Source organism: Protomyctophum parallelum, assembly GCF_964188405.1.
Source record: "Protomyctophum parallelum genome assembly, chromosome: 11".
In the NCBI taxonomy this organism is placed as follows: domain Eukaryota; kingdom Metazoa; phylum Chordata; class Actinopteri; order Myctophiformes; family Myctophidae; genus Protomyctophum; species Protomyctophum parallelum.
This window is the reverse complement of record NC_139707.1, coordinates 17255890-17318817: the sequence shown is the minus strand read 5'-3', so window position 1 is coordinate 17318817 and position 62928 is coordinate 17255890. Positions and strand designations below refer to the sequence as shown.

At 43.7% G+C, this 62928-nt stretch overlaps 3 protein-coding genes across 3 annotated transcripts; all 3 read left to right on the top strand.

The window, feature by feature from the left end:
* Positions 1-9032: 9032 nt before the first annotated feature.
* Positions 9033-37917, top strand: LOC310866605 (FERM and PDZ domain-containing protein 4-like; the record flags this gene model as incomplete). The annotated part of the gene is made up of 17 exons (XM_083776267.1): positions 9033-9073; positions 19108-19221; positions 23786-23946; positions 24421-24523; positions 26379-26424; positions 27594-27698; positions 28482-28589; positions 29439-29570; positions 29914-30033; positions 30260-30396; positions 30669-30795; positions 31020-31109; positions 31246-31428; positions 31936-32071; positions 33252-34229; positions 34772-35941; positions 36556-37917. 17 exons carry the CDS (start codon positions 9033-9035, stop codon positions 37824-37826), a joined length of 5022 nt encoding a protein of 1673 aa, XP_083632393.1. The 3' UTR covers positions 37827-37917.
* Positions 37918-39512: 1595 nt separating this feature from the next.
* LOC310866912 (toll-like receptor 7) lies at positions 39513-49852 on the top strand (the record flags this gene model as incomplete). Its single annotated transcript, XM_083776708.1, has 3 exons — positions 39513-39527; positions 39796-41530; positions 48426-49852. The coding sequence occupies 3 exons, from the start codon at positions 39513-39515 to the stop codon at positions 49850-49852; spliced, it is 3177 nt and encodes a 1058-aa protein (XP_083632834.1).
* Positions 49853-52155: 2303 nt separating this feature from the next.
* tlr8a (toll-like receptor 8a) lies at positions 52156-55311 on the top strand (the record flags this gene model as incomplete). The annotated part of the gene is made up of 1 exon (XM_083776707.1): positions 52156-55311. One exon carries the CDS (start codon positions 52156-52158, stop codon positions 55240-55242), a length of 3087 nt encoding a protein of 1028 aa, XP_083632833.1. The 3' UTR covers positions 55243-55311.
* Between the last annotated feature and the right edge of the window lie 7617 nt (positions 55312-62928).

Below are 62928 nucleotides of genomic sequence, written 5' to 3'. Positions count from 1 at the left end.
CACTTCCTCCTCTCTTCTTAATCACTTGAACCCCACCATCAAAATTATATTCCGTGGGTGACATAGCAGATCAATAAGCTCAGAACGCGTTGTGAGTTTATAGATTGGCTATTTCTTTTCTTTCTTTTTTGTGAAGAGAGACGACAACAATGTGGTCCAAGAATTTTGCCAACTCTGTTCTAGGGGTTTTAAGTGTTTCTGCACACAACTACGATAAACTGTAAATGCTTCTTTTATGTTTGAGAGAGATAGAGATCGATATAACATTTTGCCATCAAGCTCCAAAAGCATTTTACAAGGATCAAGCATGTATCTCCACGTTGGTCAGAAAGAGAAGTTATATTTTATTGCACACAGTGCCTTTAACCACTTAAACTACTAGATACGGTACTTCATTGGCCTGCATCCCCCAGGGGTCTACTCTATACTTGGCCTGAAAATAGCCGGCCTACAAGCTCACAATGCAATGGATTGTGAGCTCGTATAGATCTGCTATTTTCGGTGCACAACGCTGCATGCAAGTATTCAGGCAATGAACCATTCTTGAATACACACAGCACAGCAGTGCACAAAAGAGCACAGCGCATTTCATTCGACTAAATCCGTGGCTTCATTGTGGTGGTCCTGACAAAACATCCTAGAGATGTGATTGTATGTACAGTATACATGGGGTTATTGCACTTTGAACGTCCTCCTGTCCCGTGCTAAGTGGCGTGGCCTATGTGTCATGGAAAAAACAGGCCACTGATGCGATGCAGTGCACTGTGGCCCAAGGGCGAGAGTCAGGCCACATGACCGGGGTGGGTTCGTGTTAAGTATTTATGTCACAGAGGGATCTACTTTTGTCTGTGTTTAACCTCACTGAGTGCCATTCGGTCCATATGGTTCATACTCCATATGCAGACTGAGCCATAATCCAGAAAAGAGCAAAAACAAAAATAACCATTATGGGCTGCAGTGTGTACTAGAGATGAGTTGCGGAATATACCGAAGTAACATACGCAGTAAGGATGTGTTATATAAGTCATACAACTCCATTAGAGCCACAGGCGGTTCCCATACCTGTGCATTTCTCAGGACAGCAAACTCCCAGTAGCTCTAGTCTAGACTAGACAACCATAGACCACCGTCCATGCATAGCATGGGGTGTGTTATGCAATCAGTTCCCTTTCCTTGCAGAGGCAAACACACGTGCCTCCAGTTCATAGCGAATGAAGGACTGCATACACCATTCATGCATGAAATCAACTACACAGCATAATCTAATGAAATATCATGATGCAGTGATGCCCTGGTTTCATGGCAGAATATTCACGACAGTCACTGATCTGGATATTAGATATTACGTGCATAGTTTATTCATTATATATGTGAACGGAACCCTGCACTAAAGATGATAAAAGATATGGATATTACACAAAATATGAGGAAAGGGAAATGGAAATAGAGTGCTATTGTGTTACATTTAGGTTAAGATCTAATAATCCATAAACTAGGATTTAGACATGGCTCTATACAGAGTGACAGGTGGCAGGCGCATAGTGATAGAATTTGGATTATAGTTAAAGCTTAATTTATAAGCTTCCATGGACGATAATCACAAAACAAATGCCATTTTTCAAATGTCTTGCTCAGGGATTGCGATCAACAGTTCCGATGTAGCATTCTGACTTTGTGCAGAGCTGTTTTGAACAATACTTAATACATTACCATCAGCAGGCAAAACTATTATGAAACACGGGCCAATACATGTAAATTCCTACCCAATAGACCAACTGTGTGGCATTTTCTACTCACTGGGGAATCCTTAACTCCAACCCAGCCACCCATTGGAGTCCAGCTGTTCAACATTGATCCCCCATGCTTTCTGATGCACTGGCCCGGAATGTGATGTTATTTCATTACTGAGGCAGAAGAGACAAGCTTGGTCTCCTCCCCGGGGGTACTGGCCCCCTCACTTGGAGCACGGTATGTGATGATAACTGAATGGCTTAGTCAGGCTAGCTCAGTCGCCTATGGAAACTCCAAATCAAGCATGGTGCAGAGAGAAATTCTGAACCCAGGGAAAGAGGACAGGAGTACACATCAGTGAGAGAGACTTGATAGGGCAGGCCACGAGAAAAAACAGCAAGTAAAAGGTCGAAACAAGGGCTATTTCAAAAGCTTGTTAACTGAGATGGACCAAGACGATGACAACGAACTTGGAGTCTTCACTGTTATTCAGTGAGTAGGCTACTGCAGATAAAGTGTGTTTATACCCTGGTTTGAAAATGAATCAGTCAATTACCCCACGGCAGGTGATTGTACTAAATGCTTAGCAGTTACTTGGAATAAGGTAGCATTGTGATGTATCAATCAGTAAGGTGAAGGTCAATACGGCTTTCAGTTGAGTCTCCTTGATGATAGCTAGGGGACTTGAATAGGAATGTAATTTTTTTTTTTTATCTGGATACTGTATTACTAATCATACTTGTCTTTTTATGTCTTTAAAAATACTAGCATTCCAAAAATACTGTATATGGATGTACTCCATTACAAATGGGATGTTGTTGATGATTGATTGATTGGTTGATTGACAAAACTGCGATGATAGTAATTAGCTTTGTGATTGCTCTTTCCGCTAATACTAAATATGTTCTAGTGGTCACTGGTCAGTGGAACAACCAGATCCCATCATATTATCCCCACAACTTTTACAGTAAATTGAAAATATTATGTAGCATCAAACTTGAACCACCAGTATCCTGTGTTAACATGTTGAGCAACATTAAAGTAAAATACCTATCCCTTTGCATCTTCTCAGCAGAGAATGCACCCAGGGTGGTTGCTAGTTGAGCTCTAGTGCTGTGGCAAAATCTACCTGTATTATTCATAGTAATATAACTATATTTTGTAACTATATTACTTTGAACTTCATGAGCAGGTAGTCACTTAAATACATAATATTTCAGAGCCATGAAGTACTGTAGCTACTACTGTAGCCAGGTACTGTAACACAAAGTACTAATGACTGATCACAATTTGTCGCACCATTGAATGAATATGGCAAGATGCAATTTAGTTCTCAAAATGTACCCCAGATGCTTTTTGCCATGAATACATCAGCAGTGCCATAATTAGCATGGATTGTGAGTGACTCATATACAGAAAGATGGAGGAATGTAGTAGTGTACACAAACACAGCGACAGACAGCGGACTCTTGGGAGGGGGTGGTTATATGCTGGTACAGTTTGCTGTGACGATTGCTGACACACATCTGGTTGAGGGCCAGGAGGTAATATGGTGCCAAGATAAGATTGGACGGTATAGTACGGTACAGTAGTCTTTTAAAAAACGGACAAAGTGACCTTTTTGCTCTGCAGCATGCTAAAATGCAGCATGTTACCCATACAGTGTTGCACATTGTGCGTATAAAATTATTTTGTTTCACGATCCCATCCTTTTTAGCGCCACCAGGCTGGAATGGCAGGGGACGGGGATTGTGTTATTGCTCCCATGAGTCTGCCCGTCTGTCCCCTGGACCAATTGGCATGACACTTTGCACACACACTTCTAGTAGGCCAAGGAAGGTGAGACATCCAGTCACACATTTCTTAAATTGGCCTCATGGTGGCACTATAACAGGCTCACTATAGCCTAGGTCCCGCTCATTTCTGCCCTTTTCCGCCATCTTGCATTTTTGTCCAAAACTTATGCAAATCGGTACACATTTTCTCTGTAGTCATATCCATCAGATCCAGATTTATTCCATTCGGATTGGCTAGGATTGGCCCATTATGCACAAAATGCCACCAATCACGAACACACCATCCCATCTGCTCATCAGGGCCTTTAAACAACAAAGCCAAAAACAAGAGCCAAAAGTTCTTAAAATGTTGTTTGTGCGTGTATTTATTTTTCTTTGTATTTGCAGAACTTATGAGTGATTTAAGGAAAGTTATTACACTCGACTTATTTTAGCTTTCCAAGGCAAGCAACGTGATCCAAAGAGTGGCAATATTTAAGGCATTGGTGAGTTTTAAGTTTCAAAGCAAGGGTGAAATGACTGAAATAAGCTGTTTTCAAAAAGAGCAGGGGGAAGGGAGGTTATGGAAGAGCAGTGGGATGTTACTGGTGTAAAAGCCTGAGCCAGAAACTCCATAGAGCTGGCCTGATCCCAATATTCTCTGCCAGTCATGCTGCCCTCTAGGCCACAGGTCCAAACCAAGCGGACAAATGGCAGAATATGCAGTCTCTCATTCCTACAGACAGCTAAAGACTATCAGAAACATCATGTACAGTATGTACAAGAAAAATAAGATAAAATAATGCATAAGTAAGTATATAAAAAGACTAAAATAAGGACAATTCATGCATCTCATGGAAGTATACAGCTAAAAGGTTAAAAGGACACAGCATTGCCCATCTATCTGAGTGATCTACATGTTTTGTATAATGATATTGAGGAGACCTTTATGATGATCTAAGGCAGAGGTCCTTACTGGTACTAGTACCAGTGGTACTAGTACCAGTGGTACTAGTACCATGGTACTTGAGCCCCCCTCTGGTGGTAAACAGAGGGGGGGTCAAGTACCTAAATCAACCCAGAGGAGATATTGAAGGTAAAACCTCAAAGAACCTACCCCATATCTTTTCAGTATCTTTTCAGGAGTACAGTGATTGCCCAAATTCTTGACATGCTTACTGCCTGTACTGCCTCTTTAAATGAAATGGTGCTTTTATATAGTGACTTACATGCAAAGCACCAACCTGCTCACTGGGAGGTATCTGCTTGCTTGCTCAAGGACACTTCAATACTACCCCAGGGAGCCATGCAGGGATCGAACTGGGAACCTTCTGATTCCCATGGGCGGCTGCTGATCCACTGCTATTACTTGAGTTCTTCCCTGAGCGTCTGGAATATCATTGCTTGGTGGTTTAGACTTTAGACTTTAGAGCAGGGGTGCCCACACTTTTTTTTACTTGAGAGCTACCAGCAGAACAAGATCTACCCACCAAAAAATATATTATCCCATTGCTGAAAATTGTTTATAAATCTACCTGTGGGGGCTTTGGAGTGTGTGTGTGTGTGTGTGTGTGTGTTTGTGTGTGTGCTCGTGCGTGCGTGCGTGCACGAGTGCATGTCAAATATGAACACAAAAATTGGTGTCCCCATGTTTTTATGCTTAGGGTTAGGTTTAACATTAGACATCTATCCATTAGGTTAGATCAGTTATAGTGTGTGTGCGTGAGTGTGTGCATGCATTAATTGCATTATGCACCCTCTTTGAATATGCCACTCACTTTGAATAAAGTAAGACTGGAATGCTGTGTTATTCTGAATGGTGCAGACAACACAACACATATGTAATGGAATATTAATATTTGCATAGTTGCACTTGCACTTCATGTGTCCTTCATTTTCCTCGGTTTCTTGTTCTTCCATTTTGGATGACTCATGGCTTCCCATTAACCACTTAAACCATGAAAATAAGTAGATGAATGATGTTTTTTGCCGAATGTTCCCCTATTTTTAAGACAATAAAGATGCAAGTTTGCTGCGGTTAAATTAACAATCTAGATTTTGTGGTGGTGGTGTACTACTGTACTGTACACTTTCAATTTCAGCACGTGGCATTCGTAATTTTCGTCGAAAACAAAGTATTGCATTGTGGGTTTGAGGCCGGCCCCTTTTGATGTAAATCAATGAAGTCACCTTAATTCAAGTGGCATATGCCAAAATGTATTATTTATATTTTAGTCCAGGGCCATGTCATGTGGTCTACCTGCACAGCCTTTGTGATCTACTGGTAGGTCACTGTTGTATTACAACAGTCACAATCTACCTTTTGGGCACCCCTGCTTTAGAGCATTAGGCAATGGTGTGGGCTTGCCATCCTCTGTCCCAAATGGCTCAGCTGCGATGATATGGTGGCCATGGCTTTCAGCTGGCAGTCCACAACTCCCCTTACATCCCCTGGCGTCTTCCAATATCTGATCGTCATGCAACTGCAACTATCTTTGTGGATTGGGGCCATTCATTGGATTCTTGGTTAGGTGAGTGGAGCACAGACAGCTGATGTGGATGGAACTTGGTGGCTCTGGAGGATTTGTGCATGGCACTGATTGCAGTTACAGCAGCTGATGGTATCCGGAGGCTCATGTGCATTGGGCAATAGACGGACCAGTGGAGTGTGGCAGTGGCTGTGGGCGACACAAGGAGGCTCTGGGCACTGTGTTCAGCCTCTAGGCCTGGTGGCTCCTCTTGCATCTCGCCAGAAGTTGCTTCTGTGGGCTGTGTCATCGCTTCCGCTGTCAAGCATCTCATCCTGGTGTATCCTCAGGCCCCTCATGTTCTACGTTCTCGCTGCAGATGCACTGTATTCCCCATGTTGTTAGTGTATTGTCCTTGGGTCCATCTGGTTGAGGCGCTCGTAGAAGCATTGAACAACAATACTACAGGTAAATATCTCATACTACTAAGTATCTCATATTGCGAGTAAGTATTTGGAATCATATATCAAGGAGGTACCTAGATATCACTGGGCTCAAGCTACTGACTAGTTCACAGCTCCCTCCCCCCAGCGCCTAAGGCAAGATACAAATCCCCTAAACCACAAGGCCACAAGGCCTTTCCAACACAGCGCACTGACAGCCCCCTGCAAGTATAGGAGATCTCAGTTACATACGTTATTGCGCGTCTTTCTCTGTCTCTCTCCGTTTCTGATTATGTCTGTCCGTCCGTCCCCTCTGTCCCTCAACAAAGACACATTAATATAGAATTATTATAGTTGTGACATTTTAATTAAAACTGGTTGCTATAATCATTGCTTTAAAATGCCTCGACCTGAGCCTTCACATATCTTATTCCTGCTAATGTTACCACATAGACTATTGTTATTGATGAGACTGATTATTATTCTGTCAGCCTACTCTCATACTACATCCCCAAGGAGAAAAATCAGGAAGCAGAATAACCGCCTTTCATCCCAGCTAATGGGAATCACAACAGTGGCTTAAGATGTCAATAGATGAACAAGCATTGTAGCTGCGTTGACTTTAACTGCAGAAATGTCTTTTGTGCCTCATTCCCCGGTGACTGCTTTCCATTCTAGAGCTTAACAGGTTTTATCTACTTATAAATATGGGACAAAACAACACATTGAATTAGTGGCTTAATCAGAAGTAATATTTCAATGTGTTATAGAGACTAGGAATGCTGTGGCTTGAGCCTTAAATTGTGACGTTGGATGCCAGATTTGTTTATTTGTCATTGGCACATTGCAGAGAAGGGTGACTGAATAAATTGCCTTTATTACTGCGAGAAGACCCTTTTATCAAGCTGTCATTGACTCAGGTGACTCATCTGTAGTCTTTGATTAATGTGAAGGCGTTTCTTCCACTATTGGATAAGAGACATGGTGATTCATCTTTTGAAGGGGGACGATTATAGCTAGTGCAGTAGTGCTAATGTTTTCAAATACTCTAGTCAAGTCATCCATTCAATTCTGAAATGAAATAGGATTAAATAAGACCAACATACATAGACAAATCCAACAATAAAAAAAGGTATTTACTAGGTTTGACAACATGAAAATATATCGAAACATGGTAAATATTACAATCTATGTAAATATCTCAGAGGAAAAGGATGCCTGATGCATGCCAATAATGTGCAGCTTAAGAGCTGAATAGCTATGAGTCACAACAAAGCCTTCCTCACCTCTCTTCTGGACATTGATTAATCACACATGCTCTGCTCCTATTATCCTCCATGGAATTCCATGCGGGGTACAGCAATCTTAACAACCCTGCTCTCAGTGCTCTGCTGTGGTAAGGCAACAGGAGAGCATTTAGTGAGTTTATTCGTAGTTTGGGTTTAGAATACTCAATAAAAGATTAAACGACCTCTTCGAGGGTATAAACCTTCAGTAGGTGAAGGATTTCTCATAACAAATGTTTGCGTGCATTGTCAACTGGACACGCTTGCAGTTGCACGTACAGTATGCATGCACGCGCTCTCTCTCTCCCCATCACTCTGACACACCGCCCTGCTCCCTGAAAGAGGGACAACAGTGCTCTTATAGTCTTATTCTTTTGACTCCTATGACGCATGGCGCTGGCCTTGACAAGGCTGTTTTTACTGCATTCATCAGCACCCACAGTATCTGTTTGCCCTTAAAACCCCAGCGTCCCCACGCACCCAGCAGGGCTGGGCTGAGACAAAAATGCGCGGAATTTGGCCCAGACTGGACCACCACAACCAGCGCGCAGATACTCTAATGGTACCAATACTTGAAATACAAGCCCTTAACACCACCACATTTACGGTACAACATAAATGATACACAACACAACCAACAGACAACTAATTTAACATTTGGCTCAGTCCACCCCTGGCACACAGCAAAGTCCTCTGTGTAAATCTAACTCTGAGATGGTACAAATGTAACCCAAAGGAGACATATAGGGTCACTGGGATACATTTGTACACTTTAAGAGTTATAAAAGGACAAATGAACACTGAAGATGTATGTGCATTCCATCCCCTTATCTCCCATTGATCTCTTACCCTCCTCCTTTTCTTCGTACTCTCTCCATCTCTATCACTCCGTTCCAGCCTCTCGCTCGCTCTCCCTCCCTCCCTCCCTGCCCTCGCACTTGCTCTCTCTCCGCGTCTCTTCCAAAGCTGTTGTAACTGTGCCGCGACTCCCGCTCATGATTCCACAGCGATGGATATTAAATGAATGTGGCTTTCTCGCGGCTGGCTGGCTGACGGAGGCACGAATGGAAGGATGTAACCAGGGGAGACTGATGCTGCGCTAGCTGCCACATCCTCTTCCACGGGCTGTGGATTTACACCACTGAGAGTGAGGACACGGTCGGCAATCACTCAGCCATGCAGAAGCCCCAACAACAGGACTAATCTCTCCACCTGACTTGTGGAAGCTCTGTTTTGTTCATTATTTGTTTCCCTACTGCTAAACAGTGTGGGACAATGGAGCCGGAGTGAAAAGTAGATAGTAGGTTTGTTTGTAGCCCTGCTGCACACATGGATGTGTTCAGCTTCGTAAAGATGCCAAAGCTGTCAGGGTGAGTCCGATGGATGCTGCTAGCACTGTGTGGGCATGCCTGCATGTCTACCGCTGCATGGCAATGGTTTTCTTCTTCTGTGGTCAGATACGGGATTTAGGAGACAGGAACAGATGTTGAGTACAGGAGTAGCATGTTGCAATGGTTGTCAAACGTCGGTGGGAATAACTTGGTGTGCGATTCTATGTGGAGCGAATGAACGAGTGAAATAGTGGGGAGAGGGTGGGTGTACTGTGGATGGCAGATGCTGATGCATACAGTACATACATGTTACTGTACTTTGTTAATTCATTTAACTGTACAAGATTGTACATTAACAACAACACAAATGTGTGTATATACTGTATATTGCCTTTTAAGTTCAGAAAATAACATAATTGCACAAACATGGTTATATGTTTTTAACATTAAGGATTTTGCAGTGTTATGACAATCCTTTATTTTTGTTAATATCTACTGGGGTCTGGGTAAATATTATACTGAATAATTTCCATTAGAAACCATTCTACGTAAATATGGGGGCAAAAGCTGTAGGCTATTCCAATAAATGTACTTACTATGTCAAAGTTCCTCATTGGACCTTAATTGGAGCTACACGTGCAGTTCTCTAACTCAAACTTCCATGACCTAACAGAATAAAGTGCTGAGGATTCCCAAGTTCTGCCTTGTACAAAAAACTCAATATTACAGTGTAACAGTCTTTACAATAAGAAATATAAGATAGACCATCTTATTGTAATATTAATATTTAAAACCTATCATTGGCCCGGGCGGCTGGCATCATAGCCGTCTGGGCATAGCCGTCTGGGCATAGCGTCTGGGCATAGTGTCAGAGGTTTGAGTCCTGATCCCGACGACCCTTGCTGCGTGTCACCACCCCCACCCCCACCCCCCCTCCCTTGAAACGATGCCTTTTTTAATAATAAGTGATTAGAGGTTTAATTCATTCATTGCCCTGGAGGACAGTTCATACCCACGTCTGTGTTGGATTGTTAGATTGTCATGATTTTCTACAGTAATCCTCCTAAGGGATTGAGCTTCACCACAGGATAGGTATTGGTTGTGAGATCAGTTCACCATTTTTTTATCACAACCATTTTTTATCATAATATAGTTGCCCGTCTTACATGAGTCATCCAGGGCTGATTATACACTGTACATCAGTTTCTATTTTATTAATAGACTCAAATAGATAACAAGATTAATTAGCAAAATTAGGGTCATTTCACAGAGTGACGGTTTTTGAGTCATGCACAGAATGCTGCTTTTGCTCCAGTGTAGGCAAATCCACTAGAAGAGATTAACAACCAGACCTGCAGTTAAACAGGGGAAGCAAACGGGGAAGACAGGGCTGCTGCTTCAGTTGAGGGGACCATTGCTGCCTGTAAGTGTCCCGCCATGGACACATTTACAGTTTACATGATGGCTCCCTGTGGACCACCTGCATCCTGTCACTGTTAATAATGATGTACATAATATATTCCCTGTTTGCTGGCAAGCACTGCTGCAAAAGCTTTGTCTCTGCCGCCAGAATTTCAGTCAATAATATTAAATTGTTTTCTGGCGCGGACGATGGAACATTTCACACAGTAAGCCTAAGCCATAGCACAGAGTATGTGTTACACAGAGACCATGAAATCTCTCCTACTCAATTATAAGGTAGCTCCTACATAACATTGCTGGCCCAAATGTGACTTCTTCGCTTTGTTTTGATTTTCTTCACTGGGTGTTAATGTCTATAGTGAACACCTTTCCCTGTTTCCCTGTTTGACCACATAGCGTATAAGCTACAAGTTGTAAATGGAAAGGTCTTGACTGATCTGGGGACTGTGTCATTCTAACTCAAGCAAATAAAGAAGAAGTACACAGTAAAATCCAGTCTGTGTAACGTTTAACCTTTTACTCTGCGATAGTTAATAGTTATTTGCTATTTATGAAATATGAACTATGATAAATACATTCTTCATGAGTTCAAAAGCTCATGAAATTGAGTAATTTGACTATATTTCAGCTCAGTGTTGTGGGTGGTAGAAGCATGTTCTACAAAGAGGCATAACTCAATCAATGCATTACGTGAGCCAAGGTCAGTCCTATTTTAAAAGTGCAACATTTTCCACACAGAAGTCACTGGACTGGATAAAATCTGATTAGCCTAAATGTTCATCAGAGTACAAGGGGACCAAAAGAGTTGTCTTTCATGGCTGTTTAAATCAGAAACTCTCAGAGCAGAAGACACCAGCGAATGCGATGGCTGGGGGGCCAGCAAAGACTGAGAGCCAGCTGGCTAGTGCAAGAGGTCTCAGCCGACCATTTATTTTGTTCTCTACTTTAGAGCTTTTAGAATGGAAGCAATGAATAGCACAATGAGATTGTAACATGGACCACAGGGGGGTCCACAGCACATTACAGTGCAATATAGATTGATGGAGGTTTATGAAAAGATACAGCTACAGAAAATCACTTTTCTGTATATCCTCCTCGTTACAGCTAGTGATACTTTAAAGTATTATATATATATATATATATATATTATATATAGTATATATATTAACAGCATGAGAATGGAACCAACGGTCAGCAACTTGGAGGGCTTGTACTGTACTGTAGTTATTACATTAAAACAAGGAGTACCAGGGGGTATTTCATTAAAGCACCAGGGGTGATTTCAGAGGCATGTGGTTGCAGAGGCCCCCAGCGCCCCAAGAGTGTATAACCTTCAACATAGAGATGCCCGCCAAACATATAACCGTATACGTTTTCTGTATATGTGGGTAGTTTTGTGTGTGTGTGTGTGTGTGTGTGTGTGTGTGTGTGTGTGTGTGTGTGTGTGTGTGTGTGTGTGTGTGTGTGTGTGTGTGTGTGTGTGTGTGTGGAAGTGTTTGCATTCTAACTTAACTAACCTGAAGAATACTCACAATATAATGGTGTAATTCATCATCACATGATGTCAAATGGAGATGAATGCAATGAAATATAACAGCTTGTATCATGTGTGGGTGGTGTACAGTACCAAAATGCCTCCTTTAGGTGGTGCCAGAGAACTCCCAGGTTCCAGTGCAAAAATTGGCCCAACTAACCTTAACCCATTTTTACACTGTTAAATGAACACTACATATTTTATTGTAGACCTTTAGGTTCTAATACTCTGGATTACATACGCTGGATTACTGTTAACAATGCTTAGAGTCAGTGCCAGTGGCACTTAAGTGTGCTCACTTACTCAGTGTAAAATACCAGGAACATAATTTTGGGTTGTCTCCCAAACACATTTTCTTATTCCACCCAAAGGAGAACAGAGCCTGAAAAGCTTTCTTTAGAGAACCACCAGAGAGCTGCCTTGAATAGTGCTAGTGCTGTTGCCCATGGCAACAATATAATCACTTGCAAAATAACGAACAAAATAAATACAGAAATGCAATAGGCACATTCAGCGATTTTGTCCCCCCAAAAAATACATACATCAAACGCTGTGTGCAGTTGGATATGAATAGCTTTTTTCTATGCCAATACTACCGACACAATATGGAAACAAACTAGGAATTGTAGTTTTCAGGTTTGATCATGTTGGTGTGATAATTATAGTATCAACTCCTGCATACAGTGTGTAGGCGGTGGACACCATTTGTTCTCCGCCGAAGCCAACTAAACAGCCTGTCGATTTGTGCTGGCCCAAAATGGACAAAATGCTCACAAGAATTGATCAAATTTTGGTGAAGGTACAGGTATTGATGATGAGACCATTTATAACAATACACAGATATTATGGGCCACAGTATTTATAAGCTATTATATTGACCAGTGCATTCATGTAGTGCAGTGGCAGTGTTTAGTCAAGTCAAACAGGACACACTTTTCTGTACTTCTGCCCCCAACAGGAGGCTTACTGTAGGAGAGAGAGGAGAAATGAGGCCCTTTAATCAGACTGGTTCCTCTCTGTCTGAGCCACCCCTCTGCTCCCAGGGGCTGGTCATCTCATCTGCTGTTTGTCCACAGATAGATTACATACAGTATCCAAACAGAATTACATGAGCACTCTCCACCTGCATGTAAACATCTGTTGAATTCAAGAGAGATCCAAGAGCACAGAGGAAGTAACATAGGAAAGTAGGCCTACTCATGTACTGTAACACAGCACATCCATTGGTGGAAATACGAATACTCTTTTACAATTATTTAATATAGTCAGGGTTTGATTGGTAAAAAAAAAGAAGAAAAGAAAATCTAAATCAAATCAGATAAGCTATATTGATTGAATACTTTATTAACAGTTTGCAAACAACGTACGGTGCCAGTGATTTATAATAGAGAATGCTAAAAGGATAACCCAATAAGCCCAGGGCTTGTTTCCATTGAGGTCCTAGTGTGTAGTAGTAATAAAAATGAAAGATATTTACAGTAAACAGATGGGGGGGTGGGGGTCATTTCCGCTGATAAGCTTAGACTTTTGAAGACTTTTTGGAGTATAAGGACTCACACTTTTAGGACTGTTGGTAGGGCATTCCACATTCTGGTGATAGAGCAGTAGAACGAATTTGACCCCATTTTTGTGCCGAAACTGGGTTCAGTGAGATCAAGTCCTTCTGGTGCTATGCCTGTGTGTGTCTTTTACGCTATTGAAATAGTCTGACAGGTACATGGGTATCCCTGTTTTTATGCTATCTTGAAGACCAGGCCCATTGCAAGTTGCTTTACTACGGTTTTGCGAGGGCTGCAATTTTGTTTTTAATGCATTTGAGGTGCTAAAGTACCACAAGGTGCATGCATAGTCGAAATGGCATTGGATGACTCATGAGTGCTCCTGACCACAAAGGAGATCCTGAATAGAAAACTTGTTCTTTGGTTGACCTTTCTGATTACTTTTGTTACCATTTTTTGGTTGGTTTTGGTTGCATTCTAAGATGGGTAGGTAATTTCATCTTTCCTTGTGATGACATTGTCGCCCACTTTGACAATGAAGTATTTGAACCTTGCAGAGGTTTATTCTGGACCCAAAAAGAAGGGATTCAGTTTTGCCTAGGTGTAGCCTCGTTACCCAGGCTTTTATTTCCTTTCGCTACGGCTCAAAAAATGAAAGCCTAGGGGAACCATAGAGTTATAAAGGATAGAGGGAGGACCAGAGCTACAGCCCCGCCGCCTGCTATTCATTTCAATAGAAGTTGCTCAGTGTCGTTTTGAAGCACCCGGAAGAACGGTCTACTTCCGCATTTTTTTCCGCACCAACATTTGGTGTCCAAAATGCGGAAGTGCTCAATGTTAAACCCGAGCTGCACGAGGTTTCCTCAGTGTTTTCTCTGCTGTTTTCTACCAGGGAGGGGAGGGGCAGAGGGGGGCAGTGGGGGCCTCTGATCAGTGAACCAATATTCTCCAGCGCTCTAGACCAGAAAGCACGCTGGCTGGGCCAGGCTAGCTTAGGTGTAATGATAGTTATCAGTGAGCCAGGTGCAGATTCTACCGAGTTCAGAGCTAAGGGCTTCCTCAAACTGCAATCTGCCCTTGCCCGAGGGAGTGTCGAGTCATCCGCGAACAGTGATGTACCATCGGCTTCGAATGTTATCAACCGATATGTAGGTAGGTTACAATGCAAAGTAGGCTCTACTGGCTCTACTGGAGCCTACTGGCTGTAATTAGGAAACACAGAAGTGAAATTACTGCCGCTGAAGCGAAAACATAGTGAAACAGACTTACATGGCCGGTTAAGACTGATATGAGGTTAGGGGACTTACGTGGCCGGTTAAGACTGATATGAGGTTAGGGGGCCTTACGTGGCCGGTTAAGACTGATATGAGGTTAGGGGACTTACGTGGCCAGTTAAGACTGATATGAGGTTAGGGGACTTACGTGGCCGGTTAAGACTGATATGAGGTTAGGGGACTTACGTGGCCGGTTAAGACTGATATGAGGTTAGGGGACTTACGTGGCCAGTTAACACTGATATGAGGTTAGGGGACTTATGTTGCCGGTTAACACTGATATGAGGTTAGGGGACTTACGTGGGTGGTTAAGACTGATATTAGGTTAGGGGACTTACGTGTGGCCGGTTAAGACTGACGTTAGGTTTCTGTTAGTGATAGTCGCGACCAACACCAGATCAGACGTCTGAGCATTTTCCTAATAGAAGCCAGTAGGCTCCAATAGAGCCTATACTGGTTGATATGGGATGATTTTCATTAGAATCCGCGGCGGCTAGATGTACAGTGTCAAACTCCTTTTGGAGGTCCAACATGATTATGCCACAGTATTTGCCTGGAGTGAAATGTTCTGAAGCCAGATTGTAATTTGTACTTTTTTTCTTCTTTGTCTTTTCCATTGAGGCGCTTTTTGACCTGTTAAAATACTAAACTCTCTATAACTTTCGAGAATCGAGATAGAGCCTAGAATAGAAACACGATGGTAGTTGTCGGCTTCTAATTTGATTCCTTTTTTGCACAGAGGGTGACTCTTTCTAGTTTAAAATCCTGCTGGCTGTGCCCCTGGCTGATGGAGAGGTTTGTAATGTTGGCAATAATTGGGGCAATAGAGGGGCCTATGGCTGCGTCTCATCATGATTTAACATATTCATTTTAGCTTGGATTTGAATGGCTGCCGTGTAATGTAGGCCTACATCCGAGAATAAAAGTTTACTGTGATTGTGTGGCTGTGATGACGATAATGACTGAGACTGGTTGTTGGTTCGAATCATCCTTTAATCGGCAATACCAGCAGGCAGGGCTGTGGTGTGGTTTGTGTGAATTATTTACACAGTTAAGTGACTGTGTTAGAATACGCTAGTTAGCTGCATGGTATTCTCCTGTCCAACATGGGTACAATATCCAACAACCGGAATTCAGACTTTATGGTGGGATTCTGCTATAATGTCTTTTCATACAGCAAGTCAGCGAAGTCAAGAAAGTGAAAGTGAGCTGGCGTGATAAAGCAAGGATCCAATTCCTCATGCAACTTTTATAAATGGCTGAAAAATGATCTTTTCCCAGGCTTCTTAGACAGTTTGCTAATGCTGAGGTATTCAAAGTTAGTCTTTGGTCAATTTAGATCACAAAAAATGGGCACAGCTTTGAGACAAGGATGATTTCAATCTTTGAGCAAAAATATTAGATTAGATGTGTGAAATTATGCCTATTGTACAAATACATAGTGTTGTACACGCGTGCGTGCGTGTGTGCGTGCACATGTGCGTGCGTGCGTGTGCTGCACTGCACTCACTTTTAACACAGTATTATGGTGCTAGTAGGCTGCCTGGGAGAGAGTGCATGTTGTAGTTTTATGGTTGTTAGTTTATATTTGGGAATGTGATGGGATGAAGTGTCTTGTAGCGGCCTGACATTACACCTGTCAATCTCTAAGACACCTGACTTAATATCTTTGAGGGGTGCTAGCCACTCCTAACCTATGTCAATCTTTGAGGGTTTGTGTAACCACCAATTATTTTAGACTCTGTCTTGCTTATGTACATGAAAAGATAAAAACCTCCATTATGGGCATATTCCCTTTTTATACGGCCCTACTCTAAAATAAATCCTATGGAATCATAATACATACATTCCTGTGAATTGAACTAGTTTCCCTACCTCTGACTCTTGGATAACCTGTTCAAGAATTGTGCACCATGGGTTAGCAACTCTATCAGGCCTACATGACAGCACAGACATAATTTATTAATGCCTGCTGAGGAGGATCAGTTTCACTGTCCACCACTGTGTCAACCTCTCCAACTCCTCTGGAAGCTAGCTATTATTCTACAGAGTCACTCTGTCTCAGCGGCATAATGCAACCTCTGGTGGACGGAACAAAGAAATCAAAAATCACAATATCCATGACCATGCCATTTAAAAAGATACGATAGGCTATGGCTGACTGAAAGAGGATGGATTTGGCACAACTCTTTGTCAGTCCAGAATGGTATCCAGAAGGCACATCGTCTGATTCTGTGAGTAGAACGTTCCATTATCTTTTTGGGGTCACTTTCATGAAAGGCTAATGATTCCCATGCATTACATATGAGCATTTTAAAGCACAACACCTTTAACTCTAACAGTATTGTTGCTAAGATGGTTGTGGACTGAAAACCTGCTTTGTTCAAAAGCTACAAATTGGCCACATCGATGAAACACGGCTCCCACAGTGTCAGACAGAGCCAAGCATGTAGACACACACCAGCTATGCTGGAGGAAATATGTTCTAAATATACACCCAGGGCCTGCTCCCTGCTAATGTACTGTTGGTCAGATAAATCCATATCCATGTGGAAACAGTAGTACTTGAATGCAAGATCGCATTGGGACAGAAATCTGATTGCTCTACTGTTCTGAAGCCAGTCTTAAATAAGCAAACACAGACAACTACCATTTGACTTAATGTATTACTATAGATGTCACAAAATACATACACAATAGTGTGTGTGTGTGTGTGTGTGTGTGTGTGTGTGTGTGTGTGTGTGTGCGTGCGAGCGTATGTGTGTTTATTTCTTTATTTAAATGTATATTGATATACTATGATAGGCTATACGTATGTATGTACACAGCATATAATATAAATTCAGTATGAATTATGTATAATGAATGAATGCATCCAGTAGAAAGTTGAAGTGCTTGGGTGATGATGAGTTTAAGTGACCTCAAAGCTTTTGTTGTGTCTTTTGCTTCAGTGAATGACACTTTCTCATATTTCATAAGGTCTTCTTTCCCTCTTTATTACTGTTGTGTGTTGATGAATTGACAGTATACATGTGTTGTTATGTTATTCATGCATATCGTATGAAACACACACACACACACACACACGCACATATACATGCACGGATTGCACGCACGCACGCACACACACACACACACACACACACACACACACACACACACACACACACACACACACACACACACACACACACACACACACACACACACACACACACACACACACACACACACACACACACACACACACACACACTGGTACAGTAACTGGGGAGGCATTAAAAGGGGAAGAAAGAGGAGCTTTGAATAATGAATGTGAAGAGCCCTGTTACACAGACAAGCCTTTGAAGTGACATAACTTACTGCCACTGCTCTCACAGCATCACCACTCTGCCGACACACAGAGACAGAGGAGAGAGAAAGACAGCAAGATGGATCGAGAGAGAGAATTGAATTGAATTGAGAGAGAGAGAGAGAGAGAGAGAGAGAGAGAGAGGTGGGGGGGTAATAGCCCTATTTGTGGGGATATAAAAAACTGCAGACTGTCCTGTATGACAACCTGTAGCATGCTGTATTATAATAAGAATATTAAGAATAATAAGAATAATAAGAATAATAAGAATAATAAGAATAATAAGAATAGTAGTACAAATAGGGAGATGTTTTAAAACTGGAGTCAATCCAAGTAAAATCAAGGAGTTCTGTTAATGCTACCCATTTCTTTGGTTAATATTGGGAATAGCTTATACGGTAATAAGGTATTCTGTTATTTCCTGATGAATTCGTCCTGGAGTTGAGTATATCAAATAACTCACTTTTAAGGGAACTGTTTGGGGCTTCGAGCAGTACAGACGATGTGCTGACATCTAGGAATAAAACCAATTTCATGCCTTTCAAAGCACAAGACTGAAGCCTGACAACGCTGCGTGTGTGCGTGTGTGTGTGTGTGTGTGTGTGTGTGTGTGTGTGTGTTTGTGTGTGCGTGCGCGTGCGTGCGTGCGTGTCTGTGTGTTACATAATTAATTGAGTTAGTATTCACTGAGCGCTGGTTAGAGAACATTGTTTATCACATTTGACGACTGCACTCTGATTCACTTGTTCCTATTGTGATCACACAAAGCCTCTCTTTATGCAAAGATGCGTCTTCAAGATTCTTAGACTTTTAGCTGCAGATGTGTGAAAAACTTTTAAATTTAATTTAATATGTGGCTTAACTGGCTTTGCATTGAAGGATGATTTTGGCTCGGCTACACAGAGGTTTCATCAAAATGACTAAACATAATACCTAATGTTACAGTCCGTGACCACCACATGACAAGCCTTCCCCTGTCTGTGTCTCTCCAGCCACAGGACAAAGTGCTCTGGCTGGCCACCCCCCACCGGGACCTGGAATGCATCGCTGGGACCCAATGGATGGGACATGGGGACCAATAGAGAGGGGCGTGACTGCTACATCAAGTAAGTGTTCGGAGTTATAAAGAAAATAAGAGGGACACCCCCCCCCCCCCCCCCCCCCTCCGCCCAGATGTTTCATGAGCTTTGGTAACCTGTGATTATTCTAGCCACGTCACTGCCTCCACACTCTGTCTCCATCTGTGCATCCAGAATACTGATTCCCGGCTCCTGCCACTGCTGCGCGCACACACTGCCCTGGCTTCTCTCTATCTTTCTCTCTCTCACACACACACACACGCACACAGAGCCTGGTCTCGGGCAAAAGGCAGTGAAAAGAGGCTTGTGCACGTTAAAGCCTGTGCGTGCCACTATCGTTGAGATTCACGTGCGCATAGGGACTTGTTTGGAGGTGAGAGCCGGCTGGGTTTATCGCTAAAGATCGGGGGCTGCGGTGCATTCACCATAATCGATGCTTAAGCACTTTGGTGTGTCTGTGCAGACAGGTAAAAGAAACCCTCTCGCTCTCTGCCATCATGAACACAGCATGTCGGTCTGATTCTAGTGCGTGTAAGCTGGAGGCTCCAGTGTAACAAGTGAGTGTTTGGTTCCTTCATTTCTTATTCTGTTCCTGCATGTTATTCTGTCCGCTCTGCTCTCTCACCACTGATATTCAAGTGTGCACCTTACTCACTAGGTCTAAAAATATTACTGCCTGCATCCATCCACATTCTACCGCATACACCAGGTTCTCACATTAATTTTATAGTCATTTTTGAATTATTTTCCTTCTCTCTTGCAAATTAGACGAAATATCACATTCCTTTTAGGAGGTTGAATCTTTAACTCTCTCTCTCACAACACGCTCATTATGGGAATGAGGAACACGTAGCTACTGTACAGTATGTCTAATGTATAGTGCTTTTGCTGTGTTGTTAAACTGGATGGTTCTCTAATGGGGAAACTATGTTTCTTTGCATGGTGTATGCATGACAGGAGGAACAAACTTGTCACACATGGGTTACAGCAAGAGGAGTGTGATGTCAAGAGGGTTACATAAGAAGTGGTTGATGCGCTGGAGCGGCTGGATGCAGAGAATATCTGGAGGAGGAATATCATAGGAGCTCTATTGGCTCTAGCCTCAGCTTTGGCAAAAATATGAGGAGGACGCACAAATCCTTTATTTGCAGCATGTGTCAACTATTGTCAGGTGCTGTCTGAATATGTTGAGGATCCAGAGTTTTTATTTTAAATCGTTATTGTTGTTTCCATGTTGCCTAATGACACACAGGTCGAGTGTGCACAAAAGGAAGCCATGAATAATGTATCAACGGCCATTTAACATGCAAGACTTCCGTGACTGTGTTCAACAAAGAGTATTCCGTGGACACAATACCACTTGTTAAATAGAATCTGGGACACAATTTTGGATATAAGACGTATGCAGTATGCTATAATGAATGGGTGTTAACTTTATCATTCATATTGTGTTAACTGTAATTTAACTTGATGTTATGGGTCCATTTTAAATATTTACCCTGAGAATTGCACTGTGTAGCCTATACTGTAGGCTCAGTTGTGGTTGCCTCAGTCCTCAGAGTGGTCTATCTGAATTATTTCATGTAGAAGTTGTACCTAGCAACAACAGCTTTCTATTTGAGTCGTATTCTACTCAAAGCTTATGTTATGAGTACTTTACTTGGAACTTGCAAAGTAACTGCCTGCAGCAAATAGCAAAATTGACCTCAACCCCATGAAAGAAAATAATGAAATGGAACTCCTTGAACTGTGACAGAGAAAACAGGCTATGGATGTTGTGGCTCAAGCCTGATTTATACTGCACGATGGACCATGAATTAACTTCACAGTCAGACACTTGGCATCAGCCTCAGTGTTGTTTGTCTTGTTGGGGGTGACTTCTGAAGCCACAGTGCGAATTGTGAGCGGTGTGCAGGGTAGTGTGTGGGGTTACATTAGCAGCTAATGGGGATGATTAGGGACCATTAGATGTAAAGCTGTCATCATGTTGGGAGGCAAGCCATCTTTAGCAGGTGGCCTTGGTTGGGGATTAGACTGCACTTCCTGAATGCACAGGACCATATGGTTTTCCTTTGTGCACAATCTGTTGTGCTTGTCACGTGACAAATCAAACTGACTCCAAAATCTAAAGTGAGAGTGTCTCAGAAGCGAGATTCAGGTGACAAACTCATCGACCTGAATGCACTTGTAACTGTGTTATTGTGTGTTCTGTATTGATGGAATGACTATGATGAGTTAGTTACCTGTCACCCATCATGCATTATACAGATTCAATAGAATAGAACAAGGATGTATTAAGTATTTAATTTTATGCTCAGTGGTTTTACCCCATGTCAAAATTATATAGTAATTAGCAGTAAAATAAATGTTAATTTAACATATTCTTTGTGGGAAACTGTTGGGTAGAACATATATTTTAAAATAAATCTGAGGACTAATACGAGAAAAGTACTTCCTCTGCCTGGCTCTACTTATGTTGGAGAACAGCATGTTCTCTCTGTGTGTTTGTGTGTGTGCGTGAAACGTGCATGTGTGTGATTTACTGTTCGTATGTAGACTTGACTTGGCTAAGGGCCCTATTTTGGGATAATTGTGTTTTTTGAATAGAAAACAGGGACATTTTATACGGCTGTAATGGCTTGTCATGACTGTCTATAACTGAAAACAACATAGGCTTACTAGGTCTGAAATGTTTAAGACACAAGTAAAGAAACAGGGTTGCCTAAGTCCAACCGTTGACAGTTTATTGATAGTTGGTTATAGATAGTTATTAAACAGCAAACTGCAAACTAGAAGATACCACATGTACTGTATACACATAAATGAGGAACAGATATTCAGTTTAAGACTTAATAATAGAGAAAATAAATTATAAATAAATACTGAAACCAGATATAATCATTAAGGAAAGTTTATGCATTTACTATGTGTACTATGTAAACTCTTAATTTCCATTTTCCAGCCTTTCAAATAGAGAGAGACTGGCATCAGATTGCAGTGTGCAGAGTGTTTTTCTCTGATATTTATCAAATTAAGTCCTGCATCCTGAAATATCAATTGTAATGACAAAAATGTCACTTCTTCAAACATTGATCCACCAAAGCCCTACTGTTTGATGCCCCAGAAATGTATGTGTGTGATACTACTGTTGAAAGGCAAAGTATAAATGAGGATTAAAAGGTGTCTGTGAGCTTGTAATGGGCTGCATCATACAGAGAGGCCTGCACTCTCTCTCCATGCCTTGAAAGATTAATTGTTAGTATTTAGTGGCGAATGGAACATGTGTCAAGAATAACTGTGAATTACACGCTGCCTTGCCTGCCCATAGCCCTAATTAACCAACTCTGTTGGCACCATGGGGAGATGCTACTGCTGCTGCTATACAACAAGAGTACACACGCAAGCACTCACACGCAAGCACACACACGCGTGTACACGCACGCACACACACACACAGACACAGACACACAGACACACACACACACACACACACACACACACACACACACACACACACACACACACAGTTATAGACACACACACACACACACACAGTTATAGAGCGAAAGCTGCATGTTGCTTGTTTTCACAAGAAAGCAAAGGATACTGGAATAAAGTCTTACTGCAAGGGTATTGGAATCAGGGGGGGGGGGGGGGGGGGGAAATAAAGGGAATACAGCACTACGGGCATCACTATTATGCACGATCTCTACTGCAGCGATTCAAAAACTTTTAAAACTTTTAAATTTCAAAGACTCTGGCCACTGGCCCCATTTGATGATCAATTTAACACCAAATGTACAGTATGGAATTTGTACTCTCTCAGAGTTACAGACCCGGAAGGGTCTAATAACTCCAATTGGTTCCCAGGCTAACTAACAATTATTTACCCGGCGACCCCCTGGAATCCCCTGAGGATCCGTGGAGCACGTTAAGAACCAGTGTTCCGAAAATTCATAAAAACTTAAAACTGGAGGATTTTACTGTGTAGCTTAGAGCATGGCCTCTGAAATGTATTTGAGAACATAATAAGATGTCCTCCCCCCCACATTATAACATGCCATCGCAAAAGCTAAGACTGCAGCTGATATCTCCTACACAGTATGTGACACAGTGGGTATACGGTCTGCAGGAAAGCAAAGAATTGCTGGAGCTCATTTGACAATCGCCCACAAGTTCTATTCTGAAGCATCTCACTACAGTATCTTTATGTCATGTTGTGATCAGCCTTAAACGTTTTAGGTACTGTATATTATTAACTGGAAAACATCCAGTTTCCAAGTGTGAAATTTACGGCTGTCCCATTTATTCTGAAGACTTATGGCCTCTTGTCAGAGCTTGGTTATTCTTTTGGATTAGATATTGATTGACTTGGGCCTACATTCAAACAGAAAATGATTATGCTGACAAGCCTGACAAGTACAGTAGTACAGTAGTTGTTAATTGATATCTTGCTCAACGGTCATGTGTGTCACTTCTGTCAACAGAAGGAGTTTGACTAAAACGTAATACAATGCCTCAAATAAGGCAAATAATAGCAATAATAAATAAATTAGGAAGTGTCACCTTTCACTTTCTTTCTCTACCACAGCCACGTCTCCCAGAGCAGCTCCCTGGAGGAGGTTCGTCTGGACGTGGACAAGTTTGTGCCTCCAGCCCCCCGAAAGGTGGAGATGAGACGAGACCCCGTCCTGGGCTTTGGCTTTGTGGCAGGCAGTGAGAAACCGGTGGTGGTTCGCTCAGTCACACCAGGTAATAAAAACAGCTCACTATTCCAGGGCATGTCATAATAGGTGATCATTCTGCGAACTTAGGCAAGCATTCACTGGGAATAGCATCTCTACAAGCTCACACTGCGTAGTGCCTTGTGAGCTTGCTAAATGAAAAACAATTGTGAAGCGATTTGGTGTAGCGATAAAAAAAAGGATTGGAACAAGTATATACCTCTGGGGGACCCCAGACAACTAAGTACATACAGTATATGAGTGGTTAACACACCAGTGCGCCGTTCCATCCGCGGCTATTATAACCAGAGGCTCTAGTGGAGACAAGATGCAAAAACTGAGCCAGAAAGAAAATCAGCTACAGTGATGAATCATCGATTTTACTCCACCATCATCAACCCCCACAGCCTTGGGCCAGAGTGCAGGAAACCGAGACAATAAAGAAGAATGGTTTGACCTTCTGCAATTTATACCACTTAACTCTTGTTTGGTGTTTGGGCAGGGGGGCCTTCGGAGGGCAGGCTGTTCCCCGGGGACGAGATCATCATGATTAACGATGAGCCAGTCAGTTCAGCGCCCAGGGAGAGGGTTATCGACCTCGTCAGGTACGACAACACACAGAGATGAGATGTCACTTGCCTGCTGCTAGACATGCTGTAGAGATAATTATTAATGCTAATTATGCACATGCTGTCTGAAGTGTTGGACTTGTGAGATGGAAGTTGGAACATTTTTAGCTGCAATCACGCAGCGACTATGAACCACACCGTCAGACTGTTTGTTCGGTCAGGCCTCATTCACACGTATCAAACACCAATCAAGCTGTTTTTTAGGCCACCACAATGCTTTTCCAATGGGAGTCACATGGTTTGACCAAACATTTTTGTTTGATCGGGGGGAGGGGCAGAACACCACCAGCAATCAGCAATCAAACACAAATGTTTGGTCAAACCATGTGACTCCCATTGGAAAAGCATTGTGGTGGCCCAAAAAAACGAACAAACATTTCCTTGATTGGTGTTTGGTACGTGTGAGTGAGGCCTCAGTCTTTCTGTCGAATGGTCTTTCTGTTCGTCAGTCGGTCGGTCTGTCTGTCCAAAATGTTTGAATGCAAACTGAGAGCTGGTTGCAGCTTATCACGGATTAGGTGCTTTATAATTTATTTCCTATTGTGTGGTAACTCTTTAGTGTACTGTATGCTTCCTATGCCACAAACTACCTCCATGAGAGAGCCAATGCATCAAGCCCATTGGTTGAGCCATGAACTTGTTGGCCCAAGCTTGCAATACTAATGTTGGCAATCTGTCAAAATTTGCTTCAAAAACCCATCCCGGTCCTATGGGGCTTGACCACATGTCATTTAACTTTTTTTTTTCGTGGAATAGACAGAAATCCAATTGCTTTTCCAGAATAAACAAACCCTGTACAGTGTCCGACTTAAAATGTCCTCTCAATACTAATACTGTAATAATAATACAGTAATACTGACAAGAGTAATTAGATATAGTACAGCATTGCACTCACCTGCTAATTCTCAATGATTCACTAGTTTGCCGGTGTACATTTACGCATGTGTCTCATAGATGACGACACATGGCTCAGTCCTCCTCGCATGACCTGTGCAGCGGTCTAAACACTAGATTAGGCTATGCCCACATAGAGGACACTGCATCGCAGCAGTGAGTCACAGCTTCGTGACTCCAGATTTGAGGTGATAACCCACTCACCGTGTTGGTTAGGGACAAATGAGCATCGCGCCTGTTGCAGACAGAGCAAGTTCAGTCAGGAAACTCAGTGCAGTTGCTGCCGGCCGTTAATTGGGCCGCCTCTGCGTCACGTTCTGATTCACATGATTTACTTCATCCAATCACACTCATTCCATTCCAGTTTTATTCCCGGCTAAATTTTAGACTGGAAGTTTGCTCTGCCCAATCTGCTTGCTTACTTGCTGCTGCAAACTGATACTGCTGCCTGCTTAAACTTTTGCTACTCAACCTCCGCCACGCCAGCTACCACCTGTCGTTTTGGATCTGCTGTTTAGGTACGGGGGATTCAGAGTCCCTGGTTGGGTCTGATGTGCTTGATCCCAGTACCTAAAAAGCAGATCGAATTCATCGCTAAACCATAATAAATATATTGCTCATTTTATATTCAATAAATATATTCCATCCATTCTTGAGTTGGCCTGACAGAACTACAATATGACATCACTGAGCCACAGTGATGAGGGACTCACCGCTTACCCCAGCACATCTAAAAATTGAGAGATGTATGCGTCGAGCTTCAGAATCACTGATACAGAATGCTGCTTGTTGTCCATCTCAACAATAACAACCAAACCTCGAGAGAACAATGAAGACATTCAAGACACGTCAAGACAGAACATGTTTTTTGTTCAATGACAATGGAGTTCAGGTTCAATCTATAACGACGTGTTTGCTTGTGTGTGCTTTCTTTCAGGAGCTGCAAGGAGTCTATAGTGTTGACGGTCGTTCAACCGTACCCAGTGAGTTTCAAAGTATTCATTCCAAATACACAGGAGGATTACTGTCTGTGTGTGTGTGTGTGTGTGTGCGTGTGCGTGTGCGTGAGTGCGTGCGTGCGTGTGTGTGTGTATGTGCCTACGTGTTGCGTGCGTACGTGCATGCAGTGAACTGTACCCATATCCATGTGTCTGTGGTATGCTGTAAGATTGGCTGCTAACTCCAAGAGATGAGAGCTCAAACACTGAACTCCTTAAAAACAATATTTTGTCCCCCACATCAGAGCCTACTGTACAAAAAGAGCCCATATTGAACCTGCCATGTCAACATTTACTACAGTAGCATCAGTGATGCTGCTGCTGCATGATTCCATGCAGCAACTCATGGAATAATTCTTAGCAGGGGAGTCTGAAGAACCACAAAAAAATGGCAATTGTTTCAATATCAAAACATTAACTATTATGTTGTTACGTTTCTATTATACAAACAAAACAAAGAATAGTCAGTTCCACAAGACAGAGGAACCAGAAGAATGACTCTTTCTAATCCTGACTGTAATTGCTTTCATTCACCAGACATCTCAATGACACTGCACCAGAGGGAGTGTCCCTCATCTCATGAATGGCCACTTTAATCATGACAGTAGAATACAGGCTGGAGAAATGGGAGGGTCTAATGAAAACGCTTATGTTCAAAGGACGTGAGTGTGTCCTTGCATCCTACTGTATAGCGCCATAGAAGTGCATGACTCATCACCCATGACTGCAGCATCTCTGAAGGGGGCAATTTTGCGTTAACCACTTTCACCCTGGCATCCCCATTTTGGGCATGTTATTAGTGCCAAGTTTAAAATAAATAGTCAAAAATAGTCAAAATATTTCAGAGATTTTCTAAAATGTTTTAAAAATAGCAGATATACAAACTCACAACAAGGTACCGGTACATTGTAATGTGTTGTGAGTTTGTAGATCATTTTTATTTTATACGCCGTCGTACAAAGTATAAAATATGGCTTAAGTGGTAAAGGAAGCCTAATTTATACTTCATTGTAACCGCATCTGTTTCCGGAAGAAAAAATAAATCAACTAAATGCAGCACATCAGTTAGTCTTGGTGAAAGAAAATAACTGAGCGGCCTATAGTTTAGGCTTAACAGTGCTTTTTCCTTTGTGTTTTTCACCCCCTTTCTTAAGTCACCCAAATCTGCCTTCATCAGTGCAGCCAAAAAGGCCAAGTTAAAGTCTAATCCTGTTAAAGTCCGCTTTGCTGAAGAAGTCATCATCAACGGCCAGGTCCCAGTAAGTCCACGGAACACAGATTAATTCTCTACAGTACACATCAAAGGTTGCACACAGGGGACATTCACAACTGCCTAATTTATGCTCTGTTTTATGGCTGTCGTGCGCCGAAAATAGCTAATCTACAAGCTCACAACAACAACGTGTTGCATGCGTGATGCATGGTGAGCTTGGGTCGACTATTTTTGGCATGCAACACAAACGTACGATGTATAAAGTATAAATCTGGCGTGGCACTGACTGGAACCCTTAACGCTGCTTAGTGGCTTCAGTAAAATAGAAAGAAATGCACACACAATAAAAATCAATACTATCTACTGCTGTCTCCTGACCTCCTCCACTAGCCTAAGTCTTCCCATCAACTGCTGTTTCCAAACACACTGATATGATATGGAGTCGATGTGGGTATAACAGACAGACAGACAGACAGATTCCTTATTTACTGGATGATTCACATAAAGCATTATGCTGTATATACTGTATATGCATAAAATATACAGTATTGTGGATACATTCACACAATCACCGATTTGGTTTATTATTGAGATACTGATTAAAATATATTATAACATAATATTTACCTATATTTTGGTGTATAGTAAACACACAGCAACACACGGCCACCTTCACTGTCTTTGAATGTTCAATAATTGTCTCTCAAGAAATCATTTAATTTAGCCCTCTGACACTAGAATAATGTAATCCACTAATCAATAACAATAGAACAGTGTAATCCACTAATCAATAATGTGATTTATGTCTCTACTCACATTCTATCACCAGGAAACAGTGAAGGACAACTCCCTTCTCTTTATGCCAAATGTTCTTAAGGTGTACCTGGAGAATGGGCAGACTAAATCCTTTAAGTTTGACAGCAACACATCCATTAAGGTAGGTGATGCGAGTTCCTGGGGTTCACTGTGAAATGCTCTGACAGTACAACCAATCAGTGTTCATTTTCAACTGTGTTCTTGTTCCATAAGTGCAATGTGCTCAAAAGTAAGCTCCTTTTTATCATACTGGTCTACTAAGTCCTATCTAGAATACTAGCTACCCGCGAGGGCCCCTGTATTATTGTTTTGTTGTTGTATTTTTCATCATCTTTTACCTAAATTTAACACAATCAACAGCCAATGAAGGGCCCCAGGAGCCCTTAATTGTCAGGGCCTCAAACCCAATACTGCGCGGTCCAGGGCCCTGAGAGCCAAGGGCCCCTGGGCCACGACCCAACCGGCCCAATGGCTAATTTGGCCCTGTTTCTACCAGTCGTTCAAGGTTCTTCAGCCCTGTGCGTGTGTGTGTGTGTGTGTGAGAGAGAGAGAGAGAGAGAGTCCGCAGCTTATCTTGCATACTACTCAGAAGATCAGCGACGGCGTCATATTTCTTGTGCACGCTGACGGCAGGCCACAATTTTCAATCTGCAATGTTTCTAATCGCTAAACAACAATGTCCTTTTTAGAAATAATAGTAGAGCAATCGTCCCACCAGGCCATGGTATAAGCTTCCCGCCAGGCTACCAATTACAATGCTCTTGTTCTCCTTCAGGGTTATGGGATGTCCTGACTCCCGGAATTAGCCGGGATTAGCAGAGATATCATATTTGTTTATGCTGTATACATGGTCACAGCATCCTGCACATGTGCTTGCTTGTACGTGTGGAAGTGGTCGTGTGAACACGTGGACTGCAAATGCATATATGTTGCACATGTGGTATTAATAATGAATCTGTCTGTGTTAAAGGATGTCATCCTGACCCTGCAAGAAAAGCTATCCATCAAGGCCATCGAGCATTTCTCTCTGATGCTAGAACACAGGGCTGAGGGTTCCGCCAGCAAACTCATGCTCCTGCATGAGCAGGAGATGTTATCTCAGGTGAGACTTCCGTGAGTTAATAGGATATTAGTTCTCCCTTCACATTACAGTGTAATTGTTATTGACCTGAATTCATAGTTACTGAGGACAAAATGTGATTGAATCAGGAAAGGTCAGAGAGCAATGGATAATACCATGCAGGTCCATTGTCACCTAAATTAAAAATGTTATGCATCTTTGCGTAATAGAAAAATGGATGTTGATCATTCCTGCATCCAATTAAAATTACATGTACTCCATAAAATAGCGCACCCAATGCGTTAAACCCTCACTTGCTGAACAGTGGTGTTCGTACTTCAGGACAACATCCTGTGCCTAATGATTTTTTTAATTTATGTTCTAGGTGACAAAGAGGCCAGGGTCCAACACGATGAAATGCTTTTTTCGCATCAGCTTCGTTCCAAAGGACCCTATAGATCTGCTCAGGAGAGATGCAGTAGCATTTGAGTACCTCTATGTTCAGGTGAATATCAACAGATCCGTGTTTCTAGTCTGTGATGGGTCTAAGTCTATATTTATTCACATGCATTCATAGGTTTTTGTGTTGTGCTCTTGCATAAATATAATCTTGACATTTAATAAATAAATAGGAGCTTTTGAAAGCCACTTGGAGCTGAGCTCTGCAGCCCTACAATCTGTGTTATATTATCATGGGCTTGTCCTGTCCTCACCCTCTCTGTCTCCTCCAGAGCTGTAATGACGTGGTGTTGGAGAGATTCGGGTCAGAGCTGAAATACGACACAGCCCTCCGCCTGGCTGCCTTGCAGATGTATATTCTCACCATCAATACCAAGCAGTCCCAGAAAGTCTCTCTGAAGTATATCGAGTAAGTGGTCAACGGGTTGGTCGAGACATTTAGCTCACTGTCAGTCCTGTTTAGGGCTGCCTTTTCTAGAAATAAATGACAGCTCTATTGCAGTGTCAGAATGTTTAAACCTTTCGAACTAACTAGAGAACAATATGAACCTATTCTGGCATCAGTTAATCAATGCACGTGCAAGTCGTGCATTGATTAACTGTAAGTAACAAACTGACTAGACTAGACTGCATGGTGCTGAGGGACCCTCTCTCTAATCAGTATGGATTCTAATTCTGCAGGAAGGAGTGGGGTCTGGCGCTGTTCCTGCCTCCCGCAGTCCTGTCTAGCATGAAGGAGAAGAACATCAAAAAAGCCCTGACTCACATCCTCAAAAGCAACCAGAATCTGGTGCCACCTGGCAAAAAGGTACACAGCATACTGTACCTCTCTCTCTCTTTCAATCTCTCTCTCTCTCTCATTACCTCTCACACACTGCTTATGTTTAATATATTGCGCCATAGTGCATCCCAACAGACTCATGACTACCCCCTGGTGGACAGTGTTTATAATGCTGATTTGAGTCAAACAGCAGTGTGCAGTGTTATTTGTGGCACAAAAATGTAATATATTTTGTTTACTTCCCGTTCCAGCTAACGGCCTTACAGGCAAAAGTGCACTATCTGAAATACCTTAGTGACTTGAGACTGTACGGAGGACGTGTGTTTAAATCCACACTTCTGGTAAATGAACACCTCTTTGTTTTATTCATCTGATTTATGAGCCGTGAAATTATGGAATATCATATTGCACATAATTCTACGTCCAAACAAAAACAAAATGACTTTTGGTTGTTGTCTCTCTCCCTGTTGCTTATAGCAAGGAGAGAAGCATACGGAAGTGACTTTGCTGGTGGGCCCCAGGTATGGAATCAGCCACGTGATCAACACCAAAACCAACCTTGTGGCCCTCTTGGCTGACTTCAGTCATGTCAACCGCATTGAAATGTACACGGAAGATGAGAGGATGATCAGGGTGGAGCTACATGTTTTGGATGTGAAGGTAAAAGTACTGTCGTTTTTAAATTTTCTGTATGAATTTCAATTCAATTCAAACTATTCTAGACAAACATAGAGTACTGTATATACAACTCATCAACATCACATTACCACCAGTAAGACACCCTGAGGGCGAGAAGCGACTTCGCCCTCCGTGCACGCCATATATGGAGCGTGTCTTGAGTGTACAGGGTTTGATGAGGTCAGATCAACATATGGAATGTCAGATCAGGACGGCTCCATAAATGGAGATCTAAGTGTGCCAGGGGGCTGTGTTTTGAGTGTACAGGGTTTAATGAGGTCAGATGAACATATGGAATGAATTCTGTATTGGCCATATACTGTATGGACCTACAAGCAATTTTTTTAATAATCGTAAAAATGCGGCACAAATCTTTGAATATATATTCTTTCTTTCTTTCTTTCAGGTCAAAATGGGTTAATTATTGTGCGGTTGTGCTCTCCCATTCACGTGTTCTCATTGTTGTCTGCTTATCTCCCTCTTTCACAGCCCATCACTCTGTTAATGGAGGCTGTTGACGCCATGAATCTGGCCTGCCTGACTGCTGGCTACTACAAATTACTAGTGGACTCCCGACGCTCAATCTTCAATGTGGCCAAAAGCAACTCGGACAATAAATTAACAAGTATGTCTACATATATATTTTTTTTTTAAGATATTTTTTTGTGGCTTACGCCTTTATTGATTTTTTAAGGGATAGAAAGTAGGCTGACAGGAAACGGGAGAGAGATGGGGGGATGACATGCGGTAAAGGCCGTGTCGGGTCCGGGAGTCGAACCCGCGGCACACCGCGACTGGATCACCAGTCCGGTGCCCAGACCGTTACGCTACGGCCTGGGCCAAGTATGTCTACATTGATGAACTGTAACATCTCTCTTTTAAAAAGCCATTTGCAGGCTTCTATAGTACATGTCAGCAGTGTGTCACAGCTTCCATCGGCCATATTGTACATAAGGATGGACCATTTCTTTCTGTTAATTAATTTATTTTGAGATATTGCGTTTTCTCATTAAAATGTTATCGAACTTGAATAGTGAGTCAATATTGGTTAAACATTATTGTGTAGTGAAGTAGTCTTGGTCATCATGTAACACATTTTCTGCTCAACATTTAATTAATACGCACTTTAAAGCTACAATCCCCATAAGGTTTGTATCCGACAGAGAGAGGTCATTTGCAACAATGTCCAAACTACAATATGTACTGTACGACCGCCTAGCCATCTGCTCTACTTTAGTGCCATTGTCAATCAGTTGGTGTCCTACAGTACCTCACAACACCAGGGTCAAAGGTTCTCGGATTGTAACTACAACATTAATTAAAACTCAATAATAAAGTAACTTGGACAAAATGCAATGATATATAAAGTTGATTTTCATATCTAAGGCTTTCTCAAAGCCAACATTATTGAATGCTGTGCTAACATGATGACAGAACACCTATATGGTTTTTTAAATTAACCCTAGCATCCCTATTCTGGGCATGTAATATACTGTAGGCGAACACACAGGGTGTATGTAGCCTCGGTCCCAGCCTTACTTATCTGCGAGAAAGCCTGCACTCTACAGCATAGGTCTGGCTCGGGGGGGGGATGAGAAATTAATGAGAATGAAGTTAGATTGAAGTTGAACATAGAGAGACAGACTGACTTCTGGGTCAGTCTGACAGTGAAATAGCAATGTACACCTAAGTGAAATAGCAATGTACACCTCCTGCCTTCCGTGCCTACCTTTACTATCGTTAATCTGGATAGGATGAGACGTGTGAATGTGCAATAACTCGTTTTTTTGGATTCCTCATTGCAGGCCACGAGGCAAGAGGAAAGCAGAACTTCCGGGCCATTGAGTGTACGTACAGCATGCCCTATCAGGGATATGAGGATCGAGGGAACCAGAGGTACAACCGGGACTTCTCCGACCGGGAGTGTGAATACCTCGACCATGGGAGGTGTGAGGGGGAAGCGCCACCTGTCTACATCACTGAGATTCACCAGCCACAGCACATTGTGCACGTGTCCGAGAGAGCAGAGCGATGTAGAACCCCTCATGCCCAGCCTCCTCTTAATGTCCCCAGGCCCAAACCCCAGGACTCCTCCCGGAGCGCCAAGGTCTCCTTCATATTTGGGGATCCCCCTTTGGACAGTGTAAACCCACAGAACCTGGGCTACCAGAGACTGATGGACGAGAGTCCGGAGATCCTGCACGATCACAGCCCAATGTACAGCCACCTCGAGGAGGAGTATAAGATGATGGACACCATGGAGGACGGAGAGGGCTACCAATATGCAGCCAAAATCTTTAGCCCCGCCGAATGCATCGAGGAGCCCTTGCTGCGGGACATCTGCTACGCGGAGACCACGGACGACGCAGAGGATGACGATGACATCAGCTGCGAGGAGGACTCGGTGATGATGAGCGACATCGACAAGCCCACGTTCCTCTCGCTCTCCGGGTCGAGCGACGACATAATCGACCTGACCTCGCTCCCGCCGCCGCCAGAGGGCAACGATGAGGAGGACAACGACGTGCTGTTGCACTCTCTCAACCTGGCCATCGCTGCTCCTCCCCCGGGCTTCAGGGACAGCTCCGACGAGGAGGAGCAGGGGCCCGGAGCCCGGGCGGGCCACAGCGACATCCCCGTGTCTCTCATAGACTCCGTACCCAGCCAGGGAGCAGAGGGCCCTGAGGAGCCTCTGGACGATGCCGTGGTGTCCACTTTGCAGGCCCTCGAGGACCTTGCCGCATCCGAGGACCAGAGCGCCGCGCAGTCAGAAAGTAGCACAGGTTCTTCTTACACTATTGTAACGTTTATCCATTAGCACAACTGCACTATATGTACCAGCCATTCACTTTTGATTTGTTGCTGTTGATTATTTTCTCTTTTTTTTGCAATAAAACCCATTTTGTTTTATGTTTCCACATTGTGTGTGTAGTGCTTCATTCATTTGACATGCATATACTGCAGTATTCATTTCTGTATCACTCATGTTGTGGAGTTTCGTTTTTTTGTGGTATTTTGTGTTTTATTATTTATCCCATTTGATTTGTCATTCATATTTTGTATAAAAGTTCTTGCTGTTTATTATATCATCTGCTCTAATCTATGATTTGCACACAATGTAATTTGATGTCATATTTAACTACGGTAGATCAATTAGGATTGTTACAACAATTTGATTATGAACTAATACTGCAGCGTTACCTCCTGATTTGACCACCACATTTACTAACTTGAATGACATTACCAATTCACACAATTCCTGTGTTCCTCTTATGTACCTCAGATGAAGTTGTTAATGAGGTGTTTGTCTTTCTGTGACACACAGGTGTAGAAATATCGCGAGCCTTTAGTCCAGAGTCCTCCTCAGATTCAGGCAACGAGACCAACTCCTCTGAGATGACAGAGAGTTCAGAGCTGACCGCTGCTCAGAGGCATGCGGACAGCCACTTGAGGATGCACGTAGCCACGGTGGAAGGATACCATAACCTGTGCGAGGAAAAAACTGAGTTTGTTGCACCGAACAAGGGTGAAGCAGAAGCCATACATTACAACCCTCTGGAGCCTTGCGGGGACGAGGCCAAGTCACCTCCTGTCTCCTCCACCCAGATTGTTCACTCTGATGGCGGTGAGATGGAGCCAGAGACCATGGAGACAAAGTCACTCACTGAATACTTCACTAAGCTGCACATGGGCTCAGTAATGAGCCGCCAGACAAGAAAACAGAGGGAGACAGAGAGTAGGATCCAGGGAGATTCCTGCGAGCCGGCTGATAGAGCCCACGCTAACCCCCGAAACTCATTTAAGGAAGAGTCGTCTCAGTACACTGCATTCACTGTGATAGATTCTCATTACATGAATCAGCTTGATTTGGGGAGAACTCCATTTCGAGAGAGGCATCAGAAATGGCAGAGAGTGCCTGGAAACAAAATGGGAGAGAACGTCTCTTCAGAATGTGGGGCTGACTCACACCCCCACATTCAGGAGACAGACAGGTTAACAATGAAGGGAGAGAAACAGGAGTTAAATCCCCATTTGCATTCCTCTGCCCAAGGGCCCCACGGTGCAGACAATGACGAACAGCAGCCAGGCAGGAATCTGTCATCTGAGCAAGACGTCACGCGCATATACGAGTACCACCTAAGCAAGCGCATGTCATCGATGCAAAGTGAGGCCACCCACTCTCTGCAGAGCTCACAGTGCTCATCCATAGACGCAGGCTGCAGCACGGGCAGCAGCAGCTGCGTGACTCCCATGGATTCGCCCCTGTGCGCTGTGGAGAATGTGAACTTATTGTCAGACTCTCAATCTCTCAAGGGGATGGGCTATGTGGCTGCCGAGGAGAAGCCCTATGGCCCCCCTGCAGTCCTGTGGAAAGCAGGCCACCCCATGGATCCCACGCTGCTGAGAAAGATCCATGCAGCCACTAGTGCTGAGCCTGGGTTTGGGGCCGGACGGGAGGGCAGCCATCGGATGCCCAAGATAAAAGAAACTACAGGTACAACTTCTCTTTGATCTGTGGTGGTGTCACACAGTGCAGAACTTGCTACATGTTGTAATGCAGCTGTAATAGTTCTCAAAATCCTTCTCAAAGAGTAAGAGAGCATACCATATAAATAAGGTGGCCTATAATCCTTCTCGCACCTGACCCAGTTTGAATCCAACCAGAGGCACTTTACAGCTTTTACACCTTTCCTGTCTTCTCTGTTCACTGAAAAATATAAAAAGCCCATAAAAACTATATATATATATATATATATATATATATATATATATACCGATATACTGTGTGTGTGTGCGCGTGTGTGTGTGTGTGTGTGTGTGTGTGTGTGTGTGTGTGTGCGTGCATGCGTGTGTGTGTGTGTGTGTGTGTGTGTGTGTGTATATATATATATATATATATATAGTAATGTATTTATTTTGGGGGGTATTTTCTGAACCTTTAATCGATATATACAATTGAGAGACAGGAAACAAAAAAGAATCTAGTCTAGTCTATAGCTTTAACATGTTTTACTCTAATGATTAGCAGAAAGGGACTTTAGAGATGAAAGTGTATATGAACAGAGTGATGCTTAACAATTCTTTGTCTTTCTACTACCCCTAGTGTAGCTTGCGCACAACTGCAGATGGCTGGGGAAGAAGACTCATCCTTAGTCCTCAGTAATGAGATTAACGCCGCCACAAACGCCACGTCACCATCATCATTACTGAGCAGCACAGAGCCTGATGGGCTGACACAGGGTTGCCCCGAGATCCATCCACACGTCCTGACTTTCCCCTCTACCATACCCCCATGTGACCCGAGCACAGGCAGCCTCAGGAAAGCGCGCAGGGTCCAGATGCTGAAGAGGAGCTGGAGCACCATGGCACCAGCAGGCTCCAGGAGCTTCGAAGCACTGTTAGAGAAGACCAAAGCCACACTTAAGGGGAAGAGTGGCGGGCAGAACGTCCAGTCCCAAGATTCCGCTAAACTAGAGAGGAGGTTCTCTGCCAAAACCCTGCCGAAAAGCTGGTCACATGGTTCAGTTGCCTCACACTCGTATGGGAGACGACTCTTCAGAGGGGCCTCTATGATGTTGCCAGTGTCGGCAACACCAAGACCAGATGAAGGAACATGGACATGCCGCGGGACATTCAGTCGCTGTTTCCTAAGGAGAAAGATGAACACAGTAGGTGACGGAGAAGACAAAGAGAGGGCTGCTCGTCTCATGTTCTCTGGTGAGCAAACGCCACAGCGTATCAGACCCACCCTCGGTGCCAAGGCAAACCACGCAGTCTCAAAAGCGGACTTTAAAGCTGAACAATCCGACGTGGCCACTGCGATGACTAGTGACATGAGCCTCAAAGCAAGACTAGCTCACGTGAACGACATGAAGGGAAAAACCTACAGCCTCCCAGCGGGTTTTGCAGCTGCACGGAGGGACGCACTGGAGATGATCAGCCTGGTGCGCTCCAGTGTTAGCCAGCTGTCCAGGGGTGAGAGGCCCGAGGACGGTAAAGGTGACCCGGAGAGGTTTTCTCTGCTGCTATCCGTGCAGGCCAAAGCACTGGGCGGCGCCTGCAGTCAGATGGCCCTGGAGCACAGCAGTCCAGAGGAGCTACTGCTTACTCTGACACACAGCTTCCACACACTCTGCTGCCTAACACAAGCCTGCATGTCGCTGGTGGAAGGCCTCAACATGGAGGCCCAGCGCCGGGAGGTGGTAGCCAAGGTGGACGAGGTTGTCATGAACTATGTGTGTTTGCTGAAGGCTGCTGAGGCGGCTTCGGGAAGCGCCACCAATGACCAAAGTGTGAATGCATTGACACATCACTCAACCGCCATGTCTGCTATTATCAGCGCACTAATTCACTCACTGAAAACACTGCTAAACAAATGAACTGTTGTGTTGCTCTGATTATTGATTTCAAAGCCATAGGTTAAAAGAGACATGGGTTAAGAAGCCAACCAATGTGAACAGCTGTGATAAACCTTGCCTTGTGTATACAGTATTTTATTATGTAAAGTTAAAAGAAAGAATAATATATACGTGTGTACATACATATATATACACACACGTGTATGTATGTATTTATATCTATATATATATGTGTGTGTGTGTGTGTGTGTGTGTGTGTGTGTGTGTACTGTATGTGTGTGTGTGTGTGTGTGTGTGTGTGTGTGTGTGTGTGTGTGTGTGTGTGTGTGTGTGTGTGTGTGTGTGTGTGTGTACAGTATGTATGTATGTATGTATGTATGTATGTATGTATGTATGTATGTATGTATGTAAAGAGATTGTATGAATGAAAAGAGATTATATTAAGCGGTCTATGAAAAGGAATATGAACCCTTGAGTATATTATCTATTATGACCTAATAGGGATTCTTTTACAGATTTACTGATGACCTCTTAGGTATTATAATGTACACCATGAAACCTAAATAGTATATAGTATACATGGATTATTGATCATAACAAATACTATGTTGAAAATGACATAACATAAAACTGCTCTAGACAAATCACTGCACAGACAAGTCATGATTAAACAAAAAATATTTATATAGCCAAAATTGGAGGTTTGTTTTTCATTTGAGGAATTCATCATTAATTTATGAATACTTTGCACATGATCACTAGTACGTTTATGTTCGCATTTGTCAGAGCCATAAGATATTAAAACCTTTGAAAATTGCAACCTTATGGACTGGACATTCCTGTCTTGTATTTTCATTTATTTGAATTATACGTTAATTTGTGATACTTTTTGTTGTTTTCCAATAATTACAGTACCACATTGCATCTAAATTCAGAGTTACATTTCTTCTCTATAGGCACACACTCCTCTCCTGGACTCTTAAAAGTGCATTATTCATACCAGAAAACATTCTTGAACCACGTCTGGTTTTATAACAATGTTTAATAATTCAACATTTTCCCATTTACTCCGGCCCTGTATTTTGCATCAGTGAGATGATGATGGTGGTGATGGCCCATTTCACTTGGGATTCTATCTGCATGGTGGCAGCTGTGACAGCACAGGGCTTGCAGTGCTAGACAAAGACATGCTGCACCTAGCATGTGCCTGTGCTGTAATAAAGCCACTGGCTCTTCTTCGCGCTAATGGACTTACTTCCCTGGTACTCTCAACTGAAGCTTAATTATAACGTTGCTGCATGCCAAAAAAAACCAAATTTCCATAAAAAAAACTAAAGAACAATCAGCTTTATTATTGCCTCATTTCAGTAATACATTCATTGTGCGAATATACCAGAGGGAAACTTTTCAAGTCCTGTCACCATATAAATCGGGGTTTCATTTTCCCATGGTGGCTGATCAGAAGAGAAACAAATGTTCCTGTCCGCAGGCTTACCACTGAGAACAGAGAGCCCAACAGAAGACAGATTTACAATGTCTGTGGTGTGACAATAAGGAAGTGATCCAAGCTAATCATAACTCAGCCATCTGTTACTTTCATCCCATCACCACATGCTCTCTGACATGTGAACATCAATGTTAAGATTTGTTTTAGTGCTATCTCCATCCTGACAACAGATCACATTGCAAGACATTCTCATGTGAACCATGCCGTCCCAACTGGTAAGTAGTAATAACTTGACCATTATGTATACATGCAATATGTGATCCATTGGTGATTTATACTTAGTTGCGTGACAGTGTCACACACCAAATTAGCAGATCAGGCATCAAACTTTTAATTGATCTCAGAGAGTGTAAAATGCACCCATGAGCGTAAATGTTGTGTTGTGTTTTTTTTTTTATATGTATATTATGTGAGTTTAGTTTTCTAAACAACAATCCACAAAAGACATGATTGTTTCTCTTCCATCTCCATCACTTTTGCCAGAGAGAGGGCGTGTCCTTACAGATGTGCGTGATGCTGGTGGGCATGTGGAGCTGCATCTCCATATTGGCAGCTAATAGGTCATACCCCAAAACCTTACCCTGTGACGTCAACAATGCCACCAATGGAAGTGAGGTCAAGGTGGACTGCACTGAGAGAAGCCTCACCGACATCCCTCGTGGAATCCCACAAGACGCCACCAATCTGACGCTCACCATCAACCACATACCTGGCTTAAACTCCACCTCCTTTCAGGGTCTGGAGAACCTCATAGAGATCGACATGCGGTGCAACTGTGTGCCCATCATGGTCGGCCCCAAGGATCGTATGTGCACCAAGAATGTGATCATTAAGGACAATGCCTTTACAAGTCTGAAGAAACTGCGATCTTTATATCTGGATGGCAATCAGCTCCACAGTGTGCCAAAAGGATTACCACCAAACCTAGTCCTGCTGAGCTTAGAAGTGAACCACATTTATTCCATTCCAAAGCAGAACCTCTCAGACATCAGAAATGTTGAGTTCCTTTACCTTGGTCAAAATTGTTATTATCGTAACCCCTGCAATGTGTCATATGAAATAGAGGAAGGGGCTTTTTTGCAGCTTAGCAATTTGACACTGTTATCTCTCAAGTCCAATAACTTATCTTATATTCCGCCCTATTTACCCATAAGTCTACGGGAGTTGTATCTCTACAACAATAATATTGAAAAGGTCACCAAGGAAACTTTTCAAAATGTAACTAATTTAGAAATACTAGATATCAGTGGAAATTGCCCCCGTTGTTACAATGCTCCGTTTCCATGTACCCCGTGCCCAAATAACTCAGAGCTTAAGATTGACATATTTGCTTTTATAACTTTAACCAAACTGAAGATACTACGCATGCACAGTAACTCTCTAACATACGTACTGTCTGAATGGTTTATTGGCTCCAAGGACCTAAGAGTGCTTGATCTCTCATCAAACTTCCTAGCAAATGCGATAACAAATTTCTTCCCAAACACTTTGCCCAACTTGGAAGAATTGGACCTTTCATTTAACTACGAGCTTCAGAGGTATCCATCAAAACTGAAATTAAGTTCAGCTTTCTCTTTCCTCAAATCACTCAAAGTTCTCAGGCTAAGGGGATTTGTATTTCAGCAACTGACTTCAGAGAGCCTCAGTCCCTTAATCTCTCTGCACAACTTGGAGATTATTGACTTGGGCACAAACTTCATCAAAATGGCTAACCTTAGCATTCTGATGGAACTGAAAAGCTTCAAAATAATAAATTTGTCTGACAACAAAATATCTTCCCCCTCTGAGGACCAAGAGCCTGTGGCGTTCTCTAGAAGGGAACCCTTGCATTGGTCTCCAATGTCCAGTGCTGTTCAGTACCAAGACGGGGAAGTGAGAGAGGTTCATTACTTTAAATATGATGAATATGCACGCAGTTGCAAAGACAAAGATAAAGAAGTTGGAATAGTGAATTCCTTTGTAAAGACAGAGTGCAGTCAATTTGGAAAAACTCTGGATGTCAGCAGGAATAATATATTCTTCCTCCACTCAAGGTTTTTAAATCTTGGAGAGCTGAGATGCCTTAATCTCTCTGGAAATGCAATGAGCCAAAGTTTAAATGGCTCAGAATTTTCTTATCTAATTAATTTACAATATCTGGACTTTTCATACAATCGTCTAGACCTGCTTTATTCCTCTGCATTTCAAGAACTGAAAAAGCTGGTCATCTTAGATATAAGTAACAACTTCGGGTTACTTCAGTAACCTCAGTTGTATAAGTGACTCGAAGAAGAGAGTCATATGGGTCCGAGACACTTGGTGGCGCTGGAGCACAGAACAAAACATAAACTCACGAGCTAATTTATTGGTTCGTGGAGCTGTCACTCAGGGCGGCGCCCCCGGTCCCAACCCGCAGGTATAAAACCGGTGGGCGTGAACGCCGAGTCATTCCTATCAACCATTTTTCTGCCGCCTGCCAAAGCAGACGGGCAGTTCGATGACTCTCTTCTTCGAGTCACTTATACAACTGAGGTTACTGAAGTAACCCGAAGTTGTCTTAAGTGCCTCTCTCGAAGAGAGTCATATGGGTCATCATAAAACTCCCGTATGATCACCCCGGCTGACAGGACCGCTCCACGGTCCCCCTTTTCCCAGAGAGACGTCACCATCAGGTGAATGTACGTCCCTCCCGCAAGGGAGACTGAGAAGGCTAGCCGGGTCATATACCCGGTGGCCCAGAGTCCCTCTAACAGGTAAAAATCTAAAAAACACTGATAGAGGTTTGAGGGGACAAAAAATCCTGGGAAGCCAACAGTACCACTGTCCGCTGCCATCCAGGAAGTTTCCCCAACCCCACAGACGCAACCCCTCCAAGAGGGCGGGATCCCAGGAACCCCCACCAGGCTCTGCCTGGTGGTCAAAGGATCCCCAAGAGGAGCCGACAGCTATGCTGCCCTATGTGCTCCTCGCAGTCTGCAGAGTTCATGTCTTACCTGACTAATGTGCGGCAGCTCCCAGGACTGCATGGGCCAGGTTCACGGGAGCCACATCAAGATTTGTAGTATGTGGCGAAAGTCGACGGAGTCGACCAACTCGCCGCCGCACACACATCCTGTATAGGAAACACCCTTCGCTAAGGCCCAGGATGCTGACATGCCCCTTGTGGAGTGAGCACGCAGTCCCTCGGGGAGATCCACTCCACCGGTAGCGTAAACCAGTTGTATGGCCTCCACAATCCATTGTGAGAGCCGTACTTTCGTGACGGGTTTCCCCTTCCGCTGTGCCTGAGGGGCCCAAGCAACGAAAAGCTTATCCCCCTTCCTGAAGGGGGCTGTCCTGGCCCTGTACAGTTTCAGTGACCTGACTGGACACAGGCGATGTAACCGCCCATCCTCCTCCGAGGCAAAGGGCGGTGGATGGAAAGCCACCAATTCCACTGGCTCACAGCCAGAAGGAAAATTCTTCGGCAGGAACGACAGGTTCGGCCTGACCGTAACCCTAGTGTCATCGCCACTGAATCTCATGCAGCTCACGTTAACCGAGAGCGCGTGAATGTCGCTCGACCTCTTAGCTGTCGTCAATGCGACCAGCAAAACGGTCTTTAGAGAGAGGAACTTCAGGTCCACCGTGTCCAACGGCTCAAAGGGTTCCTTTGTGAGCGCATCCAGTACAACCGTCAGATCCCAGGCTGGGACCAGGGACCTAGTAACTGGTCTGAGATGCATGACACCCTTCATGAACTGTCGGACCAATGGGAGCTCGCTCACCTGACCGTTGTTTATGCCCAAGTGGTAGGCGGAAATAGCCGCCAGGTTGACCTTCACCGAGGACAAACCTAGACCTCTGTCCAGGAACTCCTGTAGATAGGACAAGATGAGAGCCACCGGAGCTTGGAACGGGAGGATCCTCTCTGGCCTATTCAAACACCAGCGCACAAACAGCTGCCATGCTGTATTGTAACGCCGTCTGGTAGACACGGCCCTAGCACTCAGAATGGTCTCGATGACGTTCTGTGGCGAGCCGGCTATTCCAAGAGGGGCCCCCTCATGGGCCAGACCCATAGGTCCAGGTCCTGGGGGCGCGGGTGGAATATCTCTCCGCCGGCCTGCGTGAGCAAGTCCCGCCTCAGGGGGAGTTGCCACGGTTCGCGGTAGAGGAGGGGGACAACGTCCTGCCTCCATGATCCCCAGGCCGGAGCCACCAGCAGTAGTTGGACGTCCTCCAATCTCACTCTGGCCAACACATGCGGGATTAGCTCCAGTGGCGGAAACGCATAGAGCAGACCCTGTGGCCACTGGTGCGCCAGTGCATCCAGGCCCAGCGGTGGTTCGCCCCTCAGCGAGAAGAAGAGGGGACGTTTCGCGTCTTCTCTTGTGGCGAACAGATCCGCCTCCGGAAACCTGAAGTTGTGCCATATCTGGTTCGCCACCTGAGGGTGGAGAGACCAGTTGCCGTAGTGGAGTGGACCCCTCGAGAGGAGGTCCGCCGCTGAGTCCAGCAGGCCCGGTACATGACATGCTGTGAGGGAGAGGAGACGACTGTCGCACCACACCAGCAGCCTGTGTGCCAGTGTGCACAGACGTCTGGAGGTGAGACCTCCCTGTCTGTTGATGTAGGACATCGTCGTTGTGTTGTCCGTACGGACCAGGACGTGGTGTCCCTGAAGAAATGGTTCGAACTCCCTCAGAGCGAGGAAGACCGCCATCAATTCCAAGTAATTGATGTGGGCGGTCCTTCTCAGGTATGTGTCCCACAGACCCCTGGCTGACCTGCCCTCGTGTGTGGCACCCCATCCCGAGAGGCTGGCGTCCGTGGTGACGACCTTCCTGGATAGGGGAAGACCCAAGGGCACCCCTTCCATCAGTCTGTGTCTGACTGACCACCACCTCAGCGCCAGTGTGCAAGCCGGAGACACTGTCACACGGCGGCTCACACACCTGGTGGGAATGTGCAGGGACCCGAGCCATCGCTGGAAGGGTCTCATGTGCAGTCTCCCCAGACGTACCAATGAGATGGCCGAAGCCATAATGCCTGCCATGCGTAGGCATGTGCGTAACTGGAGAGTGCGTCCCGGTGTGAACAGTGACACACACTTCAGTAGGTCGTTGAGCCTGTCTACCGACAGCCTCGCCGTATACGCAACTGAATCCAGCCTGATGCCTATGAAGTCTGTTGACTGCGTGGGCACCAGCATGCTCTTGGTGTAGTTCACAACGAACCCTAGGGAGGACACGTGGGTCAACACTCTGGTTGTGGCCCTCGTTACCTCTTCTCTCGAGCTGGCCATCAGGAGCCAGTCGTCGATATAGCTCGCCACCCGAATCCCCTGTTGACGCAGGGGAGCGAGGGCGGTTTCTGTGCAGCGCACAAACACCCTGGGGCTCAGGGACATCCCGAAGGGGAGGACCGTGTACTCGTACACTTTCTCCTGGAACCCGAACCGCAGGAACTTCCTGTGAGGTGGGTAGATGGGGATGTGGAAGTATGCGTCTTTTAAGTCTATGGACGTGAACCAGTCGCCTGGGCGTATGGTACGTACTAGAGACTTGGCCGTCAGCAGGCGTCTTTTAGATCTATGGATGTGAACCAGTCGCCTGGGCGTATGGAGCGCACCAGAGACATGGCCGTCAGCATCTTGAACTGAAAAGATTTGAGGTGCCTGTTGAGTATCCGCAGGTCCAGGATGGGACGTAGCCCCCCCCCCCCTTTTTTCTTGACCAGAAAGTAGCGGGAGTAGAACCCGCTGTGACGCTGGGCCAAGGGTACCTCTCTGACGGCACCCTTCTCCAGCAAGGAGGCGATCTCCTGTTGGAGAACCAGACCCTCCTGACCCCTGGCGTTGGTGAAGATGACCTCTGAAAACGCCGGAGTCTGTAGCCCTTCGCTATGGTGTTGAGGATCCACGTGGATGCTCCACACCGCTCCCACCGTGCCAGGTTCTTGGCTAGTGGGTTCTCTCCGGCCATGGGAGGCGTGCCCCGCCTGGGGGCAGTGTTCCCTGGCATGTCGGAGAAAAATTGGGCATGACCCATCTCCCCAGTGGCGTTTTGGTACGCCACTGACCTTATGCCCTGCCCCACTGCGTCGGGGGGGCCCATGGGGCCCCCGTGGCAGTGGGTTCATGTCCCCCCCTCCGTGGATATTGTTTTGTTGTCTTTTTGTATTGTGGCATAGCCTGTACTACAGAAAAAAAACCAGAGTGCTGTACTTGTGCAAACAATATCGAGGGACCTGGCTACAGGGACGTCCAGGACGCCCACCCGTGCCATGGTCCAGAAGCGCATCGCGGGCGGACCGGACGTGCAGTCCGAGACTGCTACGTCCGGTGCTGGGCCCGGCGCATGGGGGGAGGGTAGGGTGTGTGTCACTTCGGCTGCTGGTCAGGGCCTCGCAGCCTGGACGCTGCACCTCCACGTTGAGGGTCATCCTCTCGAGTGCGCCTCTGAAGAGGCCTCCGGGGATGATAGCACCCTCGGAAAGCTCTCTCTGGGCAACGGGATCCAGACCGGGTGAGGCTTCCAGCCACCTAGCATGCTCTGAGGTGGCCATAAGGCCAGTCAGGTCGGTGAGTCAGTACGTGAAGGTCACAATTTTCTCATGTAGGTGACGAACTCTAGCCAACTGTTCAGGAGTAGGGGCGTCGCCCATCTCCTGAAGAAGGGAGCTCTGGGAGCCCTGGAGTAACGCTGAAGCATTGAGATGCCTCCCAGACGTTACTACGGGGGGAGGGACACGAGAGCGTCGCGGAGTAGCCGGGAGAGTCATGGGCTCTTTCCAGCTAGCCGTGTAATGTGCTCTGAAAAACCTGGGACAGGGGAAGCAGTGGTCCCCCGACAGTGATTTCCTTTGTCGTGTACATACTGTGCAGCCTGGCCACAGACCCACCCATGGTGGAGATCTGTGTCAAGAGCTTTTGCCTTTTTTTGGGGAGCGGTCCCGGTGTGCAGCCCGGGGCTGCTACACCCTGGACGGGGCCCAAGGCATGGGAGAGCGTCCTCCTGGAGACGGAGTTGCAGGGTCCGATTGGCCCCTCCGGAGACGCTGTGCCGGTCGTAATCCTGGCAGCCGTCATGTTGGCTGTTGGACAGCAACGTGAGGCATTCAGTGACCGTATGAGAGCAGCGTGAAACAATAGCCGAAGTAGCTCCGATGCTATGGCTATGTCATAGACGAGTTGGTGTGGCACCTTGAAAGCAGCCTATCTGGAATGCTAAGCATGCTAGGGTGGCATCGGCCATCCAACGAGGTTGCTACTCCCGACCTCGAAAAGGTTAGCTAAACAGCTAAACAAACCTAGCTTCACAATGTACATACCTGTAATGTTGAGGGAAGCAGTCGGTAGTCGAGGGTCGTTGGGGAACCACGTCGAGTGAGACTCGTGCCTTCGGCCGCTGCGTGAAGTAGTAGTAGTGTCGGTGGAGGCCTAGGACTGCATCCGACATCCCGTTGTCGCAACCACCCGGCTCAGGGGAGCCTCGTTGGTGGGCTGACGAGATCCCGCTGGAGGGAGAGCAGCACCCAGAGCAAGCCGGCGAGGCCTGGCTGATGTCTTGGGTCTGGCTCCACAGGCCTGTTCACCAGTGCGGTGAAGAGCATTTGGAGCTTGTTGTCGGCGGTCCGAGCCGCCTTCCCGGCAGGGGAGGAGCCCAGGAAGGACTCGTCACGGTGTCTCTGAGACGCGTCAAGGTTGAGGGGTCTGAAGAGAGAGGACGAGGCGGTGGGCTGACGAGATCCCGCTGGATGGAGAGCAGCACCCAGAGCAAGCCGGCGAGGCCTGGCTGATGTCTTGGGTCTGGCTCCACAGGCCTGTTCACCAGTGCGGTGAGGAGCATGTGGAGCTTGTTGTCGGCGGTCCGAGCCGCCTTCCCGGCAGGGGAGGAGCCCAGGAAGGACTCGTCACGGTGTCTCTGAGACGTGTCAAGGTTGAGGGGTCTGAAGAGAGAGGACGAGGCGGTGGGCTGACGAGATCCCGCTGGATGGAGAGCAGCACCCAGAGCAAGCCGGCGAGGCCTGGCTGATGTCTTGGGTTTGGCTCCACAGACCTGGGCAGAGGCCCACGACCTCAAAAGCATTCCTTGCATGTGTTAAACCCAGACAGTACATACACATGGAGTGGCCATCACCTGGAATCAAGAGGTTGTTACAAACCCTGTTGAAACAGAGCCTCGGAAGGGGTCCATCATCGTGGTCATCTCTTGCAGCCATGGTGGAGATGGCTTATTCTCAAACCCCTTATTTTATATATTTTTATTTATTTTAATATATAAAGAATATTATTTTTATTATTTAGCTCCTCCACTAAATAAAAAATATTTTTCTGACTTAACTCCCCTACTAAGGAGGGTAACGTGAAGCGGAACACACACAGTGGTCAGCTTTCAGTCGACGGCTGAAGGCTTCCCCACGTGTTGTTGCTGGCCTACCGTGTAATGCAGGGAGGCCTGTTTCTTGTCCCCAAAGCGGGGAAGGGTTGAGAGAGTGGGGAAGGGTTGAGAATGCGGCCCGTCTCGCCTGCAGTAGATCGGTGACGTCGGCCCACTGTTACCGAGGGTTGTAGAAGCGAAGCTGCGGGCTACGGCTAGGAGGAGGTTAGTCAGTGACTAACGAGAGGCTAGCGGTGGAGAAAAAAGCGGCAGCAACGCTGAAGCTAAGCCAATGACAAGCTAACAAAGCTAGCTACGAGCTAACAACGCTAGCTAGAGGGTAACGAGAGGTGCGGGAAAGTAGAGGGAAGACAGAACAACAAGCCGCCGGGCAGGCTCACTTGTGTTATTAGTCTTATTAACCTTATCTTCAGAAGTAGCTCGTAGAAAGAACACCGTCTTGCAGCTGCGAATCCCCGCGGTGCAAGTCAGTTCTAGACTCGTCCGTCTTTCGGGAAAATAACTTCAACAGCCGGTTATGAGACTTTGGTGTACTTGCTGTGCTGTGTGCATCCAAGCGCAGAAAAATGTAGGAATGACTCGGCGTTCACGCCCACCGGTTTTATACCTGCGGGTTGGGACCGGGGGCGCCGCCCTGAGTGACAGCTCCACGAACCAATAAATTAGCTCGTGAGTTTATGTTTTGTTCTGTGCTCCAGCGCCACCAAGTGTCTCGGACCCATATGACTCTCTTCGAGAGAGGCACTTAAGACAACAACCATTACTTTGAATCTGAGGGCTTGACTCACATGCTTAACTTCATGCGGAATTTACCAAATCTCAAGATATTATTGATGAACTACAATGCGATCTCCACTTCCACAAACACAGAGCTAGAGAGCCTTTCTCTGGAGAGATTAGAGTTTAGAGGCAACCGTTTAGACATGCTGTGGCGAGATGGTGATACAAGATACATAAACTACTTCAAGAAACTGGTTAATCTAAGAATCCTAGACATCTCCGATAATAACCTCAACTTCATTCCCATGGCAGTCTTCGATGGCCTTCCGACCACACTAGCTGAACTCTATATCAGGAAAAACAAACTCAAGTTATTTGCATGGGAGAAGCTTAATATTCTAAACTCTTTGGAAGTATTAGACATCAGTGGTAACAGCCTAACTAACATCGCCATTGTTCTTTCTGACTGCACTAAATCTCTTAAGAAGCTTGTCTTACATCACAACCAAATTAGTAAACTCTCCTCAGACTTTCTGAAACAGGCTAACAACTTAAAATATCTAGATCTCAGTTACAATCTTATTCAATACATTGACAAATCTAGTGTTCCAGATGATGTAATTAGTGGGATGGACATGCTACTCTTGCACAACAACAAATTTGTATGCACTTGCAATGCCACTTGGTTTATAATGTGGCTCAACAAGACAACAGTATTCATCCCAAAACTGGCCACAGATGTGACCTGTGATGCCCCAGGAGCACAGAGATATCATCCAGTCATCTCAGTGGACTTGTTGGCCTGCCAGTACAACTATTGGTTGGTCGTCCTCTATATACTGCTTACATCCTCTATCCTGATCTTCGTTGCCCTCCCCATCTCCAGCCACCTTTTCCTGTGGGACGTCTGGTACATCTACCACTTCTGCCTGGCCAAACTCAAAGGCTATGCCCGGCTGTCCTCCCAGAGCACTGTCTACGATGCCTTTGTGGTGTACGACAAGAATGACCCTGCGGTGTCCGAATGGGTGATGAAAGAGCTGCGTGTTCACCTGGAGGAGGGTGGAGAGAATCGCCTGAAGCTATGTCTGGAGGAACGGGACTGGATCCCTGGATGTCCCCTGATTGACAACCTCTCCCAGAGCATCCACCAGAGCAAGAGGACAATGTTCATTCTCACAAACAACTATATAAAGAGTGGGAACTTCAAGACTGCATTTTACATGGCTAACCAGAGGCTAATGGATGAGAAAGACGATGTCATAGTGTTGATATTCTTAGAGAAGGCACCCTGTCACTCAAGGTACCTGAAGCTGAGGAAGAGACTATATAAGCGGTCTGTACTGCAGTGGCCAACAAATCCTCAAGCCCAGCGATACTTTTGGTTTAGTCTGAGAAGTGTACTTGTAACTGAGAGTCACAAACAGTACAGTAATCTCTTCAAGGAGACCCTTTAAAAGACTCACGAGTGACTCTGAATGTTCTGCTGGCACGACAGTTCTACAGCATGTTTTCAATCACCCACAATGTAAACACTGTTATATTAATATTATATAAAACTATATAAAAAGGGCATCTGCATTTTTTTAGTTAGAGATTTATCATATGATGGAAAAAGGAAGCAAAAGAGTAAAATAAATCAGAAATAGGGAAGTGGGATTTTCCCCTCGGTGCCCTCACTCTCTAAACCAGAGAAGGTTGTTTTGGCTTTTATCACACAATAATAGCTAGGAGACTAATTCTGACCAATTGTAAATCACCCACTTCTCCTTCTCACACACACACACACACACACACACACACACACAAACACTGGATAAGAGACATCTTGTATTGTCTAAAATTAGAAAAGTTAAAATTAGATTCTCACTAAACGGTTCCTCTGATAAATTTGAGAGGATATGGGGCCCATTCTTTCAATTTGTCCATAAATCTCTGATTGAGGATATGTGACCGAGCCTAGAGCCTAGTCCTTCCACGCGCCAGATTGATCTATCCCCCAGTCCCGGCAGAGTAGTTCCGGAGCAATGGATTGTGTGGCCCTGGTCTTTCCTTAATGGGACTGATCGAGGGTAGCTACTGGGATGTAAGTCAGAACTTGATCACCCCGGCTGGGTCACCTGAGTGAGGGGTATGATATTGCGAGACATGAAACCCTGATGACCATGGCATACATCACCGAGGATACTACGTCCCAGGTGGAATACTAGACGACTCGCCACTTTACCAATTCGCCCCCGCGGAATGTCTTAATGTAGTTAACAGTTAATTTAGTATTTCCCTCCCTCTTTGAAATCTGAAATGATCTTGTATACAGATTTATTTGATTGTATAGTAGTCAATCTCTATACTAATAAAATTAGGAAAGAATAACATGAGACAGAGTGACTGCTTAATTAAGTTAATTTAGGACCTTCTAGCAGTTTTATTAAACACATTTCTTCCACATTGTAGCCCATGTTTTGTAATGGCATCATCATGCTATTATGCCCGTGGATATACAGAGTAACAATGATAAATTAATATGATAATACCTTTTATATAATCACCAACATGAATTATGTTTGTTATTTAAAGCTAGGTAGAGTAGTGGGGCGAGATGGAAAAGGGTCGACCGTACCTGTTACCCCCAGGTGCATCCATGCAATGTTTTTTTGAGTGGTGCAACCACCTACCTACCTATGTGTATCTGAGCACGAGTATATGACTTATTAGTACCAGTAGGGGGCACCAGAAACAGAGAGGGATAGTGCTGTGCCTGCTGCCTGCTAATGAGAGAGAGAGAGAGAGAGAGAGAGAGAGAGAGAGAGGTGGGGCGGATTACGCGACTCAGTTCACACGGGTGTGATTTTTTTCTGTTCTAGGTCTGCTGGAGCGTTGATTTGAAGGTTTGCGGCAACCAGGCTGTCAAGCTGATTATGGATGTGTTATGGACATGTACTGTTTGACTGATGTTTTGTCTGTCTGTATCCGTTTGCTTTATTGCTATTATTGAACTTGTTTGTTTGTTTTTTTGTCTTCTTTGGGGTGATAATTCTTCTCAACTGAAGCTTTTAATATTGGCATTACTCTGACTCCTGACACTGACATGTATGCTTCTGTGAAAAAACAATAAACAAACAAGGAAATAGGGAAGTGAAATTGGAGCACTTCTCCAATTGAGCAGCAACATAAACGGTCTTACCAAGGAACCCCCTTCGTTATATCAGCTTACCCTCACAATTAATTACAGACCCATTCGTATAATAGGATTGCTAGGGAAGATACATAAATAATATGATCTCAATACTTACTGACATACATGCATGGACACAATAGTAATGTAGTTTTTACTTGACAGAGAGTAAAGTTCTTGAACTGAATGTTTTAAGGAAAACAAGGATCACAAGATACAATACACACAATGGTGAGTTTTTTTATTTTTTTTTAAATAGTGATCTACTGTATAGTAATGTTTACTCTAAGTAACAAGGCTAATGGGCTTTTCACAACTGTTACTGTACTATAGCATTTAGTCTACAACTAAACTTAATTTAAGTGGAAAAACAAGTGTGCACGTTCATATTTATTAATGACAAACTATTTTATTGTTATCATGTTTATTGTGTACAATCAATTAATTGTACATGTTTACCACTTACTTGCATGATATACTTCACTATTGTAGTAATATAATGTTGTACTGTATAATATTCTAAGGAAGAAAGAAAACTGACCATTTTGTAATTCTGTTCATCAACAGACTACTGCCACCTGCTGGATGCACTTGTTGCTGTTCTCTCTGTGTTACTGCTATGAGATCCATCCTGCTACATGTTTGCCCATATGGATGATGCCACAGTTTCCATGTGATGTCAAAGTCTATAATACCTCTGACATCATATTTGATTGTAAGAGTCGACGACTCCACAAAGTACCTGACGGAATAACCAGCAATGCAACTGAGCTGGATTTGTCCAAAAATGGCATTCGTAACATAACAATGGATGCATTTTCTCATCTGGAGAACCTAACTGTACTAAGACTCAATTGTATAAACAATTGTAGACATACGTACATTTCTGAGGGTGCTTTCAAACCTCTGACAAAACTTCAAGTCCTGGAACTGAGTGGTAATGGTCTGGAAGAAGTTCCCAGAGATCTCCCTCACAGTCTGAGGAATCTTACGTTAAATGGAAACAATATTCTGTTGTTAAATAACCAAAGCCTTAATGGCCTTAAGAATGTGACTATGCTCTCCATTGCCAACAACTGCTATTTCGGGAAACCTTGTGGAAAACCTTACACCATTAGAAATTACACTTTTTCAGATTTGATTAACCTTAAGCTGCTCAATTTGTCCTCTAACAATCTAACGCACGTTCCAAAACACCTGCCAAAATCAATAGAAAACTTATACCTAAATTCTAATAGAATACAATTCATTTTTGAGGATGACTTTCATGATCTGCCTCAAATGAGAACCCTTTTCCTACAAGGGAATTGCCCAAGATGCCAAACCGCTTCATATCCCTGTGTTCCCTGCCCTAATATCTCCCTGGGAATCCACCCAAGTGCATTTGCCAGTCTCAAAAATCTTCATACCTTGCACTTAGGGGGCAACTCCTTAATGACACTTAATAACTCTTGGTTTAAGAGCTTGAACAATCTTAAATGTCTGTATCTCGCATGGAATTTTCTATATGATGCAATAGTTGGTGAGATGAGATTTTTTAATGATCTTCCAAAACTAGAAAAAATTGATCTTTCATTCAACTTTGGGGAGAAGGCCTATCCTATGACAATGAAACTCTCAAAAGATTTTTCAAAACTTGTGTCACTTAGAACATTGCATCTAGAGGCTTTAGTTTTCAGAAAAATTGGATCAGAAACATTATGCCCTCTTTACGAGCTCAAGAATTTGTCTGCACTGAACTTGGGGACTAACTTCATTGTTCACTCTGACTCTAGCATATTCAGTAATTTCACTGGTCTGAAAATGATATATCTAGCAGAGAACAGACTATATCCGATTTCAGTGAGTAATCTTCCAATTGTTGACCAGGGATATAATCTGAAATCAGACCTCTCCATTTCACCTCTGATGGCAACACCGCATGCATATGACTTTTCATATGAGATATCAACTTTTCTTATTCAGCCAGAATGCTTTGATGCTGGTCGTGTGCTAATCCTCAATTCAAATAACATATTTTTCATTACTCAAGAGCAATTTAAAGGATATGGAGACATTGCATGTCTCAATCTATCAAGAAATGGATTTTCAGCAGCACTGAATGGAACAGAGTTTTCATCACTACCTAATCTGACATATTTGGACCTGTCTTTCAACAAGATTGACCTGGCTTATGACAATGCTCTCAAAGAGTTAAATAAACTAGAAGTACTTGATCTTAGTTACAATGCTCATTACTTCTTATCATATGGGATAGCACATAATTTGAACTTTTTAATTAATCTACCTGCTTTGAGAGTACTCAATATGAGTTATAATTCAATTTACACTTTAACTACAAAAATGATCAGTAGCAAATCATTAAGTGAGCTGCAATTTCAAAACAATAATCTTGGGGCTCTTTGGAAAAAACAGAATGACCACCAGTATGACCAAATTTTCATGAATCTTACTAATTTGACAATTCTAGACATATCATCAAACAACATCTATAAGATTGAAAAAAGGGTTCTTGCTAATTTACCGCATACACTCACAATACTGCGGATAAATCACAATTCACTTACTGATTTTGAATGGGATCAACTCATACATTTTAATCAACTTAAAATTCTAGAACTAAGCTTCAATAAGCTAAAAATGTTAAATGTACAATCAAATATTATGTCAAACTTCACCAAAACTCTCAGTTTATTAGACTTGAGCAACAATCGAATTTCACAACTATCAAATGGGTTTTTTGGGGGGATTAGAAGCCTTAAGTCTCTTCTTCTTAACAACAACCAACTGACTATTATCAATCAATCCACATTTTTATCAGGGCCCGATAATAATCTCAAGACTTTGTTCTTGCAGAAAAACCCATTCCAATGTACATGTGACATATTAGATTTTATAATCTGGATAGAAAAAAGTAAAATAAAGATTCCAAGACTAACCACTGAAGTGACATGCTCGATGCCAATTAATACAAGAGGCCATGCAATCATAGACTTTGACATTAATCAGTGTGTAAATGACACACTGGCATTCATATTAAGCATTCTGTCAAGTACAATCATTATAGTCTCTATGTTTATGGCAACAGTAGCTCATTTGTTTTACTGGGATGCTTCATATGTTCTGCACTACCTGAAAGCTAAATTTAAGGACTATCATGACTTGGATTCACCAGGCAGCATTTATGATGTCTTTGTAGCTTATGATACCACAGACCCCCAAGTCTCAGCGTGGGTGACGGGGCATCTACGGGTTCAGCTTGAGGAAGAGGGTGAGAGACACCTGCCTCTGTGTCTGGAAGAGAGGGACTGGCCGCTGGGAGTCCCCTTGGTAGACAACCTCATTCAGAGCATTCAATACAGTCGAAAGACCCTCTTTGTTTTGACCAAAGCCTACATTAGGACCGGGGCCTTCAAGATGGCAATGTATCTGGCTCACCAAAGGCTACTGGATGAGAATATGGATGTGATTGTGCTACTGATGATGGAGCCTGTGCTGCAGCACTCCCACTTCCTGCGCTTGAGGATGCGACTGTGTGGGAAAAGTGTTCTAGAGTGGCCAAGGAAGATGGCTGCAGAGCCGTGGTTCTGGCAGAATCTGCGGAATGTTGTCAGGGCAGACAACCAGATACTGTACAACAAGAGTTACATAAAGTACTTCAAGGACAGTTAAATCTGGCATATACAGGTATACTGTATATATGGACAATAATGACTTTTAGTTTTCCTAATGAGATTTCTTTGAGATATGCCACATACATTTGTTTTAAGGGAAATGTTTACTTCTTGTCAGCTTGATGGAGGTTCTGTATAGCTATTGTACAAATAAACTCTTAATTTAAAACATATTTATCTTAACTCCTATAGACATTGTTATTTGAGTGAGATGTGTTTTCAAATATCCCAAAAGTTCCACCCAACCAAATTTGTTTATCCAATAAAAATGCAACGTCTGCTATGAGCCTGCCAGCTAATCTTCTTATAATTAACAAAATTGGTAGGCCTACTGTCCGTGCCAAAGCCATTTTGACAGATGAGTTACACAGCGCTGAGGAGGCCGACCAGGCCAAAACGTGTACGTTGTCTGCTCGTCAGAGGTAAATAAATCATGTGAAAATGACATATATTGAGTGCTGGCACAGATGAGTGTCTACTGTCCAGCATGGACAGATCCCGTGCTGAAACACCCTCACACAATCAACTAACCGGTATACTTAGAAGTTGCATTTACCGACAATTATACCGCAGGTCGTTTCAAGGAAGCAATCTGATTGGTTGAAACAGCCTTCTAGCCGTGGATTAAACCAGCTCCATTCACCACCTAATCAAAACTAAGAATTAACTAAAAGGATAACCCAAAAAAGGTCCAGGGGATTTAATTGTTTCCATTGGCCCAGTGTATTCAATTCATATAGATATTAATAATGACATACATGATACAATAATATACAGTACTATATCTTAGACATCATCAGCACTATAGTAGCAATAAAACTGTAAAGTTGTGATCTTCTACAAATGGCTATAGGGCCTGTACCAGCTGCTCATTTTGACATTTACCTGCAAATTAAATTGCACAACCATTGTGCAGTACTAAATATATCCACCTGGTGTCATCACTGGCATAATGTTAATGCATTTACCGGTATTACATTTTGTGCATCACACATGTGTTGTATGTAAAATAGAATAGATTCATAATGGATTCACTCTACTTTTTTCTTTTTAAATGCACAAATAAATAAAGTAGCTACAGCTCGGACAGGTGGCTAATATATTCTCCGCCGTACAACGGTGTCCCGCGGGACAAAGAGCAGATCTATATAAAGCAAAGCCCATAACGCGTCACATCGCGTTGTAAGCTTGTAGATCTGACAATTTTTTGGCGTGGGACACCGTCGTTCGTACGACAAGCCCAGTAGGGCCATCCTTGACGTCACTTTGTATTTGCGGGGTATTTAAGGTTGACTGAAAGCTCAGTCCACTCCTGAGTCAGTGCATCTTCACACTTTACACTCCACCGACTCTTGTGAGTATGCCTTGCCTTTCGCTGTTGTATTTATTATGCTTTTAGTTTTACCTAAAGTTTTTTTTAGATGTCTTTCTAGAAGCTATTCAAGATCAAGATACTCGAATCGTTTGCGTGACTATAGTTGTAGCCCACAGTAGCCGCCTAGGGCCTAGGCTATAGGTCTACTGTTTATTTAGCCCAAACATTTAGATTCTCGTAGAGGTTTTTTTCGATTCTGACGAATCTCTCTACGAGAGTCTAAAAGTTAACCCCGCCCCTGACGTCGAAAAGGAACGTTTGTGCCTCAAAATCACTCTTACCTTGTACAAATGCAAAATCTAAGCTGCTTTAAATGTTGCCCCACTTGTTTGTGATCTGTGCGCACTTATATTAAACACCGAACATGCTTATTTTTCAATAAAAAAGTTATTTTAATCCACTCTGTTTCTGAATCCTCCATTGTAAATGCGGTAAACGGCGCAACAGAATATTGCCCGCGCCCCTAGCGGCCAGGGTTCTCTTGCGCATTTACAATGGAGAGAAAAGCAAGATGGCCGCCAGATTCCAAGACAGAGTTGATTAAAATACCTTTTTTATTGAACAATAAGCATGTTCGGTGTTTAATATGTGTGCGCAAAGATCACAAACAAGTGGGGCAACATTCAAAGCAGCTTAGATTTTGCATTTGTACAAGGTAAGAGTGATTTTGATGCACAAACGTTCCTTTTCGACGTCAGGGGCGGGGTTAACTTTTAGACTCTCGTAGAGAGATTCGTCAGAATCGAAAAAAACCTACGAGAATCTAAATGTTTGGGCTACTGTTTATTATTAATCGGCATCGCTTTGATTTGGATTTCAAAATCAAGCCGTGTGGGGTGCCTTGAATGTCGACAACGGGTAGAACTATATGCCTGGCCCTGGCTGGTTCAGTGTTATTGTTAAAACATTTAGTTTGAGTTTAACTTGTGGGGAAATGTAACCGGCGTGTGTTGGTAGTAACATGCACTATAGTTTTACATGTTTACAACAATTTTAGTTCATGTAATATGGTTTCAAACATTCTTTGAGGTGATGCCAAGCAGGGCGGTGGCGAGCTCACATGGTTTCTCCAGTCACAAAAGCCTGCAGCTGGCAGGCCAGGCAGCATATTGATTGGCTTGAAACATTCAGTATTTTACGTTTAAAATGCATCTTTCTATGATGTTTCTTGGACATATTTTCGGAAACCTGTTCATCTTTGACTTAAGGTGACTAGACCTGTACGTGCCCGTCGCAGTCGGCCACCGGCCTACTTGGGAACCTATAATGCTATACAGTACGATTGTCATAGCACCCGTTTTAACTGTCAGTCGTGTCCCACATGGAGATCTGTATGTGGCTATGTGCCTGTGTCTGAAGACTGAGCCTCAATTGGCTGAGGCAGAGGGGCAGAGGCTGGAAATTGCACATGTGAAAGGAGTTGGCCTCATTAGGCCCACTGGCAGAGCCTGGCCCAGGTGAAGGGAGTTGGCCTCATTAGGCCCACTGGCAGAGCCTGGCCCAGGTGAAGGGAGTTGGCCTCATTAGGCCCACTGGCAGAGCCTGACCAGAGCCTTTTGTGGGTCCGACGGGCACTGCACTCCCTGCGGGGGTGTGGATTGCGTGTGTCGAATGTGAAGTCGGTGGGTCAACCGGTTCTCGCTTACGTGCATTACACGCACACACGCATTTATTTATGTTCGAAATGTTGAGTATGGGTCCCCAGCATTGCATGTTAACTTGCATATGTTGAGCAATTTTCATAATTGGCATATGCATTAACAACCTATAGAAGGCAAAACATTCAACATTTCATCATGCTTTATGTAGCATATGTGATGTGTCGTTTCATACTCAACATTTCTAACCTAAAACTTTGGTGTACTCAACATGCCTGCTTTCACATTCTGGCAATAAGTTATATGTAACTGGTTTTACATGTTTTTTTTTTCCTTTCCGTGTAAGCCAACATTTCGCCAACACTACTTAATTTAACGTAATAGCCTATTAGCATTGGTGAATATAGTTTGAGAAACTGAATCTAACTGTACACTGTCTTGTCTCCATATAGAACCGCTTGCAAATATGGCTGACCAAGCAGATCTGAGTGAGGTTCTCAAGCTTGACAAGTCCAGAAGTCCATTGAAGACGGCAGAGAAAAATGTCATGCCCACGAAAGAAGGTTTGAATAAACTGTCCTAGCCTAGCCTGTGGGTTCCAGCCTGATTTGCTGCGTTCCGCGGATCTGAAAATGTCACTTTTCAGATCCGCGAAACGCAGCAAATCAGGCTGGAACCCAGGCTAAAACTGTTCAGTAAGCTTATATTTGCTCCACCCACATGCATGCTTCATGTCTCCCTAATGCCTTTTCCCTCCTTACAGCTAATGCACAGGAGAAGAAGACCTAGTCAGCATCATGAAGAGCTGAAATCTGCTATGCACTGTTCACAAGCCTTGCCCTTTTTTCCACCTGTGTATCATTGACCAAGTACAAACTCTTCCAACCACTGCCCAAGTTAGACTTTCAAGTCAAATGGAAAGTGTCACTTGTCCTGATGTCAGCATGGGGCTCTCCTGTACTTGTGAAGTTGTGATGTTGGAAAAGCAGCATTGTATTGCACAGCTGCTTGTGTATCAAGTGGTGCAAAAATGTGTGCATGTTTATATTGTCATGTTTTTTGTTTATTGTGCCACTTACTTGCATGACATTTGCAGTAATATAATTAAATGTACTGTAATATTCTAAAGAAGAATGAAAACTGACACTTTTGTAATTCATCAACTGACTACTGCCACCTGCTGGGTGCACTTGTTGCGGTTTGCTGTGTTACTGCTACTTGTCCATATGGATGCTGCCATCAGCTTTCATTCAACTTTGGGGAAAAGGCTTTTACTAACAATTTAGGCATTTAGCAGATGCTCTTAATCCAGAGCGATTTACATTAAGCAAGAACAAAAAGCATGGCACTACATCACACACATTAATCATACGTAAGCTAAGAACGTAACAGTGGAATATAATGGAACTATGCATATATACTTTATAGTGCTATGTCTACATAAAAATCACACCCGTGTGAAGTGAGGGGCGCTAATATATTAAAGTTTAACTCGTGTTGCTATGATTAGGTGATGTAAAACAAACATTTATCTTTATTGTTAATGGGATTATGTGTTAGGGACAAAACAAACATTAATTTCTCTATTGTCCAATGGTGTTTTTAAAACGAACGAAAAACACATTAAACGTGTGTGTGTATATAGGAGGGGCTATTGTGACTGTCCCAAGAAAAAGAAATGCTATACGTCTACATAAGATGCTATCTCAAAGTCTTTAAGACTTGGTCTAAATAATGGTGCTTTTATCCAAAGCACATTCACCCATTCCTACACCATGCATGGCACTGACCTGCACATCAGGAGCAATTAGGGGTTCAGAGTCTTGCTCAAGGACACTTTGACACTAACTCTGGGGGAGCCCGGGAACGTACTGGAACCTCCTGCATCGGGAGTGGGTGCCTGCGGGACCCAACGCAAGTGTTGACATTAATCAGTGTGTAAATGACTATCATTATAGTCTCTGTTTATGGCAACACTAGCGCAATTGTTTTACTGGGATGCCTCGTGTGTCCTGCACTACCTGAAAGCTAAATTGAAGGGCTATCACATCCAATACAGACGAAAGACCATTAGTCCACTAGTCCAGCAGCCGGGGTTGTGGGGTGGGAAATTTGGTATATAGTTATTTTTTAATTGGCCTAAAATATAGTCTATATACATGCATTCATGAATCCACTTTGCTGACCGGCCGTCTGTATTGAGCAATTTGTTTTATAGGGGACATGTAAAACTACGGGGCTAAAAACTAATGCTTGAAATGGATTCAGAATCATGAAAACCCCCTAGTTTGACATGTCACATGCTACATAAAGCACAATTAAAATGTGAAAATCTTGCCTCATACAGTATGGTCACATATAAATTATTAAAAACATCAGCAGTCCAGGCACCTTGGCTGGTGATCCAGTCTGGCGGTGTGCCGTGGGTTCGACTCCCGATCTCGACGGCCTTTGCTGCATGTCTTCCCCCCCCCATCTCTCTCCCCATTTCCTGTCAGCCTACTAGCTGTCCCTCCGTGAAACGTGTAGAATAAAAGCGAAAGCCACAAAAAGAAACATAATAAAAAAATAAAAGAACATTGCTCAATGCCGACAGCAGGTCAGCAAGTGTATTCATGAATATATAGACAATATTTTAGGCCAATAAAAAAAGACAATAACAAATTTCCCACTTTAAACAAAAGAAGCCTGACAGCTGCCGGACTACATCTTTGCCTTGACCAAAGCCTACATTAGGACCAGGGCCTTCAAGCTGGCAATGTTTCTGGCTCACTAAAGGCTACTGGATGAGATTGTGCTGCTGATGACGGAGCCTGTGCTGCAGCACTCCCACTTCCTGCGCTTTAGGATGCGACTGTGTGGGAAAACTGTTATAGAGTAGCCAAGGACGATGGCTGCAGAGTCGTGGTTCTGGCAGAATCTGCAGAATGTTGTCAGTGTGGACAACCAGATACTGTACAACAAGAGCTACATAAAGTACTTCAAGGACAACTAAATCTCACATTAGGACAGATTATTATCTTTAAAAATCGACAGTATTATTATTATTTTAATAACTTGGACAATGATGTTTTTAGTTTGCTTCTATAATTCATTTTAAACTGTAATGAGATTTATTTGAGACATGCCAGTGACAATTTTTAGGAGAAAGTTTAACTTGTCAGATTAATGGAGGTAACTGTATTATTGTACAAATAAAGTCTTAATTTATAATATATTTATATATCTTAATTCCTAGACATTGTTATTTGAGCGAGATATGCTTTCATTACCAAAAACATTTTCAGCTTATAAGTACAAGTTGATTGTGTGTGTTTCAGCACAGGATCTGTCTGGATCTGTCTGTCTGGACTCACAGTAAATGAAACACCCAGTGGTATTATTAACGTCATTATGGTAAGAGTCGAAGACCTATAGTCCGGCAGCCGGGGTTGTGGGGTGGGACATTTTGTATATCGTTTTTTTCATTGTCCTAAAATATTGGGCCATTGCATTTTAAACGGCCATGGCAATCATCACAAATGCGATGAGGTCAGCACCGTCAACACACCCCCTAGTGTCACATGCTACATAAAGAATAATGAAAATTTGAAAATCTTGCCTTATAAATAAGATGTAAATGGCATGGTCACATATAAACCCCTAGTAAAGAAAATGCTCAATGCGATTGCCGACAGCCGGTCAGAAAGTGGATCATGAATGTATGTATGTATATAAACAATATTTTAGGCCAATAAAAAATACTATATACCAAATTCCCCACTTTAAACAGAAGAAGCCTGCCGGCTGCCGGACTACTACAACTTTACAGTTTTATTGCTACTGGTGCTGATGGTGTCAAGATATAAATTATCTAATAAACATTGAATACACAGGACCCAATGGAAACAGGACCTTCTTGGGTTATCCTTTCAAACCAAGTGTGAAGTGTATGACCCAGCTGGCAGCTGCTCCCCAATCCCAGCCGAACAATAACAGGCAGCAGCACACAGGCCAGCAGCTCATGTATGTAGCCTACCTGCAAATTAAATTGCCCAACCATTGTGCAGTACTAAATATATCCACAAGGTGTCATCACTGGCATAATTTTATTTATTGCATTTGTTTGCACACTAGGCTATAGTAGGCTATACTGGCACAAATGACAAATTAAATATCAGTATTTTAAAGCAAAAGTGTCACTAGTAACATATCCATATTCTTTTTACTGCACAAGTAGCTCTAGTCCATAGCCTTAAGGACTTCTCCTCAAAGAAATAAAGTAGCTACAGCTCGGACATAGTGGCTAATTTATTCTCCGTCGTACAACGGTGTCCGGCTCCCGCGGGGCGAAGAGCAGATCTATAAGCCCACAGAGCGTCACACGTCACAAGCGTTGTGAGCTTGTAGATCTGACGGGAGACCGTCATACGATTTACGCGTGTAGGCCAGCCTTGACGTCACGTTTTATTTGCATACTGCGGGGTATTTAAGGTTTGATTGAAAGCTCAGAATACACTGTGAAACTTTGTGCATCTTCAACATCAGGACTTTACGCTCCACTGACCGCCTACTCTTGTAAGTATGCTTTTTGCTGTTGCATTTATTCTGCTTTTACCCAACTTTTTTTAGATGTCTTTCTAGAAGCAATTCAAGTTACTCTTAATTGTTTGAGTGACTATAATCGCTTACCGTTTATAGCGTATTAATCGCTTTGATTTTGATTTGTAAA